General features: G+C 38.2%; 3 protein-coding genes across 4 annotated transcripts; all 3 read left to right on the top strand.

Moving 5' to 3' along the window:
- Positions 1-23,145: 23,145 nt before the first annotated feature.
- On the top strand, positions 23,146-35,337 carry kcnk13b (potassium channel, subfamily K, member 13b). 2 transcript variants are annotated; one of them, XM_077552981.1, is made up of 4 exons: positions 23,146-23,672; positions 29,394-29,794; positions 29,927-30,157; positions 34,821-35,337. In XM_077552981.1, the coding sequence occupies exons 1-4, from the start codon at positions 23,342-23,344 to the stop codon at positions 34,974-34,976; spliced, it is 1,119 nt and encodes a 372-aa protein (XP_077409107.1). In that variant the 5' UTR covers positions 23,146-23,341; the 3' UTR covers positions 34,977-35,337. The 2 variants fall into 2 exon arrangements, with proteins under 2 accessions (XP_077409107.1, XP_077409106.1); XM_077552980.1 differs by having other exon boundaries at positions 29,394-30,157.
- Positions 35,338-37,717: 2,380 nt separating this feature from the next.
- LOC144039670 (26S proteasome regulatory subunit 4) lies at positions 37,718-42,534 on the top strand. The gene is made up of 11 exons (XM_077553258.1): positions 37,718-37,793; positions 38,289-38,342; positions 38,565-38,661; positions 38,967-39,091; positions 39,196-39,381; positions 39,448-39,576; positions 39,796-39,892; positions 40,737-40,926; positions 41,001-41,152; positions 41,245-41,399; positions 42,247-42,534. The coding sequence occupies exons 1-11, from the start codon at positions 37,791-37,793 to the stop codon at positions 42,379-42,381; spliced, it is 1,323 nt and encodes a 440-aa protein (XP_077409384.1). The 5' UTR covers positions 37,718-37,790; the 3' UTR covers positions 42,382-42,534.
- A 2,651-nt stretch (positions 42,535-45,185) lies between these two features.
- Positions 45,186-62,920, top strand: LOC144039111 (calmodulin-1). Its single transcript, XM_077552078.1, has 6 exons — positions 45,186-45,327; positions 51,647-51,677; positions 53,025-53,168; positions 60,325-60,431; positions 60,537-60,672; positions 61,833-62,920. The coding sequence occupies exons 1-6, from the start codon at positions 45,325-45,327 to the stop codon at positions 61,859-61,861; spliced, it is 450 nt and encodes a 149-aa protein (XP_077408204.1). The 5' UTR covers positions 45,186-45,324; the 3' UTR covers positions 61,862-62,920.
- Positions 62,921-72,089: the final 9,169 nt, after the last annotated feature.

Raw genomic sequence — 72,089 nt, 5'->3', positions numbered from 1 at the left:
GCAATTAGAATAAACATACAATCCTTCACAAAGATAATGCAGTGTGTTTTAATTATGAAAATGTTTTTAAATTGACCCGTTCATTGATATTGCGCCTAATAACAGGGTGCGTCTAATGATTCGTAACATACTGTAGTTCTTTTTACCACTCTGGAGAGAATGAATATGAATTAGTTGAACATGAGAAGGTGATAATGTTCTCATAAAATGTGTCTCAGTCCTGAACAATTTGTAGCCCGACTTCTAAAATAATGACTCCACCTCTGCATTCCAGGGTGTATCGCTCCTATCACCCGAAGTCCGCACAGCCCAGCTCAAGTTGTGACCCTAATGAGGACAAAATATGACTAAAAATGGATGGTTCCTTAAACTATAAAGAACTATGTTAATATTTCTTAATTAAAATGTCTTTGAGTGTACACTATCTGCAGTGATACAGCATCCAAGACAAACACATTTCTCTCAAAATCCCACATCCCGTGAGCGTCTCCTAACAGGTGACATCCTGTGCAGTTCCCTTGTTAGAAATAATCTCATATAACAGATGGGTCATTTTCCTCAAGCCTGCCAGCAAGACCAGCACCGCTCTGCGGGTGTTTTTCGTGGCAGAGGAAATACAACCCACGCCAAGTTATTGGTCCAATTCTCATGGCTGTGGCCGCCATGAGTACGGCTATCTTTACCAGCACCAGGACAATACCGTTTGCAAAACAGGCAAGCAACCCACTGGACAGATCACCACTTCATTCTCAAGATGAAGGACATGGGACTTGTGACAGTTACAAAACACTTGAGAAATAAAAAGCCACCTTTGTGGCTAGCATGTTTAAAAGGTTGCTATATTGTATATCAGTCGAGCATTTTTAGCCAGACACCCTCGTCTACTCTTGAAAGTAATGTATGGTACTTTATGTGAGAGAGAGTTGAAGCGAAATTTTAAACTCCACGTCCTTTTAAATTTTCTATACAGTATTTGTTTTCAAAAGAAGGGAATGCATAGCGTCATGCGAAACATGCTTTTTGAGACCCAATACCTGGAAATGTTTGTGCATCCATGTATGGAAATGTTTAGCCTGCTGATGAGCATTATATTAAACTTTTAAGTAGTCAGTCAATAAAGCCCATCTGAGAAGTCTATCAACACCTTTGTCATTACTTCGCTTTTGGCCTCTCTAGCATGAAGTTTGCAAACTTAGAGACTGGACCACATGACAAACCGCCTAGGTTAGCTTAGTGCTAGCTAGCTGGTACAAAAGAACACAAATGGATCTAAAACTTAACCAAAAGCAAAAAAAAACACCCTGAAGTTTGCAAACTTAGAGACTGGACCACATGACGAACCACCTAGGTTAGCTTAGTGCTAGCTAGCTGGTACAAAAGAACACGAATGGATCTAAAACTTAACCAAAAGCAAAAAAAACACCCTGAAGTTTGCAAACTTAGAGACTGGACCACATGACGAACTGCCTAGGTTAGCTTAGTGCTAGCTAGCTAATACAAAAGAACACGAATGGATCTAAAACTTAACCAAAAGCAAAAAAAACACCCTGGGTTCTGCTGGCGAGAGTATGGCGAGCGATTACGGAGGTTAAAGTAAGTTATTTTAAACTAAATAGATCAACATTGGTTTGACATGGCTGCGTGTAATTAACAACCCAATTATTTAATAAAATAAATCAATATCCTGAGTTAACTTCTTTAATAAAACAATACACCCATTATTATGTGTGAATTAGTTGAGCAGATTTAATTATGATCTATTACCCACTTGAAACAAATGAATGTATGTATTTGGATTCATAAATGTAATTATAATTAAGAACTTAACTAAATAGACAGTGAAAATATGAATAGTTTATATAAAATCTACTTATTCAAATGTAATATAAATTACATTAATATATCTAATTATAAAAAATAGTTAATTTATATGTATATTTCCTTAAAAATTTACTCCATTTATTACATTTAATTATAATTACCGGTAAGTAAAGCTTCATTGACTGCATATACTGTATAAAATTGTTTATTTTGCTTATCTTTTTTAGATTGTATCTACAATGAATCAGTTAACCATTAAATTAAATCAAAGCGCGTTGTCCGCACACAGTCTTGCTACAACTCTGATATGTTTTCAAAAAGGTGAATTTGAAGCTTGGTAAAGCGCTTTGAACAACATACAACCATACATTGCACGGTGGACAGAAACGCCAATCAAAATCCAATCACGCATCTCGTTTGTGTCCAACACAATAGCGACACAATAGAGGGCTGCATGTTTTGAAGCCCAGTCGAGCATGACACTGAAGAGCAGTAGCCTTGTTAAGAGCTCAAGCAACTCTGTGCCTCCCGCTAATGGATGGATAAATTTAGAAATAGAGTTAAAAAGAGAAGAGGAAGAAACCGTTTCAGCCTGCAGAGTCATCTTTTACCACAAAGCATTGTAAAGAGCTTTCCTTGATACGCTAGAAGGGGATGTAAAAAGAACAACCTGCTCAAAGTGGTTTAATCTCAAACAAAAAGAATCGACTTTTTCTCGTGTGTTGTCATAGGAACAATACCTGCTCTGGATTGAAAGGCCAACAACACATTGCAAAATAGAGTGGAAATATGATCGGATGAAAATGACTAACGATGAAAAGGACCTGTGGGGAATGACATCACTGAAATGGTCCTCATCCTAATGCACCATCTGGTGTAATGGCTTTTGGATGGGGCCATGACCAAGCCTCTGGCCCGGCCGTAATGATTTATTCACTTATCGACAGTAGCCCCCTTTATGGATTTATGACTAAATAAAAGTTTACTGTTACACCATTCAGAGGTAATTATTTCATGCATGCTAGTTAGCTGCTGATATTCTGATCCAAGACAATCAGAATCCTGGATGGTCACTACTCAGCTTGGTGAAATGACAAATTATACTCCCCATTCTAAAATTTATACCTCATACATGAAATTGCATTTTTGTGAATGGTGTTCCACTCAGTTGCTTGCCAGGCCCTCAGAACTTTAGCATGTCCTTACCGTTAATAAGATTGTATAAAGACAAGAGTGTCATGGGTTTAATGAGTAGCGAAGATCATTTTTGCACTTGTACATACAGAGGTTGAAGATCTGCACATGAAAATTCTGCATCTTACACAATTTTTAATGTGCATTTCATTTTTTTATTTTTATTCTTTCCCGGAGAGCTCAGTTTTGTTCATTCGGTAATTTTACCGATTTGACGTCATTAATTTAATGTGCATTTCAGTGGGCCACCACTATTTGATTTGTCAATAAAGATTGCCTTTACTACGAATGCCTAAAATGGTCAATCATCAATAACCTTTTGAAAAGTGTCCCTGTTTAGACAATTGTTTATTTTTTGTCTTTACCATAATTGAGCAAATAATATTAAAATGATTATATGCTATTTTGTTATTAGGCTTGCGTACGAAATGTTCTGTAATTCTTGATACTTAGCACAGTCACCTGTGATTTTCGTTTTTTTTTTTAATTTGAAGGAAAATGGCATAATAGATCTGCCTTCCTGTAAAATCCTGAAAGAATGTTCTTTTTCCTTCACACACTGAGGACATGTTCGTGTAGATAGTTTGCCCCCAATACGCCATATTTCAATTCAAAGCAATTAAAGTTGAGAGTATTAGTTTTATAATATTCATTAAATTAAAGCTAATTTTAAATCACGACCTTTTGAAGGAACTCAATAATGGCTTAACTTATATTACTTGTACAAAATCCTACTGACGTCATATATGAAACGGGCATGGAGATCGTTGGTGGAACTGGATGCTGAGTCATCATCGGAGACAATTTCATGCCTTTTTGTTACTTCTGCACACAGTCGACCATTTTCAATCTCTATAAAAAAGTTAAGCTAAATCGCTAGTGGCTACATACAAACCCTGTTTAACGCACTGTCAGTCATCTCCACTGTCTCCCCGCAAAAGTTAACGACTGCATTCCTGATTTTCTACAATCCTAACTTTGAGGCTTTTGGAGATAAAGTTAGATGGTTTGTCCATTTGGGAAAAAAAATTCTTCCCGGCTTCGACATTCTTGAACATCTGCCTCATACTGCAGAGGAGCTGCAACGTGTCTATGGAGGCTTTTGTAGCTCCCAGGTGAGTTTTGTTCTGCAGCTGAATGAGGACAAGCGAGACATTGCTGGGCGAACAGCAGGTGTGTTTTGTTAACCAATCCAGGCTAAGTGCAAATTTGGTACCTTGCAATATTTTTCCCCTGAAAAAACAATCCCACCCCTGGTGAGCATCATCCAAATGCCAGAATATGTTACAAATGTGGTTATAAATAAATAAAGAAGGTAAACAAGGCATGATTCAGTTCAATCGCAGTGAAGTGTTCCAGCATTATTGTTTCTGGTTTCAGCGACAGCCTCGTGTCTGCCATAAGACACTCAAGCACAAAGAGAGCCCGAGCCATGCAAACACGATTTTTACACCCCGAGACAAAATGAGATTATTTTTCTTTATTTATTTAGGTTTGCCATTGAGAAGATTCCAGGAAGGCGTTCATGTTGTGTCTCGGCTCTGCTAAAGCTCATATCGCACTTTGGTGTAGCCGTGGAAAAAAAAATTTCACAAATAGAAAGATTATATTCTAAGAAGGCAATTGCTTGGTGTCACCGGCGGGGAATGCGCAAGCTTGGTTTGGCCTGGCCTTACTCATTATTCACATCATTTATTCCCTCCTCTTTTGTGGTGCATCTCTTTGTGAAATGAATTATCCGCCACAGTAAAAATAAACAAACTTCCTGGCCATTTCTAAATGGTAGAAGGTGAACCATCACCATCAACCAGGATTTTTTTTTTTATATGTAAATAAATAAATTAACTCTTTCACTGCCACTGACGTTTAAAGACGTCAAGTAAAAACCTACGGAGGGCTGCCAATGACGTCAAAAGACGTCATCCAATTTTTTTTTTGAAACGGGTGGGGGGAAGCCTTCCGCATCTGTGGTGAAAGTTTCAATTAGGTCTGTTGTGCCTAAGGACTATTTTTGGCCCCTAGAGGGCAGCGATGACTGTCTTTTGACAAAATCGGGTGGGCGTCAGTAGAGGCGGAGCTAGAGCGTCGAGCAGGAGATCAGAATGGAAAACAAAGGAAAAATGGCGACCGGTTGCGAGGAGCTCACGCTCGAGCCGTTTTTTTCAAAGACCAAAAGCATCGACCAACGCTAAAAGAGCACATTGATGACATTGACGCGGCAGTAGGAGACGTGGGGGGGGGGGGGAGCTAGATGGCTGAGGAGGAAGTGGTGCCCGTTTGCAAAGCAGCTCTACACTTACAAGATGAAAGGCATCGACCAACGCTAAAAGAGCACATTGATGACGACGATGATCATCATCGATGATGATGATGGTGAATCCGAGCTTGACGGCGAAATTGGAACCGCTGATGCGGCGGCTATGACAGCATCATAAACGCACAGCACAACCGAGCACGCACAGGCGGACGTTCGATCGGACGACGGGGAGTGCCCCGAGTCCAATGCATATTCATCGGAGGAGTCTGCTACTTGCTATTTATTCCCCGGAAAAAAAGGCCGTCAAGAAAGTGTAACGTCTACACGCGAAAGGGACAATCGCAAGTGAAACTAATCTGTTGTGCAAATCCTGCTGCGTCTCCTTGCACGCATGGGAGCGTTACAAAAAGAAAAACTGTATTTGAAACATCCACATAATTGTAAATAGTACCACAATTGCACACATTTGTAAATAGTTTGCGAAATTGTTTTGTCAAATTGTTACACTGTTGAATGGAAATAAACGTATTTTGCAACCAAAAAACACTTTTTCATTGTTGGTGATAGCGTTTTACAGAAGTAAAGCACTATTTAGGTGTTTGTGGCATCATTCATGGACAAAAAGAAGTGTACAATTCACTAGAGTGCATGAAATAACATAGTTTCACAAAAAGCTCTTTTTCTCCGTTTTTTGTTTCAAAACAGAGAATTTCGGTAAAAGTAACCATTTTCTATTGTTGATTACTGAAGAACGGAATAAGGTAGAAACAAACTTTTTTTTTCTGATGAAAGATCTTTCATTTGGTAGTATGTGTGTTTCCATAGTCCAAACACAACATTTTCTGTGGACCTTGAAAGATCAGTCAAAATGCTTAAATCGGCTGGCACTGGGAACAACCCGTTTCTGAAAACGTCTGGCAGTGAAAGAGTTAGAATTTTAAATTTTTAAAATTTAAAAAAAAAAGAAGGTGAACCATCTCGTACTGTCTCAACCTTGTTTGGACAGTTAGCTAAACTCATCTTCTACAGCGCGACGTTACTTTGGGTCCACAGAAGGGAAATGTGACCTCACTAGTCTGAACATGACATTCGTGGAATATGAGATATGAAATAAAATCCAGATGTTTTTATTCATTTTAGGGGGTGGACATTTTGCCACTTGCTGAAGATGACATCACAGTTGGTCAGGGCTCAGGTAACGACCAATCACAGCTCACCTGTTTTCTGAAGCTGAGCTGTGATTGGTTGTTAATTGATGCTGCATTCGAGGATGGCGAGTAGTGATAAATTGTTTTTTATTTTGATCTTCAAAACTCATTTTGACCTCCAGCAAACTTACTTTCTCGCATTTTTGCTTCATTTATTGTTTTTGTCTTATTTCATAAGCATTCCATACACTTCAGTAGTTCACCGTATAATTTCAAGCAGAGAGATAGCAGCATACCGTCACGTATGTTGTGTTACGTGAAGTTATTCGAATATTTATGAATGAAGAGCGCTATCTTAGTAAATTGTAAATTGTGTTTTACCATTCACGGTCTGTCTTTCCAAAGTGGTCGCCATTGTAGAGTGACGTCACTTGTAGTCTGTCGGTGAGTTCAAGGGGGCGTTCCCGTACACACTTCCTGGTTTGAACTCGGAAATGTCCGACTTCTGACCTTTCTCGAATGCAGCATGAGATCTGAGCAACAGTGATGTCATTTCAAAAGGACCAATAAATACTAGATTTACAAATAATCCGAATTTTCTGTCATATTTTTCATGGTTCAGGTTTTATAGGGTTAACTATTTATAGAAATACTGACATATTGTATCTTAAATGTAACATTTCAACTTAGACTCAATAACCACTTTTGCTTGCGATGTAGGAATGTCCATACGGTGATGGAGAATGAGCAGCTGCAGACAGCATCCCATAATGAACTCATTCACTTAATGTCCCTCATGGTGAATATACGGTAACTTTACTCAGGTCTGATGTAAAACTCCAACATTGTAAATACCTTTTTAGTAGTGACTCATGGACCATATCAATCTCTATTACTTTTAAGTTGTCAGAGTTACTCTTTGTTGAGTCCTGATCAAAAGCTGAATATGTCACGGCTTAGCTTTAGCGTAGTGCGCCCACTGTAGTAGTTAATTTCCCATACTACTCCTGTGAGGCTTCAAATTGCAGCAATTGGATTTTAATCTGTGTACCACTGATTAGTCATTTGGCTCCCCAGCCACAGTGTAATTTGTTCCACAACAGAGAGCGAAACAGTCACGTGCGCAAACACACACACACATAAGCATAGCATGCGCACAGTTCACAGACACACGATTACACACATGCACACACGCCAGTGAGCATGCACGCCGGGAGAGGAAGGAAGAGAAAGACTGTAGGCGAAGAAGGGCACGTGTACACAGAGGGAGAAAACAACATATTGAAGTATCTCAGCACCATCTCATGGCAACAAAAGGCACACCACGTACTTGAAATGTCAATTGTTTGTGTAAAGAGTAAGAGGACGGTCAAGGTCATGAGTCTTCTTTTGGACTGCCCTTAAAAGTTTGTTGAGGTTCCTTCGGTCGTGGGTGGAGAGTGGAGCAAGTAAAGTTTAAGTTAAATTGAGTCACTTCACCTGATAAGTTTAAGGTTTCAGTACGGATTCATACTGACTTGTTTGTGAACGGAGCTCTTCACAAGGGACCATATTTGCTTACTTACATCAAAATGGACACCACCAACGCCGTACTTTGTTTTGTTTAATGTTATCTCTTGGTATCCTTGTATCTTGTCCAAGGTGTGACTTAATAAGCAGAGGTGGCAAATCCAGGTCCAGAAAGTAAAAAACCCGGCCACAGTTTGGCTTTTGCCCCAGGTGCTAGCTAGCTAGCTCCCATGGTGCTCGTTTACCTGCTAGGGAGCTAATTAGCTCGCTAGCTAGCTCCCTAGCGGGTAAACGAGCTAGCTTATTCAGTTTTTATCTGTAACATTTTTAACTGGTACATAAGAGATAGTATAGGTTAAATTTACCCTGTATTTTATCATTCCTTTGCTATCTAAAGTAATCAGATACATTTTAGATGAGTTTTGTGGATTATATTTATCTGTCTCCAAAATCGTTTTTCAACTCATTTGCTCCCAAAAAATGTATAAATATGTTCTATTTCAAATATGATCAGTGTCCCAAAGACATATTTTTATGCTAGAGCATATAGAAGGCTTGGATGCAGCCTCTGAACTGCAGAGAATGGTAGAATAAATAGTAGTTATTACAAAAACGTCCAGTTGGTGGCAGCAGAGTATAAGAGATCAACCAGGGCCGTGTTGCAACAAGCTCTTTTCCCCAGTGTTTTAAACAGGTTTGTAAATAATGATGAAACTTAGCTATATTCTAATGCTAATTGCTAAACAGATACAAATATACTTTTTTTCCTGATAAAAGAAGAAACTCTCATCTTTCTTTTGGTAGGTTCCATGTTTTTATTGCAATACAACACAATATTCTGTGGGCCTTGCAAAATCAGTCAAAATCCAGTAAAACAACCAGGAGCGAAGAGGGTTGCTTCAATCAAATGGCTCGGAGTGAATGAGTTATGGGTGCTTTAGCACCCTTTAAAATGGGATTGACACGCCTATGATAATAACTCTGCCAACGTAAATTAGCCACACAACTGTACTGTAAAGTTCTTCTCTAGTAGATATGAATTGATAATCAATGTCTCTCCTCTTAAAAATGATCAGGTGTGGTAGTCAGCTGTTCGAGGCCTGGCCACTTGGTCCTGGGTCACACAAAGATAAAGAAAAAACAAAAATGTTCCAAGCAATTTTTGTAATATTTTTATATCAATTCAGATTAGGATTCTGGGTTTGAATCTAGGTTTAGGCCCTGTTCTGCTATGTGGCGTTTGTATGACTTCCTCGCCTAAAGCCAGCTCTGTTGAGTCTGGTATGTGTACTGTGTCATTTTGACCACTAGATGGCCACACAATCGTGTGTGCAATGTGATGTTCAGTATCAGTTGTCATAGTAACTCCACCACAATTTCAATACCATTATATATATATTATAAAAGTAAAGCTTTATTATTATTATTATTATTATTATTATTATTATTATTATTATTATTATTATTATTATTATTATTATTATTAATGGGCCAACACTGTTTTATTAATGTGTTGGTACAAAAAATTGTTATCCCAACAACAAAATTCTATTGATTATCATGCACAATAATATTCACAGAGTGAAAGCAAGATGCACAATTATAGTTTTGGAGTTCTGGTTTGTAGTTGTAGGTGAAAATATTTTTGCTTGTTTAGCATTCAATTGCTGTATATTTAATTTGTATTTTATTTTTTTTAAGGGATTTTTAAACTTCCTGGTAAACATATGTGTTATAGTATCTCTTAAAAATGTGTATTGTTGTCATTAATATTTTGTACTGTCACTCTACTAAGCTATAAAGTACAAAACTTACGAAAAGTTGCATAACATTATTCTTGATATTGTTATTATGTGGTAAGCAATGCACAATAAAAGCATAATAAAAAAAATTATGTTTTGTACTTGTGGTGCCCTGTCTGGGCTGTTTGTCGGAGTCGTTTATACCAGAACCACCACTGACTTTAATAGACCTCTTATTACACAACAATAACTGTGTAATTATTACCTAAATCTGTGTGCCGTTTGTATTGTCAGAAAAGGGGCCATCACCAGGCAGCTGTCACGGGGAGAACGAAGCTGCAAATGATTGCTGAGAGTGTGGATCTCATCACTGACCCCGCAACAATTGTGAATTGTTCTTGTCACAAAAACAGAAGAATAATGTGTTTAGTATCTTTTCAGGTACTCTTGCAGGAGAAGCTTTATTGCTGGCAGACGTTTTAAAAAGTTTATAAATGCTAAAAAAACAAAACAAAATAACATTCATTGAGCCACTGTGTCTAAGTTTGATCCAATGTCATGCTCAGGTTTCGTCAAAATTTGGACAGTGGTATCCAAGGTATCAAATTTGACTTTACAAGTGTGACCTTTCTTTGTACAAACATCATAGAGTTAGTTCAAACACTCTCACGCACACCTTTCAAAGATAGAAAATGTGACCTTTTCGCTATGCCTAAGTGACATTTAAATAGTACAGCGCATCATGACGAAAGCAAACACTAAAATCGGACAAATATTGTTTCAAATATGCAAAAAGGAGAATAGCAAATGTTACATATTTTTAGCATATTTTGGTTCAAAGAAGAGATAGGGCGATATTTTGTAGCCTGCTAAGTATTGTTATCAGTAATCTCTTTGCTTCAAGTTATTTTAGAGTTGTGCAACTAAAATGAAAACGTCCTCATCACAGGATGAGTGCCAGACTTCAAAAACCCTGGAAACCAGAATGGCCAAGCATGCATCACAAAGCTGCGTCAAAACTACTTTCAAGAGCAACAAAGACCCTCATTGTGACCTGGAAAGACCTGACTCTTGTCAGGCTGCAGACAGCCAGTATGATCACATCATAAAACCGCTCCGTCTTTTTATTTGATATACTTTTAACCCTATAAAGCCTGAACAATGAAATATATGAGAGAAAATTCAGATTATTTGTAAATAGAGTATTTATTGGTCCTTTTGGACAAACAAACACAAAATTTGGGGAAAATCTACTTCCACATATGACTTTTGATTTGTGTCATATTTGATACATCGGGTCACAATGCTTTAAATTTGTACATTTATAACTGTCATATATAACAAACATATTACTATTTCCAAAAATAAAAAACAAAGACATTTCCCACTATTGCTAAGCAGAGGTGGCAAATCCAGGTCCAAAAAGTAAAAACACTGCTGCAGTTTGGCTTTAGCCCCTGATGCTAGCTACCGAGCTAGCACCATGGGAGCTAGCTAGGGAACTAGCCTGCTCCCATGGTTTGCTAGCTAAGGAGCTAGCTAGCTCCCTAGCAGGTAAACGAGCACCATGTCTCTCCTTTTCTCAATTGGTGCGATCCTGCAAGGTCGCTGAAAAAGCCAACACTTGAGTGATACTGCCCTCTAATGGATTATCCGTGCAATGCATGTGTCAGATCATATACCTCAGGGTTTTAATGGGGAAAAAAATATACTCATGAAATAGAGGGCTCAAAATGTCTTGTATTTAATATGATACGTTTGGCTTTAAGGGGTAAAGACAAATCAAAAATTTTCTCTACGATTATGTTATATGTACTACCATTAGTCTAAATTAGTCTGCGTTTGTGGAATATGAATTAAGTCTAAGGTTTGAGGTAATGGCCAATGGACTATATGCCACGGAGGAGGCGTGACTTCCGACTTCCGGGTTTTCACCCATCAACTTTGTTTCCGTTTCCCGTGTGGGCCGTGTCCCAATATTTGCGCTTCTGCCTTTGTGCCCCTCGGTTGCGCGTTCCTGTCGACGAGTGCGAGGCTGCGCGTGTGTAGTGTCTGTCTCAGTGTCTGAAGCATTTCAGGTAGCTAAGGCGCCCTCCCGCCGATGAGCGGGGGAACGCATGGTTGGGGGGCTCAGGGGTGGGGGTGCGAGTGTTGGAACGTGGCCATCAGTGGCTGGAAACGACGCTGATGTGTAAAACGAAAGTCGGAAGTCCGTGGCATCTACCCCTTTGCACTTTTCTGTGTTTGGCCATGTGACGTTCACAAGCTGAGCCCTTAGGCATTGTGATGTCATTTTTAGTTGACAAGTGACAAAATGGCCGCCCGCTGAGATGTATAAAAACAGGTGGATTGTGCTGCTTAATTCATATTCCACACAAACGCAATATTAACTCATTCACTGCCATTGACGGCTATAGAGGTCAAAATTTCATTTGAACTATTTCTATTAGTTTAACATTTTTTCCACTTTTGTTAACAAGAGTATGAAAACCTAGATTTTTTATTATTATTGTACATTTAGAACGGATATAAAGTTTGTGATTAATTGTGAAATCATGCTATCTTTTCTTAAAAAAAATAGATTAAAAAAAATAATAATAATAATAAATAAAATGTACTTTTTTACAAAAAAAAAGATAAAAAAATTTGAAATTTTCATAATTAATCCCATGACTTCACTAGTTAACTCACGATTAATCACAAATTTTATATTTGTCCTAAATGTACAATAAATAAATAAAAATTCTAGGTTTTCATACTCTTGTTGACGTCTATAGCCGTCAACGGCAGTGAATGAGTTTTAAACAGAATACAGTGTTTAGGCTAGTGGGGGCACATAACGTACATTATTTGTGTGCTGCTACTGTTCACTGTATTGCTGTAAAACTGCAATTTCCCCAAGTGCACGACCAATAAATGCTTTTTTTTTTTACATCCTATGTATAAAATATTCTATCTGTCCTGGGAAATCCCAGAAGGAGCCACTTATGTGCAGTGTTGCTCGGCAACATGCATGGTATGTAATTGTGCTTGCTTTCAGTAATGTAAGCATTTCAACATGCATACAAATCAAACAAGCCACTCCACACTCCACAACCCAATCACAAACTGTTTTCATTCTCACACACACTTAAAAAATTTGCCATGCGAACGTTTCGCCATTGTGAGATATATTTGGAATTGTCTGCAATTTAGGAATACTAAAAATAACAAAGTGCCTTTAAGATTGCAATCACGCACACGTTTCCATCAGTAATAAGTGCTATTTTACGTCCTTCAGCAGCCGCGCACGGTCGACTCAATTCTCCAGCCTTCGAGTCATTTATGTCTGGAGCTAAGCTCGTACCAATCATAATCACTTGTCATCTTGTTGAATCCACTTTTTATTCTTCGTCTCATCTGTTTCGGTGCTTTTCGGATCCCTGCTCTATTTTATCCTTTACTTGTTCTCTACTTGCCATTGCCAAGGTGAGATTATGTATTAATTAAAGACAATCCACACAATGATTTAAATGTATATTTCTCATTATCATACAGTTTGTGGGTGCCGTCTACTTGTGACCCCGACCTTATCATAAAACCGCTTACACCTGTATGACAAGATGATTACCATGACAACATTGTAAAAGCCCGGGGTTTGAATTGGATCTCTTCGATTTGGTCGCATCCCCCCCACCTGTTGCCCAAGGTTGCCAAGGCAACAGGTCCTCCTCAAAATCATGTGGAGGTGGCTGGTCGTCTTGAGATGGAGGCTGTCAGCTTAGTACTGTACATTCTGTTTAGTTTGATCATTAGGAAATGACAGCCGTTTTACTGTTATGATGTAATTTATTACTTCATAAATTGTCATCTGGAAACAACAGTGGTGCAATTAAGATACTAGTAAACAAGTTTTCCCTCTTTGCAATATTAATCCAGTATAGCTCCCTAGGTCTCAGTGAAGCAATATTACAGTGCGATGATGAGTAGCTGATGGGGTGGCGGATGCAGGAGAGTCACACAGTTTACATTCCACATTTAAAGCTGTGGCAGCCAGAACACAATTACTAGCTTTAGCTTTAATGAGCTGCTTATTTTCTGATCAGGAAAACAATGATATAATCACAGCCAGCCATAGAAAAACACAATAACTGTAATGATGTCATCAAGCAATACATGCCGTCATCTTAGGTATTGAAGACATTTAACATTTTCAATTTGATGTTTTACTGTTTTTGAATTTACTTATAGGCATATCAATGTGATATAATCATGAGTGTTTAAAAGAATACAGTGGGTCGGTGATTTGGTGGACTTTATTTGATCTTCGTACCCTCAATGCTGTTGGAAGGGGAATGTGCATGATGTGTCAGAGTCTCTTAGGGACTGAAGGTTTGGGGTCAGATCAATATTGCATCTGTTCCCCCAGTCAAGAAGGGGAACTGAATGTAAATGTCTGTTTACTAATAAGATTACACCTTTGTTCAACCTGGAATCAACAGGTCTGTATGTAAACTTCTGCTTACTAATAACATCACGTCTGCTTGCTAATAACATCACACATTTGGTCACTAGGAGATGACATGTCTGCCCTTTGTTCAATCAAGAGCCAGGAGGAGGAACCTTTTATCTTTTTTGTATAAATGAGTCGATGTTCTGTAAATTGTCACACACTTGGAATCATCACGTTGCATTCTGATGTGATATTCTGACTGTGTCTTTAGAGGCCTCTAAATAAATTCTTGCAGGAAAACTTCTTCATCAGATCTCGGATACAATGATTTTGAACACGCAAAGATTACACTTAAAATAGTAATCATACAATTCCTTCAGTATTTAACAACATTTTTTCTGTCATTGTCATGCAAATTAGCCAACATGCTAACGTGAGTATAGCTATAGATGGACATCGTACTCAGCCATGTTCCCATTGTTTTTACACCGAATGCTATTTTGTTATTGATAAATGTATTCCCCAGCTTCCTCTAATGTTACTTGTTTTAAAAAAAAAAGAAAAAAAAAAAAAGAAGTTTGAATCATGTAAATTGAAGTTGTCCTTAATAGACCTTAAGGATGGTATTTGGAGAAATTTCAAAATCGAAACTTTTGACCACTCAAAAGATTTATTTTTAGCCAGAGCTAGCCATGGCTAGCGGGGCACATATATCACGATTGCATTACTGTAAAATGCATTTTAACTCATTCACTGCCATAGACGACTATAGACGTCAAAAATTCATGTGAACTATTTCTATTAGTTAAACATTTTTTATTTTAATTTCATTTTTTATGAAAACCTAGAATTTTTGTTATTGTACATTTATAACAGATCTAAAATTATCATGCGATTAATTACGATTAAACGGCCCTTATTTCAATTTTTTTTTTAAATTAGGCCCGTCAGGCGATTAAAAATTTTAATTGTAATTATCACATGACTTCACTAGCGATTAATCACAAATTTTATATCTGTTCTAAATTTACAATATATTTTTTTCTAGGTTTTCATACTCTTGTAAGCAAAAAAGGGAGAAAAAAATAATGAATTTTTGACGTCTATAGCTGTCAATGGCAGTGAATGAGTTAACCGTCAACAATACATCTTTTCAACTTATCCTTGCAATTCTCCACAGATACTCCTTTGTTAGTTCACATTCGACGTTAGACATTCTGTGCACCCGTGAACAGCACACGATGTGTGTCATATGACCATATAACCATGAACTGGAGAAAAAGTGAGATCAAGAAAGCACTCTCATATATGCTTCGGAATTACAGATATAAATTCATTTTAGGTATTTCACAACAAACTCTTTGTCATTGGGGCTGTCCTGTTTCATGGAAATTAGCCAACATGCTAACGTAAGTCCGGCTGTATGTGACCACTATGTAACCATGAACCAGAGAAAGAGTGAGACTCCCATACATGTTTAAGAGTTACAGATATAAAAAGAAGGTACTGAATGGTTCACTTTACAGTTCTGGTTTGTTTACATTCTTTGTCGGTTAACACAGTGGTAATGTTCCTATGTTTTGTTTTTCTGGCTGTGTTTATGTACATTTAACTGGGGTGACAATATTGTAATTTCCAAAAAAGAGGACACTTGACCTGGCCTCGAGATACGTGAATGATACTCAAAGTTTATTCAAAGATGCCATACATTATTACAACTATTTTTTAATTTCCTGTATTGCATTTTTTTTTTTTAAATATCTATCTGTCGCCCAAGTATTGTCTCTGAAATCCACTTTTTAATTTTGCAGCCCATTTTACACCTCTTGCCAACAGTAACGTTTAGTCTGTTAGTAGCCCAGACGTGAGCAGGACCCAAATGCAGTTCAAAATCTCACTACACCACCTGCGCCACAAGTTAGACCTATTTTTGTGAGTCCAAAAGGCAGTAAGGTCAAGGGCCAATGGGATTGCCAACAGAAGATCAATCCACGGAAAAGTGCTGGAGTGTCTTGCATCGGCGAGTATCGAATCATTCTTCCGGTGAATGAGTCACAGCAGAACCTTAAATGGGTGGACGTCCCTGACTGGCAGAGATACTGTCTGACTGAGTCAGTGTGAGACTCACACTTAGAGTTAGTGGATTTAAAGCCTGCCATTTGGGATCTTTTTAATCCTCGTACGCAATCTCCTTGCGTGGACATGTAATTGAGATTTAAGATGGTAATAAATCAGGACTATGGTGTCCATTGAAATGTTGCAAAAGCAGTGATTTAAATCAGGTATGTGCAAATTCGAGGAGTAAAATCCAGAGATCTTTCTCATAAAGAGATACGTTGACACTGCACTAGACAGTCCAAAACAAATCCTTATACCGCTCTTTAACATGCGTCCCACTTGAGCACGTCAATGCCAAGTGCATCAATTCAAATCAGTCTTAGGTCATAAAAAGTGACACACGTGAAAATGCACACAAACAACGTCACATACCCAGTAATGACGCACAACCAGTACTGGGAAGTCACCGAAATAACAATTAAGTGCTCCCTACTGAGTTAACCTGAGTGTCAATAAAGTGAATGTTGCGGAATTAATGGACGCGGGGTGGGGCTGGGTTGCTCCTGGACGAGAGTATTGGATTTTAAATTGCTTTTACATTGGGGTGGGCTGACAGACAGCAGAAGGGGATATTCCAGTTCTTCAAAATAATTGTTATTTTCATATACAGGAAATTATTTATGTACTGTACTGTATACTTTTACTTCCTGTTTTTTTTTTAAACATAACCAAAAAAGTAAAATAATGTGTGTTTATCTGTGGTTTTGTCATCATTGTTTATATTTGTGTGAATGCTGAAAGCATATTCCACACGCTTTTTTGAGGCGCAAAAACTCCCATGAAATACATCCGATTTACACCATTCAAATTTCAACTTGCTTTAAAAATTCACGCCTCCGGTGGTTGTATTTTTCTCATTCCACTTATGTACAGTTTTCCCACAATTTAACGTTAAATATCAAAATTTCCCCATTCATTTTCAATGGGACAGATATTCAACTTTTTCTAAGTTTACTTCTATACATACAACTGTTTGTAAAGTGCATTTTCCCGTAACCAGGAGGGCGTGGATTTGAATCCCACGTCTGACTGTACACTGTACTTAACTGTCAACGTGGAGAAATTGGTTCAAATCCCGGTTGGTCCAGACTTTAGTCCAAGCGCAATTTTGAGTAATAATCATTGTCAAATGATTTAACATCCATTATATTATTTTTTTTCTGTGTTATTCCATTCTATAATGTTCAAATTCAACACAAGCTTTCAGCATTATATTGCATTAATAAAAAAAATTACATACAATGTCACAGATATTTTTCTAAGGCAACAGTGGTTCAGTGGACTGTTATCTGGTGCACCTGGGTTCAAATCCCGCTTGCACAACATTTCAATACAACTTCAATTTCAGAAATTCTAATTGTTTCATACACATTATATTGAATAACAATGGACATTATTGTTGTAAATTTATGAAGCCTTCCACGTGCATTCAAATATTAGCATTCAGCTTTCAGCATTCACACGCAATTCCTCCAAAAATTGCACATTGTCTAGTTATTTAGTACTACTGTATTGTAATAATATGGATAACTGTGATCATTTTAGTCTATAATAATGACCAATTTTAATATTATTTTTCTTTTCTCATATTATTTAATCAATTCCTTAAAAACAAAAGCCTTGTCAAGAGAAAGAGGGCTGTTTTGTAAGCACTCATTGAACATTGACTGTCCACCACATCACACTCTGGAAGCCTTATTGATGTTTGTAAACAATACTTTCTAACCTAGTTCACAGTTACTATGGTTACCCAGGCTCAGCAGATTGTCTCACTATGAGAGGGAAAGAAGCACCTCAAACACGTCAAAATGCAAATTACTTTTTGCGATTGTACATACAAGTGGCAATAAATGCACCAGTAGTCATTGTCTACCTTAATGTCTTTCAAATTGAATTGATGGTCTGAGCACCGAAAAGAGTTGAATATGTTTGCAAGCAGTATAAGTGGTGTGATCGAAACAAGACTGTTTATGACTCGGTGCCAATTGGCTGACCGTACAAGTATAAAATAAAGAATCAAGGACCCAACTGAGGTTCTCAATTGTCTCCAAAGGGGCTTGTGGAGAAGATGTAACGTCGCCCCTGGAAATGGCACAAACACTTTGATTTTTATGCTCCATGTTTGTGCCACCTCCTGTTGCAGGATAAACCGTGCCAGCAGTGTAATACACAAAAACAGTTATTTGTGGTTTTCTCATTATCTGAGTTGCTTTACAGTAGTGATATAAAAAGCTGGAAATTTCAAATGAACTATGGATATAAATAAATATGCTCATTCAGACGATGCTGAACATCTCATTCCTGTGAAATGCATTGCCATGGAAACATAATGGTTTTGTTATACATAGTGTGTTGTTGTTTTTTTGTGCTTTTTATAATTCATGACAGGCAACATGGTGGATAGTGGTTTGCTCCGATTTGAAAACCAAGTAAAAGTTTTGGTTCTTCTGCAAAGTATATTTGAACATTTTCAGAAATAGACTAATGTACTGTTTGTTCCACATCACTAAATGAGGATATGCATATCAGCCTGTGGAAAATACGCATGCACTGGAGATACTCTAGGGAGCCCGTTTACACAGATAGGCGCCAAGTATTTAAATGACTTTGGTGCTATGGAGCTCCTGCTGAGACTGTGAGTAATTGGGTTTAAGGCGCTTCAAGGCAGAAGGATCAATAGATAATTATCGAGCATTGAGCACTGTTCACTGTGAGAAAAAAACAACTGCATATGTTGATTAATGTAAGGAAGTTTCAAAATGGTCATGTCAAATTTGAGACTTTCAAATGAACTGTTTATAATGTGAAAGAACTCCTTTGAAGAAAGAAGCAGCCAAACGGATTGTAGATCATTCATCATTCTGGTGGGTATTGACCCGAACTGAAACACAAAGGAGTTTATCAGGGGAAAGATATGAAAGGATTTTAGACTGTCAAAGTCTTTCTTCTGACTTAAACCCTATATTATAGAGCATGCATGTTCCTGCTAGAGTAAAAGCCCTAAAAAACAAACACACACGCACACACACAAACAAACAAACAAAAATCTGAGAGGGGGCAGTTTGGAAGTTTGGTAAAGTTAGTCTTGCTGTTCCAATTCTTGTGGGTGTAGAACTCAGAAAGAAAAAAATATCCCAAATATTCTGTGAATTTAAACTTCAACTGATTTTGAATTTGTCAAACCGAAAAGAATCTTGTCTGTGTTATTTATATGCAATATGTATACCTGGTATTCAACAAGCCCAGACAGAGCAAATAATATACTATACCTTGTATGTGTCACGTTTCGGTTCTGTGGGGGTTGGGTTTTTGTTTGTTTTAGGTGTTCTTGTTGTTTTTGTTTTTGTGTTGGTGTTTTTGTCACGTGTTCCTGGTTTCTTCCCTTGTCTCGTTATGTCTAACCACGTCCACCTGTGTGTGTGTCTTCCCTTCCCCAGGTGTGTCTCATTAGTGTTAGTGTATTTAGTCTGGTGTGTTTGTCCAGTCGGTGTGAGTGCATTGTCAATGTTATGTGTGGAAGTTTGTGTGTCTTGTCTCGTCACAGCCAAGCCTTTGTCACAGCCAAGCCTTTGTCACAGCCAAGCCTTTGTCACAGCCAAGCCTTTGTCACAGCCAAGCCTTTGTCACAGCCAAGCCTTTGTCACAGCCAAGTCTCCGTCACAGCCAAGCCATATCCCCAGCCGCAGCCAAGTCACAGCCACTCCACAGCTATTCAAGTCAAGGCAACTCAAGTCCTATCAAGTCCAGTCACGTCACACTCATTCCAGTTTAGTCACGTCCTGTCACTGTAAGTCACGTCGTCCTGTCCAGTTGCAACAACCAGTCCAGTCACGTTCTGTCTAGTCGCAAAGCCCAGTCCTGTCCTGATGACCAGTCCAGTCCCGACGTCCAGTCCTGTCCTGTCCCGACGACCAGTCCAGTCCCGACGTCCAGTCCTGTCCTGTCACGGCGACCAGTTCAGTCATGCCAACCTGTTCAGTCGAACTACGCTACGCTATGTCAGGCCCAGTCATATTACATCCTGTCTGCGCCCATCCAGTCAGTGTTTTCTGTTCACCTTTTTTCCTGCGTTTTATTAAAGCCTCACATATTGCACTTCATTCCTGCACTTCATTGGGTCCACCAACCCTCAACCACTCACGTCTACCATGACAGTATGTAGGGTTGTTGTTTTTTTTTTCTCATAACAACCGACTCATCAACATCATCAGCGTTACACAGATTTTTTTTTTTTTTGTAAAGTGCCTCACTTGTATCTAAATGAATGATACTCATGTACCCTCTGGTGTAGGTAGTCACACTGTCAGGATAAATTATGAGGAAAAAAATGCAGAAACATTGTGATAAGACCCCGCAATCACCTTTAGAATTGATATCAACATTATGTCCTTAGTCCATATTTATGCAGATCAACATTAGCCTCAATTGAAGTCTCTCACGTGTAATGTCTTATTTCGTGGAGCTGATCAATGACATCATTGATCTATTGGGCAAATAAAGATATTATAACCAATCACCAATTTTGCACAAAATGCTAAATATGGTTCAATCCCGCCCGATCCAGCTGATCCGGTCAGTGTTCAGTGTACTGTATACATCTAATAGAATGACATGCTGATTATGTACGCATACATCTGTGCTTGTCAACACCCAAGATAATTTGCTTATTTGTGTCTTTATGCACAGCCATGAATGTCTTGTTTATATGAGATCCTGATCCAGCAAAGGAACTGTTCATTTCAAATTGTAAACAAGGCTGTGTTAGATGCACTCACAAAGGTTATAGGCAAGAATACTTGTTACTCTGAATAAGATAAGCATAGATTAGGATACCAGGGACCTTGCCTCACTTCGAGATGAACGTTTCGCTCAATATTAATGTAAATATAATGTAAAAAAGGATGTGAAAAGCATTATTTGTTGTTTTTTTTATTCGCATGGAACACATAGCCAAACAAATCTGAACATCCTCAGTTAAGACACCATTTTGCCAAACCCTCCATTTTATCGAAGCATCGTTTTTTCGTCATCCCTGCTTTTGAACAGAAATAATTGATTATGATCTGTCTTGGGTTTTTTGACATTTGCTCACATCGTCCCCTGGTAAAGAGGGCAAGAGCGCAAATCCCCCATCTGAGCTTGAAAATGTCATGATGTCACTTTGGCAACATTTGCTAGATTGTTAGGATCCTTAAATTTAGCACCAGGGCTAATGTTTAGAACCTGAGTTCTTTAGAGGATATCAATAAATTGCAACTTGAAACAAAGTTCTGTAACTTTCCCTATTTTGTGGCCATTAACATTGGGATAAGTCTCCAATATTTGAATGGACCAAATTACTGAAGCATTAAAGGTGGATAATGGCGATGCCCTGGGGATGTTATTATTTTTTATACTTATTTTGCTTCTTTTTTTAATCTGGGAATAAGATGCCATATATATTAGCAATTTTATTCTTTATACACACTGCCTAATTGAATACTGGAAAATGAATTTTCAGCGTTGTATTGCTTGAATATGAAGTTTTGGGGATCATGGCACTCCATTGAAAAAGTTTCTTCCATTTTTTTTTTAATACTTATGTTATTGTATTCTTTGATAGCGAGCAGAAGAAATATAAAAAAAATTAAAAATCTCATTTCATATTGTGTTAAAAGTGACATGTCCTTGGATTAGTACTGTACTTTGAAGACAGAGGGAAAAAGTGCTAAAGAGGAGTAAAAATGCAAGTTTAAAAGCTTAACAGTCGCTCATAAAGTCAAGTCAAATATTTTAAAAATCCACCATCCCCTGCACCTCTTTCTTTTTTTTTTAGTCCACATTCTAAAAAAAAAAAAATGTTAAACCAACTACAGTCTAAAAAGAGAATTATTGAACTTAACTAAATGGGCTTTTTGCACAAATCCACTATTTCCTGAATTCAATACCACTGCTTCAGGCTTGTCCAGGTGTCTGCCGTTGTGGAACCGTCACTTACCTTGAATGCAGGTTGGCGTGGGTTCGCTTCCCCGCCTGGGAGACCATGTTTGTGTGAGTGAGAAAAAAAAAAAATTACATTAAAAACATAAAAAATACCACTCTTTCATGATTGAACAAACTGATTAATCCAGGTGTGTCTGGCCATTGTTGTTGTGGTTACTGGGGTCAGGCACACCTGGATTAATCACTTTGTCCAATCTTCAGGAATCTTCTTTGTTCAGGAAGTAGTGGATTTGTGCAAAGAGACCATTGTTTCAAGTGGTAACACACAATTGAATTAAGTTAATCCAAGTTAATATATTAAGTTTAATGAACTCAATTAATTAAATTAATGACCTCATAATTAATTTAACCTAATGTATTAACTTGAATTAATTTAATTCAATCGTGTGTTACCACTTGAAGCAATTAGGTTCAACAATTCTCATTTTAGAATGCATCTCAGGGGGCGGCCATTTTGTCATTTGCTGTCCACTGAAAACGACATCACAGTTTCTCCATGTAACCACCAATCGCAACTCAGCTTGCGTACGTCATGTGACCAAACTCAGAAAACAGGTGAGCCGTGATTGGTTGTTGAGTCCTGAGTATCTGTGATGTCATTTTTAGTCGACAGCAAGTGGCAAAATGGCCGCCCCCCTGAGAGTAATAAAAACGGTGTAAAGAATTCCTTTTGACTTGGCTTCCCCTTTAAAACCATTTTTTTAAGAGGCATTGTTATCTCACATTTACAATAATGCATCAATACAAATGCTTGGATTGTGCACGAGTGGTACAAGTTACATTATATTAGGCAATTAAATCTGTGTTCACAATGGAATCTATTGGTGCTGTCCGTCACTGCGAGGTCGCCGTGCGTAAAGCGTGCGCTCTGGAAAGGTGGGGGTTGGGAGACCATTTTTGGAGAGGCTGGCAGGACTCGAACGCACCACATCCTCAGGTTGTTGCGCGCTTCTCGTCGCCTCTTCTGAGCAGGGTTAGGGTTGTAGATGTGGAAAATACAACCACCTTCAGGGAACGCATTTATTTATTCATGAATGTATTTAGTCGCGCACGACTTTTCCTCGCGCGCGTCTTTTTTTAAGAGCATCATGACAGAAGCCTCTCAGCCCCGCTGCAGCACGAGGACAACCGCAACATAATGGCATTTAGAAGCGGTTGCTGCTGCGGTCCAATTAACGAAGATAATGCGAGATTCTTGCTGCTGGCTTTGTTCATCATCATCTATCTGCTGTGCGGGGCGGCCGTCTTCTCCGCGCTGGAGCAGCCCAAAGAGCGGGAGGCCAAAGAGCGATGGGCGCACAGGTTCGAGCTCTTCAGGCAGACTTATAACCTGAGTAAGAAAGAGCTCAACAGTTTCCTCAGGAATTACGAGGAAGCCAATGTGGCGGGGATTCGAGTGGACAACATCAGACCGAGATGGGACTTTGCTGGGGCTTTCTACTTCGTGGGAACTGTGGTTTCCACCATTGGTGAGTGAGTGTCAAAAATACAATTTCACATTTTGAAAAAAGAAAGAAAGAAATACAGGTCTGAAAAAAAAATCGACGTCACACTTTTCAAATCATAAAGACTGCAATTTTATAAAAAAACAAAATAAAAACAGAAGAATTCTTATGGTGCTCTTTGGTTTTCATGTATATTTTATTGGATTATTTATCTACTTATTTATTTATATGTTTTATATTATATATATGTTCATTGCTCAAGTCCATCACTTCATGAAACAAGAAAAGTTGACAAAGACAGATTCGTTTACATTATTGTTGCAATCTGATGTATGACTTACTGACTTACCGTATGTTTGAGGCAGTTTTGAATTTGTTGAAAATAAATTAACAACTCAAATGTAATCAAATAATAAATTTCATATTAATTCATGGTTCTTTTGCTTTTATACTAACCTATATGACAAGAATATTTACGTCTAATAAATCTGATCGTTTGTTGTACTAAAGAATCATTATTTGCTTGTGTTTGCTATAAAAAAAAATTAATGGCAAGAGAACCATAAAAAATATTTGCAATCTCAAAATTGCAATTACAGTATTTTCAGAAATATTTCAGCCCTAATAAAAATAATTTCAAGTGTCTCTTGTAATTTATAAGTCCAGGTCACATTTTATCAGTGTGTAAAATACACATATTTGGTGTGGAGTTATTTGTCTTTTTATTTTATTATTTTCTCATTTGTGTTAAAATGTCAGTTCTTCAAATATTTTATATTTTTTAATTAGATGCATAGGTGTTCAAAATTTTGTGTGTGTAGCTTTCTGTATTTTCCGTTTTGAAATTAAGTTATAACTTTTTTCCCCTAATTTGCATTTTGTTGAGCAAATGCACTTTCAGGTACACATATCTCTGATTTTGTATAATCAAGTTTTTTTTTTTTATATAATCATTTAAGTTAGCATATTTAAACACAGAGGGTCCCACAATCCCTCCCTGTGGGCCACCATAAAGTTTTTCTGTTTTCTGAAAAGGAAACGATAGAAGTTGAATTAATTTTTTTCAGGGTCAAATGGATAAAAATTCAACTTTAACTGCTTATGGTAGGTTTTAAGCAACATTTTAACATTCTTAATTTTGTAAAACGAAGTTAACCACACTTCAGCCAAGTTGTAGCACGCGTTTAGGCGTTATGGTCTAGATTTCTATCTGTTTCCGTTTTGCAGCAATTATTAGAATATAGCTAAGTTGTGCAATGTCTGACGTGTCACTCCTCTCATCCACAGTCAACAACAAAGCCTCCTTTACAATCAATTTTTTCAAATCAGTGGCCATCTCACGCAATTTCGGCCAATACTTACATTTGTAAACACTTGCTTTATGTCAAGATGTTTGTTCAACTAAATGGAAGCAAAACAGTACACCCACGCAGGCGCATGGATGACTGGTCAACTCCATGCAGGGATGTGCGGCCACACTAGATTTATCTGTAAAGATGGGAAACTGGTGTTAAGAAACTCATCTTCTCTCCTTGGTCATATGCACAGGAAATGTGTGTTTCTTGTATGTGATGATGATAAGAGCTGTTTCAACATTGATTACAGCGTTTTGTAATGAATTCAATTTGGCAGGTTGGATGAATAAAATGTCTGGCAGGGCACTTTTAATGACGACATTGATGGATAATGAGGGCCATTTCAATTGAAAGGCACATTTTTAATGTACCTCATTTCAATGTTGTATTTTTTTTTTTACCATTGCCTATTCCACAATGACGGCATAAATCACACTGTGGGTCTTTCAAGAAAATGGAGAGGGATTACAGATGTTTAATAATTCTTTGATAGTAGTAATAGCATGTAAAAAGAAATTTTACACTTTAATTAACTAATTCGCTGCCATAAATTATTTTCTTTTTTTTTAGATTATTAAAAATTAGGGGCAAGAGGCGATTAACCATTTTAATTGTAATTAATCACATGACTTCACTAGTTAACTCACGCTTAATCACAAATTTTATAACTGTTCTAAATGTACAGTAAAAAAAATTCTAGGTTTTCATACTCTTGTTAACAAAAGTGGAAAAAAATGTTAAATCGAAATAGTTAAAATGAATTTTGACCTTTATAGCCGTAAATGGCAGTCAATGAATTAAAAAATATATATTATTATAAATTTATCAGACAATTAAAGTTTTTAATCGTAATTAATCGCATGACTTGACTAGTTAACTCGTAATTAATCACAAATTTCATATCTGTTCTAAATGTACAATAAAAAAAATCTAGGCTTTCATATTCTTGTTGACAAAAGTGGGAAAATAAATATTAAACTAATAGAATTAGTTCAAATGAATTTTTGACATTTATAGCCGTCAATGGCTGAATGAGTTAAGAATACTAAGTCCACCTTTCATTCACAGCTCTCATAATTTGAAAATCTCTGGACAAATCTTCCAAACGAAGGCAAAACACACTTCATCAATAATGAAATAATGGCGGAGAGTGTTATATTAAGTATGGGTGACGAACTTAATCAAGATCTAAATCTCTTTCAGTAGGCTTCTTTTTGACATTCAGAAAGCAACTATCCTGTACTTTAAGTGGCAAATGTTCTCCACGTTTCTCCTCCTACATTTAAAAAAGCATGAATGTTCGATTCATTGAAAACTTTAATTTGCTGTTAGGAGTGACTTATAATGGTTTGTTTGTCTACTTGTGCACTTTGATTGGCTGGCAACCAGCCCAGGGTGTAACCTGCCCTCACCCAAAATTGAGCTGCGATAGGCTCCAGGTCACCCGCGTCCAAAAAGGTAACTTAACGTAATAAAAAACAAAAACGCAAATCAGGTAATTGAGTAATCCCGAAAAACAAGTTGAAAACAAAATTCACTAATAATGGGATTAAATTTACTAACTAATGCTGCATTTGAGGATGGTCAGAAGTCGAACTTTTCCGAGTTCAAAGCAGAAAGTGTGCACAGGAATGCCCCCTTGAATTCGGAAATTCTACTTGCGAAGTCGGGGTGAAAAAAAGGACCCCGACTTCACCGACGGACTACAAGTGACGTCACTCTACAATGGCGACCCCTTTGGAAACACAGATCATAAATGGTAAAACACAATTTACTCGAGTAAAAAACTAGCTGGCTTTCTTCATTCATAAATATTCGACATAACTTCACGTAACACAACGTACGTGACAGTATGCCTCCCTACATGAAATTATACGGTGAACTACTTAACTGTATGAAATGCTTACGAAATAAGATAAAAACAATGAATGAAGCAAAATTGCGAGGTCAAAATGAGTTTGGAGGACCAAAATAAAAAACAATTTATCACTATCCGCCATTTTGGTTGTTTACTTTCACCTCAAACGCTGTCAGGTCGTAACTGGGGAAAAAACAACTCGGAGATATACGACTTCCGACCATCCTCGAATGCAGCCAGGAATGGAAAACAGGAAACATGACATGACAAGGAAATGACATGGACAAATAACCGAAAAAGACTGAAAGAAAGCAGGGAACTAAACACAAGCACTAACGAGACAACGGCAGACACCTGGACAAGACTGACGAGGCTGAGGGAGCTGATTGGATGACACAAGCTGACACAGGATGACGAGCACAGGTGAACATGATCAAACTTGATGAGACAATCAGACAAAAGGAACACATGACAACTAAAATCTAACCAGAACCAAAATAAACAGATTTGGACGGTGACAACATACAGTATGTACAAAATTAACCATTTACTCCTACATTCACACCAAAGGGCAACTTGGTCTGTGCATGGTTTTAAGTCTCGAGTCTAAAATATCAACAACATAAAAGGAGATTATAAACCAAAATTCAAAGCTTTAGTAAGTCAAAATCAGTCTCGCCCACTGCTTGACATGATCCAACTCAGTATGAAAGGGTTTCAAATGTACGCTACATTTCAAAGGACATTTGCAATCAAACCACGCACTCTACCGTGGTCAAGGTCAAGGCTGTCTGTGACAAGATAATTTGTGAACCTTTTAAAAGGAGCACCAAGTGTCCAATTCCCTTCTTTTGAAATGACCACACATGGAAAGTCTCCATTCACATAATAAGGTTGATGATACTGCAAATATCTGGTCCCTCGCTACTTCACGGTTCACTTATTGCGGATGTTTATTTTCAATAGCGAGTACCCCATAAAATTATTTGTTTTTACTGCTATTTTTGTCCTTTTTTGTAATACTCAAGTAAATATAAACTAGGACTAGGCGAAAAATAATAATCACAATTATTTTGATTGAGGTTGAAATCACGATTAATGAAACGATTATTCATTGATTTTAAATCATAAGGCCTGAACTACAAAAACTCAACTACAGTACTCAAAACTAGATCATACCCTTACGCCCATTCATCTCTTCACGTTGAAAACTTTATTCTTTAACACTATTATTTTTGTCAAGTATAACATAATCTTAAAAGTAACAGTATGAAATTCAAGCCGCTTGCATTTTCATTCTTCATTTTCAAACTTAAGGATTGCATTACCCTCTTTATATATATATATATATATTGTATTTATATATATATCACATCGTATGTTATTTTCACAAGTCTGGTTAGTAGGCTATGAAAATATATATATATATATTTGTATCCTTGAATTTTGAGGAAAATAAAATTCAGTAAATCCTTAAGATCAGATTTAATTATGAATTAAAAGGACAGCGATAAATTGAATTAGTAAGACAGTAAAATAAGAATACAGGTATACACTAAAATAGCAATTGAAAACAAATACTGGGTGTTCCTGCGCATTTTGGCCTCTTAGGAGCAGTGTGGTGCCGTGCTTCCATGATGTACACACTTACAATGAGAACAGAAGAAAGTTGTGACTGTATTCTATTAAAATAACTCTATTTTCACAAATTGGGAAGAATTCCTGCCTTTGAGTAGTGTTATCTTACCTGTGGGTATGTATTTCCACAGCATTTGTGTGTAAATATTCATTATTTGAAGGTTTACTCCCTAAATTGATGCTAACTTCCTGTTAGCATTTGAATGGGATCCTCCATTCACTTGCATTGGCTTTAGCGCTAGGCTCGCGACACGTTAAAAACAAAGCATGTTTTGTATTTAATTAAATATACAGTGTATGCAATTCTTCTTGTCTTGTGTTTAGTTTTAGTTTTATCATAAAATAGCTTAAAAGGAACCCCCATCTGTAATAACAGGTTTTCTCTATATTATTGATTTGGTTTTTACTAACATAAATAATGTAAATAACAATGGCGACGTACGTCCAAACAAAGTTTCTACAAAACGTAGTAAACTGGAAATGATTTTTGGAAAATGAATCTCATAGTTATGCTAATAACAACCAAATAAATAATATAGAGCAATTTGTCTTTACAGTCGGGTTTCCTTGTAAAGGACGCTTAAGGACGGCAGAATCACATTGATTCGCTACAAGCTTGCTACAAGCAACATGGTGCATTCAGGGTGCTTTCACAACGTAGGGAACTTGTAAACGCACCGTTTTTCTTCGATTATTACATTTTAAAGATCAAGAGAAGCCAAAATCGATATCACGATAAAAATTTCAATTAGTCGTCCAGCCCTAATATAAACAACTTTCAATCTACACTTTTAATCAAAGTATTAAATATTTGGTAAATTATGAAACGTGTCATTATGCGCATTCTAGGGTATTCTCTGTGGAGATTTTTAAGATGAGATTTATGTGTCCAAGGTTTTGGGATGACCACACCCGCCACAATTGGAGGGAAGGTCTTCCTGATGTTCTACGGCCTTCTGGGATGCGCGGCCACCATCCTCTTCTTCAACCTCTTCCTCGAGCGGGTCATCACTGTTATCGCCGTCGTCCTCAAGTCCTGCCACCAGCACCGTCACAACAAGGGGGAGCTTGGACCCCAGAACGGTCGGAGGGTCTGTGCAAGGTCGAGTGGGAAAGGGGAGTATCTTGCCGGCTGGAAGCCTTCAGTCTACTGTGTCATGTTCATCCTCGGAGCGGCGGCCATTTTGGTGTCTTGTTGCGCCTCGCTCATGTACTCTGCAGCCGAGGGCTGGGGCTACATGGACTCGCTCTACTTCTGCTTCGTGGCCTTCAGCACCATCGGCTTTGGCGATATGGTGAGCAGTCAGCGGCTGGTCTACGAGGGCAACGCCACGGCAGCATACCAGCTGGGAAACTTCTTGTTCATCCTGACGGGCGTCTGCTGCATCTACTCCCTCTTCAACGTCATCTCCATTGTCATCAAGCAGGTCCTCAACTGGCTGCTGAGGAGACTTGAAGCCCTCTGCCGATGTTGTTATTCCAGAAAGGGTCACCGCCCACACCGACACCCCCGTCGGAACGTGGTGGCCCCGGGTCACTTGCGAGCCCGCAGCGAACCTTCCATAGAGACAGATGCCGTCAATGAGAGCGAGACTGACGCTGGACGCAGGATGTCCGGCGAGATGATCTCTATGAGAGACTTTCTGGCAGCAAATAAGGTCAGAGCACCTAATATAATCATATGTTTCTACGAGTCATCGTTTCACTCCCATCCCAGAGTCATTTGACTGGACTTAGATCAATTTTTGACAAATAAATAACCAAAAATCTATCTGGGGCCGCAAAACATTTAACTCATTCGCTGCCATTGACGGCTATAAACGTCAAAAATTCATTTAAACTATTTCTATTAGTTAAATTTTTTTTCCCCACTTTTGTTAACAAGAGTATGAAAACCTAGAATTTTTTTTTAGAAATACCGATATAAATGATGATAAAATGTCTTTACCCATCTCGAAATGGGAGACAGACTTGTCTATAGCACCGGAACCTGACTTTTGGATTCAAGTTTGTGAAAACGCATTTAAAATGACAAAACACACAAATTTACAACTTATCCAATATAAAATTATTCACAGAACATACATTACTCAATATATGATGAAGAAAATGGGACTCTCAGACTCCGACATTTGTCTCCAATGCTTACAAAACACTACAGACACTTATGTTCATGCTTTATGGTTATGTACTCCGGTTATGTATTTCTGGACTAGTCTTAGAAAAACTTTCCGCCATTTTGGACTGTAGGATACCTTTATCTCCAAACTTGTGTTTGCTAGGTGACCTAACAACAACTGACTTACCACATAAACAATTTCAATCTACACTTGTAGCCCTTACTATCGCTAAAAAAACAATTCTTGTTAACTGGAAAAATAAACAAACTCTGAATATCGACCAATGGTCTAACCTCCTCATAAATCACATTTTAATGGAAAAAATATCTGCCTCAAATAAAAACCAAATATCAAAATTTATAGAAACATGGTCTACGTATATAGAATTTTTTAACCTAATTCCGGTTACTTAATTCTGTCTGTTAGCGAGAGCCACTACATCGTGATAACTTACATTGATGTTTCTGCATCTGGCAATTTAGTATTATATTATATTATTAGTATGGGATTTTTTTTAATGGGCTTTAGGTGAACTGATAAAGAAAAAAAAAGAGAGAAAAAAAAAGAGAAAAAAATAATAATAAATAAAAAATACCGATATAAAATGTGTGATTAATCGTGAGTTAACTCTTGAAGTCATACGATTAATTTTATGGACATTTTATGGTATTTTTTTAATTTCTTTTTTTGTTTTTAGACATGTTATGGTTAATTTTGAAACATTTTCTTTATTGTTATTTTCTAAATCAATTTTCTGACTTTTTGGCAGTTTTTTGTGGTATTTTTTTTGATTCTTTCTGTTGTTTTCAGACATTTTATAGTTACTTTTTAAACATTTTCTTTTCTGTCTTTTTTTTACTTTTTAGGTAATTTTGTGGATATTTTATGGTTATTGTTGTTGGTTGTTGGTGTTGTTGTTTTTTAGATTTCTTCATTTGTTTTTTACATTTTATTTAAACTTTTTAAACTTTTCATTTTCTGCCTTTTTTTTCAAATTAATTTTCTGACTTTTTGGCAATTCCAAAGACATTCCATTGTAATTTTTTGCTTTTCTTCTTCCTCTTTGGACATTTTATGGTCACTTTTGGACATTTTTAGGTCATTTTTAAAACAATTTCATTTACCTTTCAATCGCTCTTTTTCTGACAACTTAAAAAATTGGACTTTGACCATTTTAAAATATTTAATAATTTTTTTTGTTTATCAAAATCATTCATTTATCTAAAGAATATTTTGTCTAAAAAAATAAAATAAATTTATAAACAAATATTAATTTCTACCTTTTTTTACAGATCCACAGGGAGCCAAACTCAGTGAGGCAATAGACATATTTAATATAGTTTTCAACATATTCACATAATGTTATGATTTTAATGACGTGACATTTCCTCTGAATAACGGTGGTCCCTCCCCATTGTGATGACCTCTTGAGCCATCTTCCAGGCACTCGATGGTGCCATCTGTCTTTCAATTTACATAAGCGAGACTACTTCTTAGACAAGAGGATCATGTTGTGCACACTGCTGGCTGTCTAATCAGTCTCCTGATTATACTTTAAATTGGGAGAGAAAATATGGATTCATTTTCATCTGAATCATTTGAATAAATGCGACGAGTGACGAGAGGAACAAAATAATAAAATCTAAAGGAACATGTTCTCTCAGACCGTCTGGAAATATAGGGAGTTTGAAGGTTTAGCTACAATGAAGATAATATTCATGTTTTTAGAATGTGGAAGGAAGACCCACGCAAGCTCAGGGAGAACATGTCAACTCAGCGTAGGAATGTGAAAAGAATATCACAACACAGAGATGTGTGCCGTGCCTTAACCAAGGTTAATGCTTAATGAAAAGATCCAAATGTACATTTCAAGAATCGTCTTGCCTCTTGAGCTTTGTTGTTATTTTTGATTTAAGAAATGCTTCTACTGCCAATTTTACATTCTGGTTTAAAAGTTAAATACGCGTCCAGATTGGAAAGCTAATGAGCACAACACAAAAATAACTGTTCGCTTCTACTTTCATCAGAGTTATCTCATTGGCTGTAGCTGGCCAATTAAATGTAGTCATGTAGATGATGTGATTTTCTAGTACCTCATTAAGCACACTATTCAGATTTTTTTTTTTTTTTTGATACGCATTAATTTGCTTTCCTCCCCGGCTACACTCCTTTTAGCCTCATGTAAATTGTGCACAATACATCACATACGGTATGATAAACACGTATTTATGGCAGTTTTATTTTTCACGCACACACACGGTAGAGATGGAATATTGCACATTGATTTTTGTTCTTGTTATTGTACAATTTGTATTGTATTTTAAAATATGTACACAGTAGATTTTGGAGAGTAAATTTGACTCTAGAGTGGGACCAAATAGACTCAGTTGTAGAGTAATATTTACACTTAGAAGAGAGTTAAAGAGTTGGGAAAAAATAAAAGTGATTCAAGGGCTGAGGAGCAAACTCACGGCCTTCAACTTGAGAGACAGCCGACCTACTCCCTGAGCCATGCTGCTCCTGCTTTCTGTTAGTATATTGCTCGTGTCAGCTGCAGCTGATTCCATGATTTGATGGACTCTTCCGAAAAACAATGTTTTTGGTCTCCTCTTTGAGATAAGCAATCAGTGGGAGAGGCATAGCTCAGGTGCTAGTGTGGCAGTCTCCCAAGCTGAAGGTTGTGAGTTCGTTCCTCAACACTTGAGTGACTTTAATTTTTAATTTTTTCCCAATTCTGTATTTTACTCTCTTCCTAGTGTAAATCTTAGCCTCCTCTAAAACGGAGTCTATTTGGTCCCACTCTTAAATAGAGTCAAATTTGCTTTCCAAAATGTACTGTATACTCATGTACATGTTATTTGTACATACAGTATATAGAAGATTATTTGTAATATAATTTTCCTCTCTTTTTTTGTCAGTGACTAAACTAAGTTTTCATACTCTTGTTAACATAAAAGTGTGTGTGTGGGGGGGGGGGGGGTTAAAGTAAATATATAAACTAAATATAAATATAGAATAAATATGACTGCATATTTTAGTCATTGATACAGTAATTTGAAAATAATTCATGAAATTGAGTTAAAATTAAAAAGATTTACTGTACTCTAAAAAAAACGAGTATGTTATTGGTTTGTGTTGAGGTCATTTTTCTGCCACTAGATGGCATAATTGCATTTTTAAGACATTGGTGACAGCTCAGTGTATTTTTCTTTTCATATTAAGAGCTATCTAATCTTTAACATAAAGTATCTTGTGAAATTCTGCAATTTTTTTCCAGTCATTACAAATATATGCATTTTTATTAAATGTATTACTGCTAAAATTTGACGTGGACGTGTCTGCTGCATTGTGACTGAAATTCCCCTAGTACAGGCTTTCCAAGTAAGGGGCAGTCATTAATCGCACGTGAAAAAAAAATGAGTGGCGTTAACGGAACTTTAAATTAGCTCAAAATTAACTCACTCATTTTGACACCCCTAGTTTTTATTTATTGATTGATATTTAATTCTATTTATATATTTATTTTTGTATTTATTTTTATTTTTTTGAATCTCATTTTATATATTTTTATTTATGTATATGTATATTTATTAGTTTATTTTATTATATATTATTATATATTTATATATATATATATATATATATATATATATATATACATATATATATTAAATCCATTAATATATATATATATATATTTTTTTTTTATGTTTTCCATTTTTTATTTTCACTTATATGCATTTATTTATTTATTTTGTCATGTATTTATTTTCAATTTTGACAGTTTTGGTCCTCCATAAATTTAACATGGGAGACACGGTTTTTACCTAACCTAAAGTGACCTACCAGGATTTGATGCACATAGTAAAGGCGAGTGCTTTTGGTAACCTAGCAACAATATGGCCCAATTAGTCCTCTCCGAATGAGGATGTGAAGGCTGCCAGCGCCGTTGGGCTCAAACTATGTGCCAAACACATTCGCTGTATTCTACACATACAGTACTCCTGTGATATCCAAAAAAGAATTGGTGTGTGTGAGTGGGAGGGAAGTCGAGTGTTGCTTTTATACCCGTCCGTCACACTTTGTTGTGATCTTTGTTCACTTGAATTAAAACAGACATGGAGCAAAAGTGGATTCAGAGAAAGAACACATTCCATTAGTGGCTCGTTCTCATCTGATTTCTTTTCATTATCTGCTGCAGGTCAACTTGGCAATCATGCAGAAGCAGCTTTCCGAGATGGCGATTGGACACTCGCGCCAGCCCAGCTCCACTTCACACCACAACGGCTTCTCTGGAGGAGTGGGGGCCCTCGGCATCATGAACAACCGGCTGGCGGAGACGAGCACGGACCGATAGGGAGAAATAAAGTGGATATGAAACAAGTGTGAGGATGAGCGGGGAGTGGGGGGGAAAAAAATCAACAAAGACCTACGCTTCCTCGGAAATTTGAATACTGTGTATTTCCTATTAAAATGTGTACACTGCAACGATATGAATGATGCATGATAGTTTTGCTGGAATTTCACATGTGGGCCAGCTTCAGTTTGTTGGGATGTTCCTCCCATGGGGAATTCAGTTTCCATGGTGATATACAAGCCCGCTTTGTTCCCTTGTATCGAAGCTTGAAAAGGCTTATTTGCCATAGGTAGCTGCACAGCTGACTTCCACTGCGCTTAAGTACTTTACAGTACATGCACTGCACAGTATCTCACATCCATTGCCGTATAGCACAAAAACTGGATTGAATAAAGTGGCTTTTTTTGGTTGTTGCTGGGTTCTGTCTTTTATTTACAAAAATCATGAAGAACATAAAAGAAGTTACCAAATAATTGGGCTCATGAAACATCATCAATATCTAACAGAATGCACCTAGTACGAAAAATAACTAGTCTGATATCACCCTCAAGGACATTTTCTCACCGTTATTCAATACTTTGGCTTACAATGTCCAATTTTAACTCAATTTCATGTGTTTGTGTGCCCTTTGCTGGTTTGTGGATTCAAGGGTAAGGACTATTTGAAATACACTACTTTTTTTTTTTTTTTTTACTTGTTTTCGTGAGTTTTTGAGTAGCCCGCAAAAAAACAGCTCACCAGTAATGGGACATTGTGATTTTCTAGGAACGTTGTTGAAGTGATCATTTGAAAATATAAACACTGGCAGAGATTAAAGAAAAAAAATTTAAGTTGTAAAAAGTAACGATAAAAACGATAACTAATTGAAGGTACATTATGACATTTATAAAACTTTTAATTTCTTGTTTTAAAAGTTTTTTTTTTAATTAACTAAATCAAATCATTGTCGAAAAACAAATATATATATATATATATATATATATATATATATATATATATATATATATATATATATATATATATATATATATATTTTTTTTTTTTAAACAACTAAAAACTAAAACTAACTTAATTTAAAACAACAACAACAATATCATTTATCTACTACATGTTTTAATAGGAAATAAGCTCCAAAAGCACCATAAATTGCCATGACTATTTATGCTTGGAAATGTTAAAACATACAGATACCTTGAGATCAGAGGTGGCAAATCCAGGTCCAGAAAGTAAGAACCCCAGCACAGTTTGGCTTTAGCCCCAGGTGCTAGCTAGCTAGCTCCCTAGCTAGCTCCCATGGTGCTCGTTTACCTGGTAGGGAGCTAGCTAGCTAGCACCAGAGGCTAAAGCCAAACTGTGGCAGGGTTTTTACTTTCTCAACTTGGATTTGCCACTCTTGGTTATAGAGTAAAAAGCCTTTATCGATTGTTGCCACAGTTTGGCTTTAGCCCCTGATGCTAGCTAGCTAGCTAGCTCCCTAGCAGGTAAATGAGCACCATGGGCGGTAGCTAGCTAGCTAGCACCTGTGGCTAAAGCCAAACTGTGGCAGGGTTTTTACTTTCTGGACCTGGAACACCTCTGCTTGAGATACGAGTTTAAGGCGTGTTATGACCATGCTCGTTACTCAAAACACTCTCAACTCATCCTTCCCCACAGAAATTAATAGAAATATCATTTATCTACTACATGTTTTAATAGGAAAGATAGCAGTAGATAACATTACTTAGTAGTTAATAATATACTTAGTTACTTATATGCTTAGTAATGATGACATAGCTAAATAGAATTTAAAGAATTAAACCGTTTATGCATAATATTTCAAATAGTAATTCATTGTGCGGCATGTTTCAAATAGTAATTCATTGTGCGGCTCCATTTTGTGTTCCCACTTTAGCCACAATACAGTCATAAAGACAATTGAAACGATTAGCTTGAAAGTAAACTTCAGCTGTGAGTGGCGCAACTTAAAACAGTTTTTTTTAAATAAACTGGCACTATTATAGACATAAATATGTACTTCCATGACAAATACAACAAATCTGATAGGACACTATACCACACGTTTCATATTTGATCTCCTCGCAGAAGAAAATTAAATATATTTGAAACATAGTATTTGATGGCGGGGGATAATAGTACACCTGGGTTTTAACAGTATAGGGAATGGTAGCATTAGTCCGGGTCAGTGGCTGCAGATCCATAATCAGCCTACATGGACATGTGATCAGCTGAACAAACAGTCAAAATGCATGTTAAGCATGCTAAGCCCATTACTGTAATGACGTAATTAGGTTTGCGGTAGTGGAATGTTGTTGTTGTGTACATACTTATTGAATTATCATCAAGATTAAAGAAAAACAGAACCTTTTCTTGTGAAAACAAGTTGTACTACAACATGCAGTGTGTTTTGTTAACTTTTATATGTAAATCTAATTAAACTAATCTTTAAATATCAGTATATGCCTGATCATTGTACTAAAATAACTGTTGTCTAACAAGGAGCTGATAGCAATTTTCACAATGTTTTGTTTTTCATTTGTTACCATTATTAATTTACTTATTTATTTTTTTCAGATTTTTTTATGAATATTTCAATGTAATATTATACTGTATACAAAATATAGGTACATTACATAATATCCATTCATCCATTTTCTTAACCGCTTACTCCTCTCAAGCTGTACCTGTAGCAATAACCACACCTAAACACAGGATGGCAGTAGTGCGCCGATACGTGATTTGACGGGGGACTAAAGCAACGAGTTCAACAAGCGGCTCGCTGAACTCAGTGACGTCATTTCTAAGCGACGCGAAACAATGGTAAGTGAGCAAGCAATTTTCCTTTCGCCTCGAAAGGTTTATCATACAGTAACATTTTAATGCTTTATGTCGGACAAACATAGAACTTCATATAGTTGTATTCAATGTATTTTTTCATTTCATGACTTGTGTTTGTCATTTTCACAAAAAGCACCACGTTTAATGACTATGTCAGCCGTTAGCAAATGGCTAATAGCGTTAGCTTCTGCTTTACTGTCATCTCGTTGTCAACAATGTCGGTTCTCGAAATGTCATTTATAGACACCCCGTGTAAAATAGTGACTTTTCATCTTTATACGGGAGTGAGCTTCCTTGTTAGAGTGTTTTCCCGTTTGGTGCGTATCGTGTACATTTATTTTGACTAACGGAGCTAACGTGGTTCGTGCGAGCTGAACTAAACACACGCGATCTCTGTCATTTAAAGTTATTGTAACATGTACAATCTTTATAGAATTGTGACTGACACTAATATTAAACAATATTGGAATATTTAAGGGTCAAAGCCAGAGCGGCGGTCACGGTCCAGGAGGGGGCAAAAAGGATGACAAGGTAAGATTGGCATTGCACGTTTTTGCTAACGCTAACCTGTTTGTTATGTATTCTGTTGGTTTGTTTTTCTACCCAGCATGTTAATTTCTTTGTTATATGTTTTGAATTTACATCGTAACAACCTGTCAGAATTGTATTTAAGACAATGTGTTGGCCCCATTTAAATTTGTATATATTTAAAAGCCTTTAATTGAATTAAAAATAATGTTTTACTTTTTTAAGGATAAGAAAAAGAAGTACGAGCCCCCGATTCCTACTAGAGTTGGCAAGAAAAAGAAGAAGACAAAAGGACCAGATGCTGCCAGTAAACTACCATTGGGTAAGTACATAAAACTAGCACACAGCGAAGAATTTTTCAATCTCAGTAATTTGTGATCAGATTATATGCAGTGCTAAACAAAAGTGAGTACACACCCTTTTGAAAGTAAGCTCTCCATTTATTTCGAAGTGATTTTGATGTGTATTACATTTACCTGTGGTTGCATTGAACAAGGCTGAACACCTGACATGAAAAATTGATATTAAATTGAGAGTAAAGCCCACTATGTAGAAGTCAAAGCAACAAATAGTATGCATTATGCATAAAATTGATGTGAATGAAATTATTTCAATTTATGTTTTCAGTCACCCCTCACACTCAGTGTCGCCTGAAGCTACTTAAGCAGGAGCGGATTAAGGACTACCTCCTCATGGAGGAGGAGTTCATCAGAAACCAGGAACAGATGAAACCCCTGGAAGAAAAACAAGAGGTCAGTCTTTTCATATGACCATATTGGACAAATTCATTAATAAGAGCAGCTCTGCTATGATAAAATATAGTTCGTAGAGTGAAATAATTGTTTTTGCATCACAGGAGGAGAGGTCCAAGGTGGATGACCTGCGAGGGACCCCCATGTCTGTGGGCACTCTGGAAGAAATCATAGATGACAACCATGCTATCGTGTCCACTTCAGTTGGGTCAGAGCATTACGTCAGCATCTTGTCCTTTGTGGATAAAGATCTGCTGGAGCCGGGTTGCTCAGTCCTGCTTAACCATAAGGTAATCGGCATTTATTGCCATTACACATTTTGAAAAAGGTTGGTATTCATCTCGTTTGTCCTTCAGGTTCATGCTGTGATTGGGGTGCTGATGGATGACACTGATCCTTTGGTGACTGTCATGAAAGTGGAGAAGGCCCCACAAGAAACGTATGCTGACATCGGGGGACTGGACAATCAGATCCAGGAGATTAAGGTAAAAAAAACAAAAAATAAAATGACGGTCAGAGAAGGCACATGTTTGAGTATTTGAATAAATGTTTCTATAGTTCAACAGTCACTGTTTTAATATTTTTTATGGATGTCTTTGGGTTGGGTTACAGGTTGTTATTGATTTGGTAATATATAGATGATGAATAAAAAAACATTTACCGAGTTTTGAGGCTAAATGTGTGGCTGTGATGTGATCTTCCAGGAGTCAGTGGAGCTGCCTCTCACACATCCAGAGTATTATGAAGAAATGGGCATAAAGCCCCCCAAAGGTGTCATCCTCTATGGACCACCTGGCACAGGTGAGCATAAATAATATATACAGTATTTAGATATAGTACCTTGTTTTAGTCAAGATCACACCAACTGAAACCAAGGCACTATCGAGACTAGAGATTATCAAGATCAAAACTTTTGGAAGTGGAGACCGAGACAAGATCAAAACTTTTGGAGGTCGAGACTGAGACCAAGAGGTTTTAAAAGTCGAGACCAAGACCAAGAGTTTTGAAAGTCCCAGACTTTTGGAGGTCGAGACCGGGACAAGACCCGGACTTTTGGAGGTCGCGACCGGGACAAGACCCGGACTTTTGGAGGTCGAGACTGGGACAAGACCCGGACTGTGTATATATAAAAGAAAAATCACCCCCAAAAAAATCTTAACAAAATTGCCTGTATCTTATTATTATTAGATTTGCACACAAAAAAAGCACACAGAAAACACAAAATAAATTCTGCTATGTAATACTGTAGTACAATTAAATAAATTTAACATCTAAGCAAAATTTTGGTTTCACTTTACACTTTTACTTATTAAAACTAATTGTCCTGACAAGCAAAGAAAAATGTCATTTTACAAAGAACATTTCAAAGAAAAGTCAGGAAAAATGCTTAAATTAAATGAAGTGAATGAAAAAAGAACTTAGGCCTGCATTCTGCGTTCCTCCTGGGGAAAATTAACCTCAGTTACTTACTAAAAACATCTTGTTGCTGTTTTTGGGCTATTTCTGAAGCGTCCTAAAAAGCCACTAGATGGCGCCAAAGTCCTGTCTAATAAAGATTCATTTAGTGAGAATCCATTCTGGTCATTTTTGACCTTTTTGTTGCTAGTTTAGAAAATATTTTTAACACTTAATCTTTGTTGACTAGGTAAGACACTGCTTGCCAAGGCCGTCGCCAATCAGACGTCCGCCACCTTCCTGCGTGTGGTGGGCTCCGAGCTCATCCAGAAGTACCTGGGAGACGGGCCCAAGCTGGTCCGTGAGCTTTTCAGGGTGGCGGAAGAACACGCGCCATCCATCGTTTTCATCGACGAGATCGACGCCATCGGGACGAAGAGGTGCAAAGACGTTCCCGTTGCAATCAGCACTCAAGACAGGAAGGCGGCCATCTTGACGTGTTTGTGTCACACAGGTATGACTCCAACTCTGGTGGCGAGAGGGAGATCCAGAGGACCATGTTGGAGCTACTCAACCAGCTGGACGGCTTCGACTCGCGGGGCGACGTCAAAGTTATCATGGCCACCAATCGGATAGAAACTCTGGATCCGGCCCTCATCAGACCTGGTCAGTATGACTGTGCTTGTAAAGAAATGATTTTTTGTTTTTGACATTTTAATCCATGCTTCTTGTGTTTTGTTCTGTTTTGCCTGCCTCAGGGAGAATTGACCGAAAGATCGAGTTCCCCCTGCCTGACGAGAAAACCAAAAGGAGGATCTTCCAGATTCACACAAGCCGGATGACGGTGGCTGACGACGTCACCCTCGACGACCTCATTCTGGCAAAGGACGATCTATCAGGAGCAGACATTAAGGTAAGAAAAATAAAGACTGAAATCAGAAAACAATTTTCACCTAAACATATTGGTTTATTTAATACAGTGGTTCTCAAATAGGGGTTTGAGTAATCCTAGGGGTACATAAGATTTTCAAATATAGTTAAAAAGTATGTGTAAATATTTCTAAAAAATGTAAGTTCATAAAATGAATTTTATATTCAGTAGGCAATTGAACTCTAGTATCCTAAAAACCCAGCATTCCCCCCCATACCAGAATAGTTTGACCCAACTTGTCATATGCCATCTAGAATCACCTGTCAATCACTCAAAAACTTTATTTAAAATTCAGTTCATTATTTATTTTTGAGAACAGAGCTTTACTATGATCCCAAAAGATGACTTTATGTTGATAATAATCTGTATGTGCACTAATCTTTATTTATAATTAAGTTATTTATTCTTTTTTTCTTTTCTTTTTTTAGTTTTATCTTTTTATTTCCAAATAGTTCAAGAGGCCACATAAATACAAATAGAGTTTCAACTTTTAATAATGGATCAGACAATTATGGCACAACACTCGGTTTTATTTTATTTTTTTCTTCAATAAGAAATGCTTTGTGCTGGTTAGGGAAATAATATATATATATATATATATATATATATATATATATATTTTTTTTATTCACAGGAGGTACATAATTGGAAAAAGGTTAAGAACCACTGTTTGAATACTTCACACATTCTCAGTCCAAACAAATAATTTCGTCTGCTGCCCTCATGTGGCATGTGAAGACATGACACGTGGCCATTCATTCAAAGTGTTTCCACTACTTTTAGTTCTATTTTGAATTAAATGTTTTTGTGTTCTCCTTGTGCACTGCAGGCCATCTGCACAGAGGCAGGCCTCATGGCGCTGCGGGAACGTCGCATGAAAGTCACCAACGAAGACTTCAAAAAGTCCAAGGAAAACGTCTTGTACAAGAAGCAGGAAGGCACGCCAGAGGGGCTGTACCTCTAACCTCCAAACCGTTGCGGTTTTCCTCCCACCCCACCTTTATACATCATCAGCCGAGTTGTTCATCTGCTCAGAGAGAATTTTGTTATATTTTGTGCATGTCATGTCTAGCTTATCCCGTTCTATGTTTCAGATGAATAAATGAGTATGTCTAAACCTATGTGGCGTTATTTTAGCTACTACTCAAAACCCATCACAGACGCAAAGATCTGAGTCCTGGAAAATAACTTGGATACCGCTGTCAGCAAATATCCAATATAACTGCAATCTGATTTGAATCAGCCGTCATATTTTAATCAGCAGTTAAATGATTACAGCACGGATAAGTAAATCCAGCTAAGCTGACGTCTGACACGGCGCAACTTGATTTAATTCCTCTTGATGTGGAGCCGCATGTATCACTACGCTCAGCAGAAAGAGGTCCCATGCAGCAAGCATCTGAGAAGCGACCCTCCTTCAAAACACTTTCCTTATTAAATCCGACCGGCATTTCTACTGCGGATGTGTCAGGATCCGTGTTTGTTTAGATTTGAATATGGGTTTTGTTTGGTGTTATGTTGTCTTCTGCGTCATGTATGTCTCATTATGGTGTAGTGTTCCCCTGTTCTCGTCAGCACCTGTCCCTTGTGTACCAATCAGCTCCCTCAGCCACTCTTTGTCAAAGTGATCCTCGTCTAGTTAGTTTGCTAGTGTCTACTTCCCTGTTTGAGTTCCGTTAGTTGTCATGTCTCCCTCCATGTTCTGTAAGTTTAGTGTGTTTGTTTCATTGACTTTTTTTGTTGTTGTTGTGCTTTTCCTTGATTTTGTTTGTTGGAGATTTCAAAGTATCTTGTTCTCCTTTTGTGGACATACCTCACCTCCCCTGCCTCTGCACTTGGGTCCTCAACCCCACGCCCAACATAACAGGATGTGTGTAACTTTTAATGAGCAGCTACCTGGTCAACCGAGTCGGATTCTGCCACAGTGCCTTATTTTTCAGTATTAAAATACAGATGGGATTGTAAGAAAGTAGGCAAGGCTGGCCGTCTGAAATGTCATCCACATTATTGTTACCTGTACTGTGTTTATTGCGCTGCAATTACTAGTTTGTTTTAGTGTTTGCTATTTAAAAAAAAAAACACAACAGTATTGACAGTTCCGAACATCAGCGCATTGCTGATATTTACGTAATGCAATGCAATGCAAATGCTTCCGTTCCACAGTGAAAACAAACTATATATAAATATTGCCTTTGCCTGTGACTAGCATACAAACCAGGCAGATTGTTATAGTAGTCAAACGACATTTCCTCACCTTTTGAAATAAAAATAATCCTCACAAATCAAATTACAACGATTCAAAGTCCAATGCTTTTCAATGGACTGAGAGGGTCATTTCACCGAGTAAGGCCGCCATTTTGATTTGTGACGTACGCTCGGAATTGTCGATTTATCTTTTACACATTTTCTCCGACGTTCAGGGAAAAACATGGAATGATGATGTAGTTACACCATGTTATGGTTGTAACATCCAACCGCACTACAACTTTAGGCAGGATTTTTTGAGACCTTTATGCTCTCCCCCTAAACTTAAATTGGATGGAAAATTAGGTGCAAATATAACTAAGATCTTATAAAGTAAAGGTATAGCACTTTAAACTGTACTTCACAAGTTTGTGTTGGAAACGTCGTGTGACTCATTATGCTTTTTAGCCATTACGTGGCGCTTGAGAGTCAAATCCCAGTCTGTGACAGACTAGACTGACTTCCAAGTGTGTTGGGACGTTAGAAACAATATTTGTCAACACTGTCTTACAAGTGCCACACAACAGCAACTGAGAGGTAAAGTTGTTTAGTCATCACACTGGATACGTAGAAACCCCGCAATGCCGAAACGAAAGCTGTCAATTTCACTCGGGCCTGACACACTTGTGGCAGCCAATAGTAAATCTGCACTCTGCCCATATCATTTTCTACGCACCAATGAAAAATAGTTACGTTTTATATTCATCGTCATAATGTCAAGGGATTAGAAAATAAAGCGTTTGCAGACCGGTACATTACTTTTCAACTTTTCTAAATTTATGTTTATTATATTCCCATCAAACGCCGCTGCCTGGTGCAATGCAGGTCCCGTGTGGCCAATGAGAGGAGCCGACACATGGAGTATAATATTGCGGGTCTGAAGTAGCCAATCAGAAGCGACTTCACAATGCCGGGTACCGCAAATTCTCCAGCTTCAACCGTAGCACTTCCTATGCTAGCGGGATCCTTGCGCGGAAGAAAACTAGTGCTTTTGGGAACTATAGTTTGTCCACAATAATTCAAAATACCTCCTAAAATAACATATTGTTGATTTTCAAGTGTTTAACGATAATTTCTTTATTACAAATTTTGAGTTTATGCAATTATACATTATAATTTGCATGCGCTTCCTTCCACTGTGCATTATTTAGAGTTGTATGTTTTGTTTTGTATATACTACTAGTTATTTTTAAACATAAAATATTGACGATTCCTTTTGATTTAATTTCTGTGATATTTTATACATTTACTATTGCCATAAAAAAAAACAACATTACAAAGCAAGCCTACAGACGTATAGTTGGGACAACATGAGCCAAGTTTTGTATTTTAAAAGATGTGCAATTAAAAAATATATATATATATATATATATATATATATAATAAAACATACAAATAAAAAAAAATCAATATATACATGATACAATGAAAAGAAGAAGATACATTTCACAATTATAGATGATTTGCATACAGTAGCATTGATTTGGAATCAGGAAGTGAGTGAGTGGCCAGTGCGCGTGTTGGCGGAGGGATACGCAGAGCAATTCCCCCCCTTCTAGCGGCGGCAATATACATGCGTTCCCCCGCCAGTGGAGCTCCATCTAAGGGACGAGCACATTCCTAGTCTGCCTCCACACACCGACAAGCACACAATCCATCCGACATGGTATGTATCCTCATTCATTCTTTTCATTCTGTGGGGGAAAGCGCATTGAAAGCTTTTGTTGGCCAAATTTGGCTATAGTTTAAATGTGGGTGGGTCAAACCCCGAATGTATGTATTTTAGCGCCATCCGTTACTCGTGAGATGTTCTGTATGCGGGAGGCGGAAAACGCCCGCAAAACGCGTTTTGTACGCCTCTTATTAACGCAAAACCCGCGCAAGAATGTTTTCTCATGAATGACAGGTACATGGATATATGTGAATGTATCTAACGTATGGAATTTCAACCGCATTTCCTTATAACTGCGCAATTCTAACACGCATAGGCGGAGGCAAGCTTGCTGCTCCCCATGTGTAATATGTAGGAGGGTTCTCCCAGCAAATTGGAATTAAATTCAAAATGGATGATCTGAATAACGGGATGGAGTTATTATGTTAATATTCTCCGTTCTCCAATCCGCCTGAGGAGCGCAGGCGTGTAGAGACGCCTACCTGAAACCGCTATTCGAGGCGCACGGCTGACATTATTCTCTTTTAGGACATGCAGGAAGTGTGGGAGATGGCCTTCTTTTCGAATCCGTGGAACTTTGCCCACGGAGTCTTTTTCTCCGGGTTCTATTTTTTCCCCCTCCTCGAGGCCTAACCGTGCCAGGCCATGATTTTGAGATGGCACTCATGTAATTAATGGATGAAATAATATGCACGACAGCGGTGTAACTGCACTGCAGACTGTCTGAGTGTTTTATGGGTTTATATTTTGCGTTAATGACGCAACAGTACTCTGTTTTCCGTGACTTTTTGGCATGAAAGAACACCACACGGAATTGAAAAAGTTGACATCTGATGGGAAGGACACTCTTAGGTGGTAATGTCACTTAAAGTCTTCAGCATAGCCCTTTTAAGGCAAGGAACCATGTTTATGAAACCAAAATCAAAATGGACGCCCTATAAATAATATGGAGGAGGGTTCTCCCAACCTATTAGCAAAGACAGATAAAAGTGTATTATGATGGTGATTGAAAAGTTACTTACAAAAAAAGTTTTATAACGTTTCTGTATCCTGAAAGAATTAATATATGCTCCTATATCTGTTATTGTGATGCAGCACAGTAACTGACATGTGGATTGTTCAAAAGTTGAAGCCTCTTGTCCGCATCAGTACATCCACTGGAGTGTAAACAGCCCCCGCCCCACTCCCCCCCTCACTGCGGTGCAAGTATTGACCATGCTGAGGCCCGATCTCATTTCTGCTCCGCTCTTGTTTCCCGATGCTTGTTTTGTAACTTGAAGGACATCTGATCTGCCTTGATGCATAATTTACACACTTGGCGGCCGACACCTTGCCGTGTCCCGTGTTGGTTGGCGTGTGGTGCGTAGGAGTACCCGGCCACCACGGGCCATATGGTGGACCGGCCTTGTCCGCGGGGTGTAGGGAAACTGGTGTTGTTTACACCCGTACTCCTCCTCCCCTCTCGACTGGGCCCATAAGGCCTCACTGTCTTTTGTCGAGCATGCCGTCGCTTCCTTACAAAGAGCGTGTGTGTGCGGGTCACGCTGACTGTCAAGAATGAATGGCGTGTGTGTATGTGTGTCACGCCCATCTGCCAGCGTGACAGCTGCTTTTGCACCTTTCAGTTGGTGGATAATGAATGGACATCAGTGACACGTTGTTAAAAGATTCATTCCTACCGTTTGACCTAACCATGTGAACCCTCGTATGAGAGTGCAAGTGAGAAACATGAGTGGCTCCCCTGGCTGGCCCAGTGAACTACCTCTAGCCCTGCTGCAGTCCTCTTTGGACTGCAATGCTGTGAGGCTGGCTGTGGGTGTGGCTGACCCACTCATGCCAGCCAGCAAAAGCAAAGCCACCGAGCGCACAAACGGCAATCTGTCGGCGGATTGTGAATCACAGGGAGGAGGTTTCTTCCTCCGAGCAGGAAAAAGAGGCGGAAATAACCACAAGAGGAGGTCATGCTGCGAGCGGAGGGAAAATGAGAAAAGGAGGGGATGGGCCAGCGATGGGCCTGGTGGCTGCAGCACTTTTGAAGACCCGACAGCTTGGACCGGATCCAAGGGAGGAGATCATAGCAGTGACTCACCAAACCCCACACCCTGTCCACTCGGGGAGACGCAGCAAAAGCAGCGATGCATCATGACAACGAGGGGACGCGGGATACAGTGGGAGGGTGGAAATACTTCGTAAAACGCGGTCAGTCGTGAGACTGAAGTCCACCACAAAAAAAGGCACCACTTACCAGGCAACTTTTTGCAATGTAGGGAAATCTTAATCGTGACATGACACCTCAGTGCAATATGGCAGAGGGGACCACAAGTTGGCATTAAGTCAGCTGTCATAGGGCTGTCATTATCAAATAGTTTTAGAAATGATTATTCCATCAAATAATTAAATAAAATTAGATTTTGTATTACAAATCCCCTCCGTTACTGTTTATTAACGAGAGGTACAATGATTAATCAACAACTAATCGATTATCAAATTCCTCCTCTATTTTGTAATCCATATATTGTTTAGGTATCTTTTCAATTTAAATTTGTGTCCAAATGTTCTGAATTTCAACTCCTCAACACTAAATGTTCTCCGATTTCTGTAGTCCTCCATGAAAACAGACTGATGATCTTTGTTTTGAACTAAATTGAAACAATTACATTTTGTATAGTTAATTTATGTTTGTGCACTGTTGATTTCTTTTTGAAAAAAGAATGGATTTTGTTGTATACCCGATTCATCAAAAAACAAAATCATCATTTGTTTCAACCCTATTTTTAACCGATTATTGTGTTTTTGCGTTGTTTAGTGATTAAAGAACAACACAGCAAGTAAACCACATCACACAAGAGGAATTGATGTTGTGGTCCCCACACCAACCGTTTCAAAACCGATTCAGTTACTGCTTCGGTCATTGTTTTCCAAAGTAACAGCAGATGTTTCCAAATGTCTCATGTTTGTTCAACACAAACAATCACTACTTTTATGACTAACTAAAATAGTTGATTTGATTAAGTTGATAATTGATTACTTGTCGATGCTCGATGAATTTTGACACCTCGTGTTATTGTTCAGACTCTCGACTAGGCACATGCAGTAAATCTTTCCTCTGCGTGTTTGTCACCATGTCATACATAATTCACGCAAGTTAAGGGTACGCAATTAGTTTCTAAAAAATATACATGAAGCTCAACTTGCCTTAAGCAATCTGCACTTTATACTTAGCCACATGTGTATCATCAAAAATGACTTCATTTTTTGGATTATAAAAAAAAATTGTAAATGGTTTGACATATTTTTACAGTCACATGGAAGTTAATAATTTTAAAATGAAAATACACCGCAAAGGTAATTTTTGGGATTGTAACAAAAATTGTAAATGGTTTGACATATTTTTACAGTGACATGGCAGTTAATAACTTTAAAATGAAAATGCACTGCAAATTTTTTATGATGTGAAAGTTTCACTCTGCAATGAGTGACTTAGAACAAATTGTACATGGACCAGTGTTTGTGTTCTGCTTCACTGTAATATTAAGTACGCTTTATTAATAATGCAGTGGGAAATTACCACAAGAGGGTGATTAAAAAGCCAAGATGTGGCCAAAATGCTAAAACAAGGAACGTTAGTCAAGCTGTCTGACGTGAGCCAGTGTGTTTTTGCCTCTTGACATTTCCTTTTTGTAACACAGAATAGAAGCAGGAAGGAAGTGGAAAGGGAAGCAGTGTTGTTTGCTTGCCAGAGAGGTTATTGAATCATATCCGCTAATCTTATGAGTGCTGCCGAGGTGATTCACAATCCATGACTGGCTCCATCGATTCATCCGCTCGCCGTTTGCCACTCAAATCATGAGGGGAGGCATTTTGTTTTTCGCATAGCTGAGTTAAAAGGTCAACTCGTGGTGTGTCATTCAGAGCGTGTCCAATTTGAACTGAATATCGCCGTTGTCTGATTGCTGCGAGAAAAGAATGTATTTTTCTTGTTGTTATGTCACCACTTGTTTTAGTCATATTTAGCACTGTCATTACTATGGTTTCAAACACTGGTTAGCTATTAAGATTTTCAGGTCAAACACCTCAAAAGTTTGAAAATATTGGATTTATTCTGCTCGGAGCTCACAGGTGACGTCATGGACAGAAAACAAATTATATAGCATAGATGTCACTCCAAGATATTGGAACATAAAATAGACAATCCAATTACGTAAATGTCATCTTAGACATATTAGTAGTGATAATTAGGACCCGACTGGTATGGATTTTTATAGGCCGATGCCGATTTTTGGCAGAAATACGATTACTGCTGTTACAGATTGATTGGCTGATTACTTTAAAACAATATATAACGCAGATTTTGGCTATTCGGGGGCCGGCCGGGGCCCGACTAAATATATTGTTAGAAGAATGCATTGCGTGGTGCAAATTTCATGATATATATTTAAGCATACACAATAATGTTTGTAGACAAATGCATAATAAATAATCAGACCAATATTACTTTAGTACAACTGCTGTAAATGGCTAAAGTTCTAAAGGTAAACTTTGGGCATGTAATTTAGCTGTAATTAAGCAAAATAATAATTGAAAAGTTCTGAATTTATGTTTACATGTCACGGTGAGCAAAATAATGCTGCCTGGAGGAAAAACGAGTTGAGATTGAAATTAAATATAGAACAATATGGGTTTTTTTCAGGGCCGATACCGATACTGATTATTAGGACGCCGATAACCGATATTTGGAGATATTGGGAAAATATTGGCATAAAAATTTGAAAAAACTCTAGCACTTAATTTTTTTCACGATTTTTTAAGCATATGTTTATTGAACAACTTTTAGGGTTTGTAAAATATTGGAGTTAAAAAAAATCTTAAAAATCTAACAAAAAGTTCAGGGATCTCCCAGGGGCAGTAGCATGTCTTCAAAATTTAAATAAAAACTTAAGCAAATAGTTCCCATTCTGTTCTACAGTAAATCACGTTTTCCAAAATTATTCTCTGAAGTTAAATATACTTATCTTAATTTTAATTTCAAACAAAAGCAGGTGCAGAGAATGGCCAGGGTGGGCAGCATTACTGAAATGTTTTATTAATTAGTTCCTAATAAGTAAAATCAACACTTTTTCAAATTGATTCATTATCGGCCGTATGATTCTTGAAAATGGCAGATGCCGATATTCGTTGAAATGTTGAATATCGACCCAGCCGATAGACAGCCTATCCCAAATTGAAACAACAACGTCTCTGCTGGGTCTAGCAAACAAGTGCATCACATTTTGCCTCAATTGCTTCTGAATGCAATTAATCAATGATTAGTTGGACAAAGTCTGTGCTCAAATTGTTAATTGCTATGATGAATTTCCCAATCTGAAACTCTTCATTTCATGTCATGTCTGCTGCAGCATTTCACAAAGCTCTGCATTATTTGTAATCTCATCTGACAACTTGCTAATTTACTGGCGAGACCTCCAAAAATAGCTCCAAACTTTTGATTGTTTTTCCGCATCTCTGGGATTCAACGCTGACCTCTATGCGCGTCTTTATCCGGAGCTAATTTGCAGGTACGGGCATTAAAGTGCACCAAACTGCTGTGGGAATTGGCTTGGAGGCACAACTGGCAACTGTGACTAATTCACTGGAGCCACGGGAATGGAAAGTTTTGGTGTCAAGGAAGATTGCGTGTGCGCGCGCACATTTGTGACATAATTGTCCGTGCGTGTTCTCTTTTCGCTGGCAAATGTGACGACAACAAATGTTTCCTACTGCAATGGCTTGTCAAGATGGCAGCATTTGCCCCCCCGTTGGTCGCGAGACAGAATCGGAGCAAATTGCCTCGTTTGTGGTTCTCGTCTGTCTTTGCAAACCTGAGATACTTGACGTAGTGGCTTTCTGCAACCGCAAAACGTGTGATTGCTTTCACAGCAATCAAACTGTGACCAGGAAATGAGATGAGCTCATAAAGTCATTAAAGCGTGATAAGGATCAAATCAATTTAGCACAGCCAGATGATCACGCGTTGAGGAAAAAAGTCATTTGGACAAGAACAAAATGCAAAAGAACATAAGTTACAATGGGAGCTTGTTCATTTGGAGTATTGTCATTGGTAAATGTTGGCATCCCCCACGGGTGCGAGCTATTTCGGGCCAACAGGGCCCTGAACACAGTCCCCAGTGTTGAACCGTGTGGCGGTGGGTGGGGACGGATGATGTGGAATGTGATGACCAGTACATCTGGGATTTTGGAAAATGTGCGTGCTGAGTAACTTGTTTGTTTGCCGCCCCCGCTCCCCCCCTCCCCTCTTGTCTTTCTCCGTCCGCAGGCCGACCAACTAACAGAGGAGCAGATTGCAGGTATGAACGGCGCCAGAGCAATTTAGTCAATGAAGCTTTTCTCTCGCAGCTGTTGCGTAACTGGGTTGTGTTATCACGGCATACAATAAAAAAGGAATAATGAAGGACTTTGCACTCCCATGGAAAGGGGTTAGCTTTGCAAAAATGAATGGGATTCGGGAGAGGAAGTATTAACTGGAGTGAAAACCATGAAGCCACGTCTACCTTCAATACCGATTGTCTTCATTGGAGTCACGGATCAATTGGCAGGGACAACCATTCACATTCATGGACAATTTAAAGTTTCAAATTGAAAGAGACTGGAGTAGATAGACCGCTATGTTTTTTTTCAAGGCCGGTACCAATTATTAGTAGCCAAGGAAGCCGATAACCGATATTTCAAGCCGATATTCATTTGCAGTAAAAGAGAAAATTCCGGTAGTGTCAACATTAAAAAAATAAAAAAAATCTTATAATTTTAAACATATGAAGAATTGACAGATTTGTTTAAAAAATATATATATTTTTTAATTTTAATTTAAAAACAAGAATTGCAGTAAGCTTCCAGGATCATCAGCATGTGCTAAGCTAATTAAAAACTAAGCAAGCAAATAGTTCCCTGAATTTTTCTACTGTAAATAAAGTTTTCCGAAATTTCAACATAATTTCCTATTTTTATTTTTTTCATTTTTAAAAATAAAACGTGTAGGGAGTTCCTAGTGTCACGCATGTGAATGTAGCTAATTTGGGGTTTTCAACAAGGCTCGTAAAAGGTTTCAAAAGGTCTTTGCAGTAAAAATTGTCTGATTATGTACGAAATGTGTTCACGACAAGTAAAACCTGTAAACATCTTACAAATCCTGATGAAAACCCTAAATTTGCTACGTTCGCAAGCATTCACCGCTCAGTGAGATACCAGCTTTATCTGCCTTCAGATTCGTAAAAAGGCCGATAATTGTCAAAATGCTGATTATCTGGAAAGAAGTCTTGAAGCACATGGAGAACTGGTTCCAAACTCCCAATGTCAGAACTGAACACAATGAAAACATTTTTTTTAGGTCTACAATTGGTTTAATTCCCAACAAATGATGTCGTCTTGAATTCTGAATACTGATGCTGCATCACTTTTTTCTCCTTCAATCCCACTCTTTAGCTAATTAGCTTTTGCGAAAGCTCCAAGGTTAATCCTCAATACTCTGTGGTTTATATTCTCTGAATCGCCAACGATTTAAGAAGAAGTCATTTTCACCATCCTAGTCTTTTGTTTAAAAATCAACTATTTATGTACAAAGGTCTCTTGTTAGTTATTTCTCACCAAATCCATATAATCGTCGGGTGTCTAATGCATTGCTGTCGTACCTCTGCCAGAGTTCAAGGAGGCCTTCTCCTTATTCGACAAGGATGGCGACGGCACCATCACCACCAAAGAACTTGGCACCGTCATGAGGTCGCTGGGACAGAACCCCACAGAGGCCGAGCTGCAGGACATGATCAATGAGGTGGACGCTGACGGTCAGTACGCCCTCGCATGCCTGCCGTCAAATGATTGACATACGTTTTGAGCATCCGCCATTTTCCTGTGGGGGTGTGACGAGTACCCACTTGAGTCTTGAAGAGTTTCACTCACAATTAGCAAGTATAATGAAGCTCAGATTCATCCACTTGTTTCAGCAAGTACAACAAAGCTTTCGACAGATTGGTCCAGAAGAATGCTTAGACAATTTAGTAATGCATTTGTTTGTCACCTCCCTCCCTTTTTCTCCCAATTATGCGACCAGCTTGACTTTTCTGACATCACGTCCGTCTGTCTGTAGTTTGGTCACATTGTGCTCCAGCTCCATCATTTGCTGACTGTGTTGAAAGTCATTAAGGTGCAGCAGTGGAGCGCATAAGGCACATAAAAAGAGGCGACCAAACTGCACCTTGCAAGAATCATAAACGGGAATGACATACAGGGCAGGGTCGAACTGTTCAACCTCCGCTAACTTTTTATCCTCCTCAGTTACAAATTGAAAGGCAAGAAGAGAAAACGAGACCGTCCTTGGCCGATGCGCTTGCAAGATGTTAGCTGTCAGTGTTGTGCAGTTGTCAGGAGATTTCAGGAGCCTTTCATACGGATCGATGGACTGCACTTAGAATTCTCAACTAGGGCTGGGCGATATGGCCAAAAAATAACATCTCAAGCCCCCCCACATTCAGGATGATTACAATTTGAATCGATTTGAAACTAATAAACCCAACAAACCTTTATTTAAAGGTGTCATTTATTCAAAAATAATTCCCATACAAAATGTTCAGACAACAATAATGTATACCGATTCTAAATCGGTTTTAACATAAACTTAACATTCATAGTTAGCATAATTACAACTCACAATAACATCTGGATGTAACAGAACATATAAGAACATTAGCTTTTAATAATCCACAAAATTTGATTTAACGATTTAGCACATTTTCAATGATTCGATATTCAAAATGACGATTAATTGAATTAATTCGATTTATTGCCCAGCCCTACTCTCAACTCATTTTCATTTAAGAGTCATCCCTCCATTTTTAACTCATTCACTCGCAGCCATTTTCACTGAAGCAACCCCCTTCGCTCCCAGCTGTTTTCCTGGATTTTGACTGATTTTGCAAGGTCCATTGCCATAAAAACATGGACCCTTCCAAAAGAAAAATTTGAGTCTCTTCTTTCATCAGGAAAAAAAGTATGTTTTTATCTGTTTCCTTTTTGCAGCAATTAGCATTAAAATATAGCTAGGTTGCATCATTATTCACAAATCTGTTGAAAAAAAGAGCTTTTTTTGCAACATGGCCCTGGTTGATCTCTTATTCTCTGTTGCCACCTGCTAGACGTTTTTTGTAATAACTACCATTTCATTAAGCGACCTCTTCAAGTCAGAAGCTGCATCAAAGCCATCTGTATGCTCTAGCATTTAAAAAACAAACAAACATAAAACATATAAATACGTTTTTGGGACCATGTTAATGTTTAACATAAACAAATGTATATGTGTTTGGGAGCAAATGAGTTAATGATATCCTCCCGGAAAAAAATTGCTGGAGACGGTGTGTTTTTTTATGGTGTTGTTGGATTTGACTGCGGCATTCAATACAGTGGACCCTACAGTATTCTCTTGGCTCGTTTACGGCACCTGGTGGGCATTAGTGGTTTCGATTCTCTTTGGCTGAAAGTACTTTTTGTGTTTGCCTTGGTTGCTCAAATGGTGTTCCACAGGAGTCTGTTTTGGGGCCCCTTGCTGTTTTCATTGTATGTGCTGCCCCTGGGTTCCATTTTTCTTTCTTTCTTTTTTCTTTCGCTTTTTTTCTTTCTTTCTTGCTTTCTTTCTTTTGCTTTTTCTCTTTCTTTTCGTTCTTTTTAAACAGAAGGTAGCACCATTTATTACTCACACAGCTTAAGTTGCTGGAAAACACAGTAGCGTACGTGATAACAGCGCTGTACTTTTTCGCACGAGTTTTTGACCGATACCTCGTGAGAACACATTGACTCCAGGCGTTCTCTGTCAGCTTATAGGATTTCGTAAATGGGACCACATCGATGAGGGGGAAATCAATCGCGCCACAGGTTGGCCGCCCAAGCTACCACGGCCTCCTCTCGGCATCCTCGGCGCCCACCCCCCAATCTTTTGCGAGCATTTCCGCGCACACGCACGCGTCCGCACATCATCAGCAACATCCTCTCGTTCTGCCTCCCTTGGCTGATGCAATCTAGGTCAGACAGCAATGAAGCTAGTAATGGAAAATAAAAGTGGTTACATAAGGCCTCTCTTCGCTTTTGCACATCCAGTACCCACATCAGCAGCCGTGAGATTGAATATCACCTTTATTTACCAAACGAGCAGCAGACGCCGGACTTAAACGTTAAAGAGCTGACTTTTAAAAATAGTGTTCTTTGATGGTTGTGTCTTGAAAGGTAGAACTCCTCATGACTCCTCCTCAAATTGCTCCGTGAAAGATTTGCGACGCAGAAGCAAAAACAAGGAGCACACATCTTAGCTCGGCCTTCTCTGGTTTGCGTCAGAGCGCCTCTTATGTGCAATCACACCATCTCCCACTCGCCTCACTCTCCTCGCCGCATCTCCCTCATCTCCCAACGCCCACTCCCTCCCTCCCTCCCTCAACGCTCATCTCTCCTTTGCTTCCCTCCCACCATCATCCGTCGCTCTTCCCGGCAGTCTTCGCATCCTTCCTCGCGTCCATCTCGTCCGCTGCAGCGCTTTTGGGGAGCGACGGCTCGAAGGCCGCCTCGATCCTGCGCTCATGGTTCCTTCCTCATCCCCTCGGATGTTCGAGTTCTCTCGATGCTGCCGACTCGCTTGCGTGTTAGATAACAGGTCCTCAGATTGTTACCCCAGGCCACGAGATCACCATCTGCCCTATCACATTACCGCATCCCTTTTTGTGACCCCTATCCACACACGCTGCTCGATTTTCATCCGTTGCTGTCTTTATCTCAAGGCGTTGTCGGTCATTGTCTAATCTGTACAATCCCCTTGCCCGTCTGTCCCACCCGAGGGCTAATCCCTCTGGGTGCTTTGCCCTGAGTGTCCTCGACCTTTAACTGTAATTCCACAAGACCTTTTTTGATTGACTTTTTAATCATACGATCATACTGCGTTTAGTTCAAACATGCGAAAAACAACTTTTTGACAGAGTCGAACGATCAGATCCCCCTCATAGCTCCTTTCCCTGTCAGGTTTCTGATCCCCTGGTAAGATCGTCTCCACTGCAACATTGGGAATATCGATTGCGCGCCACCAGCACAGCATCCGTAATGAAAACTGATCAACACATTGCTTGTAATGGTGTTGAATTTTTCATCATTGTTAGTTTTATTTTGTTTTGTTTTTTAAATTCAGTTAGTTTGCCAGTGCAGCACGGTGGCTGACTGGTTAGCACGTCCGCCACCCAGTGCAGAGGACGTGAGATCGAGTCCAGGCTTCGGCCTTCCTGGGTGGAGTTTGCATGTTCTCCCCGTGCTTGCGTGGGTTTTCACCGGGTACTCCGGTTTCCTCCCACATTCCAAAAACATGCATGGCAGGTTAATTGAACACTCCAAATTGTCCCTAGGTGTGAATGTGAGTGTGGTTGTTCGTCTCTGTGTGCCCTGCGATTGGCTGGCAACCAGTTCAGGGTGTACCCCGCCTACTGCCCGAAGCCAGCTGGGATAGGCTCCAGCACCCCCGCGACCCTAGGGAGGAAAAGCGGCCAAGAAAATGGATGGATGGATGGATAGTTTGCCAGTTTAGATTTTTTTTCTTTCAATAATGTTTCATTTTATTTATTTATTTAAAGAGTGCAAGTTAACAACAAAACAGATCACTAAGTACTATACTGTACATTTGCACATTAAAAAAATAAATAAAAATTATAATAAAATATGCTAGAAATTTAGTTTGGTCCAAAAAATGCCTTTTGGGGGGGAGGTATGCTAGAGCATATAGAAAAGCAATGGTAGTTATTACAAAAACGGCCAACAGGTGGCAGCAGAGTATAAGAGATCAACCAGGGCCATGTTGCAACAAGCTCTTTTCCTCATTGTTTGAACAGATTTGTGAATAATGATAAAATTTAGCTATATTCTAATGCTAATTGCTGCAAAACGGAAACAGATGCAAATATGCTTTTTTTTCCTGATGAAAGAAGAGACGCTAATCTTTTGGTGTCTTCCATGTTTATAGAACACAATATTCTGTGGGCCTTCCAAATCAGTCAAAATCCAGTAAAATAGCCGGGAGCGAAGGGGGTTGCTTCAGTGAAAATAGCTGCGAGTGAATGAGTTAATATATTATTTTTTCATTATCGAGCAGCCCTACCAGTTAGTTAGTTATTTATCAAGCCTTTGCCTTCATTGGTAAGTAAGTAGATAAGGAGCACACAAACACTGTTTGTCCCAACTGAGCTTACCCGTTAGGCGGCATATATAAGGCAGGGGTGTCAAACTCATTTTTGTTGCGGGTTACATTGTAGTTGCGGTTTCCCTCTCAAGGCCTTCATGTCAGTGAAACAATATAAATGTTTAGTCACGTACTGTAACTATTCCATATCGCAGGCTTCAGGCTGGAATCTCCTCGGTCACAATTTGGCACATTTTTTAAATCTATACTACAAACCTAATTATGTGGAAGTGCCAAATGTTCATATTTTGTTCAGAATTGAAAATAGAGAACAGGTCAAAAGTTCAAACTTAGAAAATGCATCATTTTAAGGGAAAACAATGTTGATTTTAAATTCCATGGTGTCAACAAATCTCCCAAAAGTTGGGACAAGACCATTTTCACCACTGTGAGGCATCCCCTCTTCTTCTTACAACACTCTGCAAACGTCTGGGGATCGAGGAAACAAGTTTCTCAAGTTTACGAATAGGAACGCTGTCCCATTCTTGTCTAAAACGCGTCTCTCGAACTGTTCAACTGTCTTGGGCTTTTTTTGTTGCACCTTCCCCTTTATGATGCGCCAAATGTGCTCTAGAAGTGAAAGAAGCGGACTGCAGGCTGGCCATTTCAATACTCGGATCCTTTTCCTACGCGGGCATGATGTTGTCATTGGTGCTGCATGTGGTCTGGCATTATCGTGTTGAGAAACGCAAGATCTTCTCTGAAAGTGATGATGCCTGGATGGAAGCATTTGTTATTCTCAAATCGGAATATACCTTTCTGCATTGACGATGCCTTTCCAGATGTGGAAGCTGCCCACGCCACACACACACTCATGCAACCCTATACCATCACAGATGCAGGCTTATAAACTGAGGGCTGATAACAACTTAGGTTGTCCTTGTCCTCTTTAGTCAGTATGATATAGCGCCCCCGTTTTCCACAAAGAACTTCCAATCGTGATTGGTCTGACCACAAAACAGGTTTCCACTTTGCCACACTCCATTTTAAATAACCCCTGGCCTTAAACGCCTGCGCTTCTTGGTCTGCTTTAGAAATGGCTTCTTCTTTGTACTGTCGAGTTTCATCTGGCAACGGCGGCTGGCACGGTGGGTTGTGTTCACCCACAATGTGTTCTGGAAGTATTGCTGAGCCCTTTCTGTGATTTCCCTTACAGTAAGCATTCCTGTTTGCGGTGCAGTGCCGATCATGGGCATCCAGTATGACCTTACACACAGAGATTGTTCCAGATTCTCTGAATCTTTGGATGATGTTATGCACTGTGGATGACCTTTTTGCAATTTTTCGCTGTAAACACCTTTATTATAATTTCTCCACTATCTTTCTGCGCATCATTGGAGGAATTGGTGTTTCTCTGCCCATCTTCGCTTCTGAGAGACACTGCCACTCCGAGAAGCTCTTTTTATATTCCAATCAAGTTTCCAATGGACCTCATTAGTGGTAACTGGTCTTCCAACTGTTTTTTTTTTTTATGAGCGCAATAGATTTTTTCCAGCCTCTTATTGCTACCTGTCCCAACTTTTTTGAGATTTGTTGGCACCATGAAATTCACAATCAACATATATATATTTTTTTAACTTTTGACCTATGTTCCATTCTGAACAAAATATTGAAATTTGGCACTTCCACATAATTACATTCAGTTTTTATTCACAATTTGTATAGTGTCCCAACTTTTGGGGAATTGGGTTTGTATTAGTCAGTCCACATGTGTTGAAAATGTCTTCTGCTCTTGCTCAATGCAGTGTTTATTGTTGAACATACTGAAAGTGATGAGTTTGGAGGTTCAAGTATTCCGCCAAAGATTTACAGTAAATAACAGATCAATGGATTTGAAATAAGAACTGAAGGTATTTTTCAAGTTACTATTTTTACACAAGCCAATTTGAAATTTTGGTACAGATTTTTCATGGAAGTTGACAAGCTAGATTTGCTTTTGCGGGCCACATAAAGTGATGTCGTGGGCCAGATCTGGCCCCCGGGCATTAAGTTTGACACCTGTGATTTGAGGCCTTGTATATTCCAACTGTGGTGCCCGTGTATTTGTTGACATTTGTTAAGTTAGCAAATCCATCCATTTGTTATACTGCTCATCACATTGACAGTCGCGAGGACCTGGAGCCGACCCCAGCTGAATATTGAGTCAGATCCGGAAGTGATATGAAAGGGCTTCAATTCATTTGACGTTTTTAGATCAATGTACTTATAAATTGACATTGCGAATTTGTAAATGATCTGACCCATAGGTGGTCTGTAGCGAGTGGGTCGGAAACCCTTCGGTGGAAGACCTTTCCACGTCCTCCGTTTTGTCCTTCTTCCACATCTCCCAAGCAGGGTTTTCCGACCAGGAGACACGAGCCTTTGATTTATACGGGCTTCCAGCTGTACATTATAGATGAGTGGCTATGGGTGTCCCCCAACTAACCCCCACCCCCCTCATGGAATCCTGCTGCGCTTGTGTAACATATGCAGCATCTTTGCAGGGCTTCCCTAAGGAAGACACACACGATGCCTCTCAACACACGCACACACCTCCACCTCAGCCTGCCGTCATTATATTTGTCATCGGAACAAAGATAATAATTTTGAGGCTTTCTTATCACCACACGTGATAATTCAGGAATGTGGAAATGAATGCTTTCATTTTTCATCAGCTTAATGTTGGGTCATGTCATCGACTTAGCGAAAGTTTGCTTTTATGTAATTGCCGTTTGGATTAAATGGCGACTCATTGATCATTCCAGGTAATGGAACCATTGACTTCCCCGAGTTTTTGACCATGATGGCAAGGAAAATGAAGGACACAGACAGCGAGGAGGAGATCCGTGAGGCTTTCCGGGTATTTGATAAGGTAAATACTGTCAGTGTACACTCAATGAATGAATAATTGAGAGGACCTCGATAGTTTCTTTCATTGTCACTTTTCGTCAATTGAGGACTCCATTTTGGTTCTCAGGATGGAAACGGCTACATCAGCGCCGCAGAGCTTCGTCACGTCATGACGAACTTGGGCGAGAAGCTAACGGACGAGGAGGTGGACGAGATGATCAGAGAAGCAGACATCGACGGAGACGGGCAGGTCAACTACGAAGGTAAACCCAATTACAAAGCAACATACTAGTCACAGTCACTAACTGAAGCCAGTGCAAGTAGTCACAATTACTAGGGCCCGACCCATTATGGGTTTGTTTGTTTTTAGGCTGATTTTGATATTTTGCGGAATAAAGTTGTCAAATAAAAATATATTAGGGCTGGGTATCAATTTGATTAAGATTTTTCTCCATAAAATTCACTTCAGTTCAACCCGATATCGATTTATTATGGAACACCAATTCTTCTAAAAGTCCTCAAATATTAAACTGTAATAATAAATAAAATTTTGCTGAGGTAGTAACTGGTGAAATGATTTAGTTTATTAATGAAAGTAACATGTGTTATAATCACTTAAGTGTTACACAAACAGTGACATCAGCAAGGAATGAGATGAAAATATTTTCATAAATCTAATTCAATAATTGTAAATATAAACTAAAAAGATGTTGAATTGTCTTAAAGTGCAATAATTCAGGTCTTCCATAAATGTAAGAAAATCCTTTGAAATCCATGTGAACAGTACATTTCAAGGAAACAGTAAGATACAAAAAAAGTCCTTTATTTTCTTAAGAATCTATGGGGGGGATATTTAAATAATCGATCCAAAGGAAAATCAATTCAATGTCAATTTTTTTTTTTTTTAAACCCAGCCCTAAAATATATAATGAATCAAATATTGTATTTTTTGGTCCCTTTTACTGTGTTAGTGTTAAAGTTCTTATCACCAAAAATATAATCTGTTTTCAAAAGACGTCAAATGTATAATCAAATGAGAAACAGCCGTTGGTAATCACAAAACGTCTTAACTCGAGACCTGCACATAATTGAGATTGTCAATGTGGTCTGTTTTTCTTTAAAGTGGGAGGGCAACACGAGCTTTGCGCACTTGACAATATGTCACTCATGATTATTGAATGGGAGGCATAAAACGAGCACTCTCCCTCCACTGTCACTCACGAGACACTGCGCTCATCGTATTGTTTATTCCATCCATTAAGTGAATTGCCCTACTTTTTCACAATCTCCAAAGCTTCCTTCATCCATGCGTTGCCTGCTAGCATTTAATATGGATGAGCAGCGACGCTGAACTCGAATGTGTTTTAAAGCGAACCTACCTCTTGAAAAGCTGATTTTTTCTTTTCTTTTCTTCCTTCTGCAGAGTTTGTACAGATGATGACCGCAAAGTGAAGAAGGTTGCCCACCCCATTCTGTCCCCTCTTAGAAGAAAAAAAAAATGGGAAAAAAATCCAAATGTTTTACTTACCTCTTGGAGAAAAAAAAGTTCATTTATTCATACTGTTTCTGTATAGAAAATAATTGAATGTTGAAATACAATATCCTTCTGTCCACACAGGGAAATTAAAAAAAAAAAAGACAAAAATATCTGCATGAAAAAGATGGTTAGTGATCCTTCCCCTCCCTTCCCTCCTCCCCCTGGAAATCAATTTAGCATCAGTACTGAACAAATAATAACATCCACCCTGTAACAACTACGAGTACTTTCAGACTAAAGCAAAGAAGTTGGTGTCCAGTTCCATTTGCTCGTGGTAAATGTCCGGGCTGGTCATTACCTCTATATCTCTCTTTTTTTTTCTGTTCTTTGTGCATGCAAGCTTGAGACCGGAGCACATACAAATAAACACCCCTCCCCAGATCCCCCCGCCCTATCCCAACCCTCCTCCGGGCTACCAGAGCGTGCTGATTCCACTATACGCTGTCCTCTTGATGGTTTGGTACAGTTTTTTTGTATTTGGAGAGGAACCCTGTAATGTTAAGATGAGAGAATATTCCAGGTTCTAACTCATTAAGCATCAAAGGGGAACGGGACTTAATTGTATGCTAGTTTAAATTGCAAAAAAAAAGTGTAAAAAAAAAATACAAAAACATTTTGGCATGTTTTTTGTTTTTGTTTTTGGTTATATGGGTGACCATCTTAGTAGTTATGTGTCCTGCCCTTTACAAGGAGGAGGGGGGGACTTCAAGAGTCTTACGGTGAGCTTTTTTCTTTCTTTCTTTTTTTCATTCTTTGCTGAGATGGAGTGTATGTCCTGTTTCTTGCAAGAGAGAATCACTGGCCTTCACTTTTTTTTTCTTCTGTTTCTCGACTCGGACGGGCGAGCGGCGTGCACGCCGTCGAGGAGCGCGCCGCCGCTCTTATCTGAGTTCAGTTTACATTCATTCCAAGTTGTACATGCTATAGTTTTTGTTTTGTTTGTTTTTTTTTTCAAATAAAAACCATAAACTTTATTATGTCTTTTGTCATTCTTTTTTTCAGTCATTTATTTTTATGCTTGGTTGCAAAATAAACAAAGTAATCTGTATTTTTGTCCGCTAATGAGACTGATGTGTCAATAATAAAACGATTGTAAGCATCTGCACGTGCACTGTCGTTTGGGGCGGGGCCATTTGCAAGGCAGCAACACACACACACACACACACACACACACAACTATGACTCCTTCACTCCTGCAAAAACGGGATGGTTGCTAGGCAACAGGAGCATGCTGTAATGGGATGTCAGGCCGGTGGGAGTTGGAATAAAGCCTTTGTTATTGACTACATGTTGGTAAGACAAAGCTGGTGAAGTCAGGAGGGCATTTGCTTTGCCCCCTAACACCTTCCGACTTCAATATTAGAGAAATCGGCAAAGAACTACACTGCTTTGCTATATTTGAACACACTTGACCATATTTGGGAGGCGGCTCTCTTCCCACACACGCCAGTCTCATAACCATAAGTACTATTTATAGCACAACTTGCCAATGTAGTATAGTTTCATTTCACTCAAATCTTGGTTGCGGAGCTAACAGAATTGTGTGACAACTTATTACACTTGAAAGTGGAAGTAAAAAAAAAAAAAGAATTTCAGCAGACATGATTTAACGACAGGGAAACTCCCAACAAGTGACGTTACATCGTCAAACCTCCAGGAAAGCAGTTAACCAATCCCACTCAAGAAGGGGCGTGGCTTAAAGCACGGAAGAGAGGAGAGATACCTGAGCACTCTGGCGGTTAAATTAGGAGCATAAATATTTCAAGTGTAAATGAAGCGGCGCACTGCGGAGGCCGTAACGTGAGAAGGACTGGCCGACTCCAGATATCAGGTGTCACGCCCAAACCACGCCCATCTTGGAAAGAACCAACTGACACGACAAGACGTACGACAAAAAAAGGATATCTTGTCATTTCCAACTGTATTCCCTGCGCAGAGACACGGATTGTAATTAGGTTGCACGGATTCCGACATAATGTTATTGCAGCCTCACTGCCTATTATGGGCCTTAGAGGGTCGTTTTCCACCATCTTGTGTTAATGCAACACCCTCAATCACAATGCACACAGCGCCCGCCGTCATCCAAACCGAGTGAAGATCTAAATGTCTTTTTCACGTCAATCCTTCTTACTTTGTGGCTGCTTGTCTTTTTATTTTTGCTCTCATTTTAATGGACACAATCACTCCTCCCGAGTTTTTTTTCTTTCTTACCTGTCCATTATTGTCACAGTCTTTGAGCACCTAAGTCAGACCTCCTATTTATAAGAAGAATAGACTCATCCATTTTTGATTGTAAAATATTACGGAGGTGTGACGACAACTGAGCCTCCCCAAACCTCATGCAATATTCAGAGGCAATGATATAAGATTACTGCTAATGAAAACAAAACAAAACAGCATGCTATACAAGGAGCTCTTTAATAACAACTTGCGCCCTGTTCGGCTTCAGAGGAGCAGTCAGCTGGCGGTAACTAGAGGCCACACAGAGAGCGAGCACATCAGCGTGGAGTTACAGCCACTGCAGGCAGCAGTCCCACTCAATGGACTCTTCATTAGGTACACTTACACAATAAGTGCACTCCGAGCGTTGTATCAAAAATGAAAAATGCCTTTTGAAAAATTAGAACACTATTTTGAAGGGTGTACATTTAACCAGATGTAGAGAAAGCGTTGTACTTAAATAGACAAGCAACATAATGTATACAAAAATTACATGTGTCAGGCTGTTTTATTAGCCGCTAGCTAGCATTAGCTTGATTTTTTTAAATGTGTGTTCTCATAGCTGCGCTAATATTGTGAATGTCCTGAACATAAGGGTTTTGAAAACGTAAGTAGCAATGGTAGGTAGTAAACAAGGCTTTTGCAGTTAAGGGAAACTAACAAAATAACTAAAATTACAAAAACATTTTCTTCATTGAAATAAAAAGGAATGATTTTGAAACAGCTAGGTGAACTATAAGCACTATATCAAAATAATGTCTAGAACAAATATTTTGAAGGGTAGACTTTTAAACAGCTGTGGCAACAGTATTGTATTTAAGTACACAGGTGAGATTTATGTGTACAAAGATCACATCGCATATGGCATGCTGTTTTTTTAGGCACTAGCTAGCATTAGCTTGACTTTTATGCAATCACTGCGCGTTTCAATAGCTTCGCTAATGTTATGACTGTCCTGTTGTGAAAACGTATGAAGCAATAGAATAGTAGGTACTAAGTAATACCAAATTTTTGTAAATAATAATAATAATAATAATGATTTAAAAAACGAGTGCTTTTAAAAACACAGCAAGTTACATTTTATGAAAGCTAAAAACAATCTGCAGTTTATACAACTAAATAAAACAATAATTATAGCTAACCATAATATGTATGGCTAGCTATAATTTCCTGTGTTTATTTTAAATGCATTTATTTCAGTATTACTCTTCTGCCATACAGAAGAATGAAGGTGAAATGGTGGTTTGGGAATTGCGTTACTTTAATCTTGCACTCAGCAAATGCTCCCCCTATATTAAAACTCAAACTAATACTAAAACGAAATAAATGTAAAAAAATAAATAAAATAAAATAAACTCTACTAAGACAAAAATGTTTAACATTAAAACTAACAATCCTGCTCGAAAAACTGATTAAAATTAACTGAATTAAAAAAATCTAAATAAAAAACATACATAAGTTCGTTTAGACAAACTTATGTATGTTTGTGAAGAAGAAACTCTACTCTGTTACATTGAGCTGCATTTGGGTTGATGTTTGTATTTTTTCTCTACATCAGTTGCTATCTTTTTGGGTTCCTCAGAGACTTGAGTCACATGCCCCGGTTTTACCAATCCAACATAATTACTATTGACTAGCTTTGACTCCATTTAACCAATCAAACAGAGCCAGGCAGTCTGTCTACCCTAAAATGTTGGCATTTTAGCCTACAATAAATCCGCTACAAGCGTCTGTCTCGGTCTATGTTTACAAAATATAATAGTCTGAGGAATAAAGCCAGCAGGTCAACCAAAGCAGGTGAATGCAAATTGCAGCTCGTCTGGCCCACTCAGGCCTGTGTGAACTCTTGTGCGCATTCAAAAGGGGCAGGGGGGGAAAACGCTATCTGCAATGTATGCACAGCAGGTAAAAATGTCAATTGGTATGACTCAGAGTTTGAAATGATGAAACAGATGACAGCGTTGCTGCTCAATGTGGGTGAATCCACCTGTCGAAATATCATCAAATTATGTAATATATAACGGATAATCTCTTCTTATGTGTTAATTTAGTCACATTTATTGTGGCTGAAGTGCCTTAGTTTGTTATTTCATTTTTTTTAAATAGTGGGCAATATTCAAATTACCATGTTTCAATATATTTTTGTCTGTTTCAAAAATAAATCACGTTATTGTTTTTCCACAGAATTATTAACTCATTCACTGCCATTGACAGCTATAGACATCCAAAAATCATTTTAACTATTTCTATTAGTTGAACTTTTTTTCTCCTTCATTTTTGTTAAGAGTATGAAAACCTAGAATTTTTTTTTTTTAGAACAGATATAAAATTGTGATTAATCGTGAGTTAACTAGGGAAGTCATGCGATTAATTACGATTACAAATTGTAATCGCCTGATGCCTGATGAATTTTTAATAATCTTTTCTTTAAAAAACAAAAAACAAATCTCTATATTTTTAATAATCTTTTTTTTTTTTGAAAAGATTATAAAAATTTAGGGGCGTCAGGCGATTACAATTTTTTATTGTAATTAATCGCATGATTGGTTAACTCACAATTAATTACAAATTTTACATTTGTTCTAATACAATAAACAAAAAATCTAGGTTTTCATTCTCTTGTTAATAAAAGTGGAAACAATGTTTAACCAATAGAAATAGGTCAAATGAAATTGTTGACGTCTATAGTAAATGGCAGTGAATGAGTTAATATTTTGGAGGACTACACAGTTTTTTTACTTCTTCTTACTTGAGTCATATTATTGTGAAGTACTAGTAGAAGTACTCATAATTACGCTAACCACCTGTGGTAAGGAATACAAAGTACAGATGTCTGTCTTATACGGAACTGCCAATATGGTGCGCGTGCGAGTACGTGCACAATCTTAAAGTGACAGCCACAGTTGGCAAATGAAGACGTGACTTCAAATGAGGTCAGAAAAAAATCGGAAAATTCTAAACTGTGGAGCGTGCAGGGTCCGCACACTCTAATATAAAGGGAAGGTAAAAGCTGATAGGTGCAGTCAGAGTAAAACAGTCAGGGCTCTTCGTACTCATCTGAGCATTGGTGGAGCATGTATCATGTAGAAAAAGTCTTAACATTACCTTTTTAAATGGCACATTGCACCTTTAATTTGGCCTTTGCATCGCAACTGTGATCACGTGCACACATAAGCAGGGCCGAGGGGCGGATGTGAGGGTTGACTTGGTGGCAATGACTTGCATCAGCATTTCTGGAGAGGGGTAACCCCCCGTCCTTTATGAATAAAAAAAAAAAAAAAATGGGAGGGAGGGAGATCAATGCAGAGGGACAGGAAAAAGCTAGAGTGAGCATAAAAAAGTGGGGAAGCGAAGGGAGGCTGGAAAAACTGGGGTCCTCCAGCAAGGAATTTCCTCTCTGTGATGTGTTTCCCCTGCATTTTTATTTTTCAAACAATCTTTGAAAAAAATGGCCAATTTTATACGTTTTATAAGTGTGCAAAGGCTGTCGAAAAAAGGAAACGTATGAGAGGGAAAGGTAGGTACTGTAGGTGCTTTTTTTTTGCAGTCTTGCAGAGGCAGATGCAAATGCAACATAATGCAGTGGTAGCTGACTGAGGCATTGCAGATGTGACAAGGCAAAAGGCTGCTTCTGCGAGCCCCCCCACCCCCTTCCCCCCCTCCCAGAGCATGACAAATGAGCTTTGCAATGCGCCGCTAACCTTAATGGACATACTGTAAGCCAGCAATTCATGTCATGTGAATGAAACGTGCAGCAAAAACAGGGAGGCCGTTAGGATGTTCAAGATTAAAAATGAGTACGAATCTAAAGTATTCCTTCCGTACTCCGCTATCACACGAAACAGGACAGACTTGGATGTCTTTTGTCTTGTTTGGAGTGATGTAGTTCACAAAAGTAATCTTGTTTCATCCTTTAATGTTAATGTGTCCTTTTTCCACATTTAATAATTGAATAAAGCCAAACTTAAAGTAGTCTTTGTACTCTAAGGGCCTGCCAGGAACAATACAATTAAACAAAGATTGTCTTGGCAGTCTGGTTTAGCGTCGCTATTTCTTATTTATTACGTCTTGCAAGTGCAATAGTGCATAAGTTAAACTTTTAAATCTGGTGCATTTTATAAAAATGTGGTATGTCGCCTACAGCAGAGTTAGAATAGTATTGGAATTTTGATTATAGCCTGTTTTTATTTAATTTTTTTAGTTTGTTTATTTTTGTCATTTCATGCACAAATTATGATAACCACCTATTCAGTTTGTTTTCTTTTTTCCATTTTGGTTTTTCTTTTTTTCTTTAATGAAAATGAATTTTTCAATTTTAGTTATTATTTAGTCAATGTTTATTTAAATGATTTTGTTAGTTTATTCCCAGACAAACAAAAACATTCTGAATTGTTTTTACTTGTTTTAACTTAAATGTTGTTTGGCACCACACCATAAAATACTGTAACGGTACAATTGTTGACTTTTGTTGTATTTGAATAATTAAAGAGTGAAAACATATTGAGATACTGGCGCATGCTGTTGATTGCAGCTGCAGTGTTCCCTCATTTTTCGCAGGTGATATGTTCCACGCCCGCCAGCAATGGGTGAATTTCCGCGAAGTAGAGGTCATTTAAAAAAAAATACACAATTTTATTTTATTTATTTTGAAATACTAAAATATAAAAAAAATATATGTATACAAATCTGTAAAAAATATTTAATGTTAAAATAATATTTTTGAAAAATTTTAATTATAAATTTACAAATATTTATTTGTCATTAAAAAGGTTTACTAAATGTTTGGATGGATAATTACTCATTTAATTTATTATCACTAAAAGTACTTCCGGTTTCCGCCGACGTACTTCCTGTTTGTGAGCCAAACATGTCCGCCTTCACAGAGCAGTATTGAAATGCAATCCACTGCTATCCACGATGAATTATCAAGCAGGAACGCCGTTAAGTTTCGTTTTACTATACATTAAGCCAATATTAAAAGGAACCCCGACTGTAATAACAAGTTTGCTGTATATTATTTATTTGGTTGTTAATAACATAACTATGAGATTCATTTTTCAAAAATCATTTCCAGTTTAATACATTTTGTATAAACTTTATTTGGACCACTGATTTGAATATATGACTGGATAGCCTATAGCCTATACACGCCCGTGCAAGCCGTTGAAGCCACTGGGCGGCCATCTTGCTCCTCCCATCTCACGAGCAGACTACTGTATAAACTATATGGTATACGTTCAGATAAGACATATACAGCTCGTAGGCAGTTAGTTAGTTAGTTAGTATAGGGCCGGGGGCGGGGTGGTCACTATTTTTTTTTTTTAAGTTAAAAAATAAATAAATATCAAGTGGACGGTATGTGCTGCTTTGAAGACCCACTTTTTCTTTTATCGCTCAGTTCCTTAGACCCCAATATTAGATTTGGCAGAGGCATGGTTATAAAAAATTTTATAAAAAAAGTATGCAAGTTTCCTCCTGTAAACACCTCACCCTTAAGCATATCATTTATACACGTATTTAAGGCAAGTTGTAAAATGTCTGAAGTCCTCTTGTTTCTCGTATGCAGAAAAACGTTTCTTGGGAGGACCCAAATAAAAATCTGCGAAAAGTGAACCGTGCAAGGGACCACTGTGCTGCAAATACTTTGTTTGTCATATTTGGACTTTCCTTCCTCCATGTCACTGTTCCTGCATTCACACTGCATTTGAATGTCAAGAAAGGCTGAGGCAACTAGCCGACTCTGACTTTTTGTGTCCTGCTGTGGCAAGCCACATTTTGTGCTGTAGGGGGTAAAAAAAAAAAAAAGGGGTGGGGGGGACCTGCTGTCAAAGGGGTGCTTGGAAGAGACAATGGTTTGACGGTGGAGGCTGTGAAATTATATAATATTCAATGTGAAAGGTACTGACAGGAAGGACAGGGCATTTGTTCCCAGGAAGGGCCAAGTGTCAGCGCCGGCTAATCCACAGCTGTGGTGACTGACAGGAGGTCCAACTGTCAGCAGGAGAAAAAAAAGAGTGGCATTTCCTACGACAATGTATTAGGGTCACGTATAAAAAATAATTTTGAGGATGGGGGCAATTTTCCCAGAATTATTATTATTATTATTTTTTATGTTTATGAAATGGCAATTATGCTAGAAAAACTCAGAAACTTACGAGAAATACACATAGCATACTACTCTGATGTTTGTGCCAATACTTTTAATTCAGGTTTTTAAATAAGAAGATAGTAATTGCTAACGATATGATGTTTGAAGTGTTGGGTACGGCTAGCGACAAAGACGCCTTACTTTGCGAAGGTCCACACACTTAAGATCAAGCATTTAAGTTAATTTGTTAAAATGTATATTTACTTGTACATTTATGTTTCCAGAATTATTTACACATTCATACATTTTTCTTTTTTTTTTTTTGTACAAGTAGCTAAGTTGATGTGTCGAATCTGCTGCTCTCCGTCATTCACTTGCATTTACCTAAAGTATGCTAGATTCTGATTGGTTAGTGTTAGTCAGCTGATAGGGGATCAGGAAGTGTTGTCGCTCTAGCTGCCGTGTATGACGAGTAAAATTTAAATTAAGAATTAATCCGTCTCTATCCTGCCTTTTCATTTTATAAACAATGTCTCATTAACCACCAACAAATCCTCACACGATTAGGCTATAGCTACGCTACATGTAATCCTCGTAAATTTGAGTTTTTTCTCGCAAATATGCCACTTTATAAACTCGCAAATTTATGAGTATTTTTATCGCAAATTAAAGTGACAAATTTTCCAATTTGTGAACTTGCAAATTTGCCACTTCATAAAATCGCTAATTTGTGCGTTTTTTCTCACAAATTTGCCACTTAATAACGTGGCAAATTTACCACTTTATAAAGTCGCAAGGTGGCAAATCCTCAGGCCAGAAGAAGATTTCACCTTGTCAAAACCGGTAAATTTTTTGCTGGTGTTGCTGCACTTATTTATCATTGCTTGTGGTTTGTCTCGAATCATCTCGAGTACACGGCGCACTCTAGAATCGAATTCAACAAGTGTTAATGTGGAGTCAAATCAGAGATTGTCACTTCATCCCTGCTGCTCATCTGTTTCCAAACTGCTAAAATAAATGCTAATGATATCCTGAGCGGGAGCATGAATCAACTAATGATGCAGTTTGACTCATCCGGCATACATTTAGACGCATTGGGATTCAAGCTACGGTCGACAGGTCGAATATTTAATCTCCCCGAGGTCACCAACTCTGAGGAAAATGTGCTCGGTTTTGCTCAAATTGCTTTCGGATGAGACGTGGTTGTCCTGGACTTGTGTCATTTAGGAATGACAGAGGTCACCGTGCTCGTGGGAGGATTTTTTATTATTTTTTTTGCAGCCATGCCACAGTGGATTGACCTCATAACCAGTTGTTGTTGTTGTTCTTTTTTTACTGTGAGAAAGAAAATGGATGGATGGCCTTATTTAGACAGATAAGTGCCTCTCCAAAATCGTGTCCGGCCAACTGAACACAAGTGGACTTCAATCAAGTTGGGCAAACATCTGGAGGATGATCAAAATAAATGGAAAATGAACATTTCACAGCAAATGGTCTGAACAATTGTGCCGTGCTGTGATTTTTCTTTCTTTTCTTTTTCCTTTATAGAGGAAGAAACCATATTTGGTCACTTAACCGTAGCCAATCAGAAGCTAACAATTGTAAAAGAGAAAAGTCATAACATAATTAAAGTAATACATACTGTATGTAAGCGTACTGTATACATAGGTGCTGTATAACGTAAAAACGCTGCAGAGAAATCAGTGTATGCAAGTTAGGCAGGCTTAGCGAATGTTAACACAAGATGGTCGCACCCAGAGATATAATTAATTGATAAGAGAAAACTTGACGGTAAGTATTTCCAAATTAGGATTTTGCTGTGAAATGCATGAAGC

Source organism: Vanacampus margaritifer, chromosome 19 (assembly GCF_051991255.1).
Source record: "Vanacampus margaritifer isolate UIUO_Vmar chromosome 19, RoL_Vmar_1.0, whole genome shotgun sequence".
In the NCBI taxonomy this organism is placed as follows: domain Eukaryota; kingdom Metazoa; phylum Chordata; class Actinopteri; order Syngnathiformes; family Syngnathidae; genus Vanacampus; species Vanacampus margaritifer.
Note: the sequence above shows the minus strand (reverse complement) of the source record. Positions and strands in the feature narration are given on the sequence as shown.

Bases quoted from the DNA above. Each gene is read 5' to 3' on its own strand.
- kcnk13b (XM_077552980.1), top strand. From the start codon at position 23,342: ATGGCATTTAGAAGCGGTTGCTGCTGCGGTCCAATTAACGAAGATAAT. The intron at 23,673-29,393 runs GTGAGTGAGTGT...TATGTGTCCAAG, and splicing joins AACTGTGGTTTCCACCATTG to GTTTTGGGATGACCACACCC. The intron at 30,158-34,820 runs GTCAGAGCACCT...TATCTGCTGCAG, and splicing joins ACTTTCTGGCAGCAAATAAG to GTCAACTTGGCAATCATGCA.
- LOC144039670 (XM_077553258.1), top strand. The intron at 38,343-38,564 runs GTAAGATTGGCA...TACTTTTTTAAG, and splicing joins GGGGCAAAAAGGATGACAAG to GATAAGAAAAAGAAGTACGA. The intron at 39,092-39,195 runs GTCAGTCTTTTC...TTTGCATCACAG, and splicing joins CCCTGGAAGAAAAACAAGAG to GAGGAGAGGTCCAAGGTGGA.
- LOC144039111 (XM_077552078.1), top strand. The intron at 51,678-53,024 runs GTATGAACGGCG...TACCTCTGCCAG, and splicing joins AACAGAGGAGCAGATTGCAG to AGTTCAAGGAGGCCTTCTCC. The intron at 53,169-60,324 runs GTCAGTACGCCC...TGATCATTCCAG, and splicing joins CAATGAGGTGGACGCTGACG to GTAATGGAACCATTGACTTC.